This window comes from Melitaea cinxia, chromosome 18 (assembly GCF_905220565.1).
Source record: "Melitaea cinxia chromosome 18, ilMelCinx1.1, whole genome shotgun sequence".
Taxonomy (NCBI): Eukaryota; Metazoa; Arthropoda; class Insecta; order Lepidoptera; family Nymphalidae; genus Melitaea; species Melitaea cinxia.
This window is the reverse complement of record NC_059411.1, coordinates 6,247,694-6,310,240: the sequence shown is the minus strand read 5'-3', so window position 1 is coordinate 6,310,240 and position 62,547 is coordinate 6,247,694. Positions and strand designations below refer to the sequence as shown.

The 62,547-nt window shown below is 34.7% G+C and overlaps 3 protein-coding genes across 3 annotated transcripts; 2 read left to right on the top strand and 1 right to left on the bottom strand.

Annotated features, from left to right (window-relative positions):
* Nucleotides 1-4,426: 4,426 nt before the first annotated feature.
* LOC123662477 lies at nucleotides 4,427-10,074 on the top strand. Its single transcript, XM_045597319.1, has 5 exons — nucleotides 4,427-4,702; nucleotides 5,277-6,481; nucleotides 6,861-7,041; nucleotides 7,325-7,432; nucleotides 8,451-10,074. The coding sequence occupies exons 1-5, from the start codon at nucleotides 4,609-4,611 to the stop codon at nucleotides 9,962-9,964; spliced, it is 3,102 nt and encodes a 1,033-aa protein (XP_045453275.1). The 5' UTR covers nucleotides 4,427-4,608; the 3' UTR covers nucleotides 9,965-10,074.
* A 1,045-nt stretch (nucleotides 10,075-11,119) lies between these two features.
* LOC123662243 (dimethyladenosine transferase 2, mitochondrial) lies at nucleotides 11,120-14,810 on the bottom strand. The gene is made up of 7 exons (XM_045597114.1): nucleotides 14,289-14,810; nucleotides 14,076-14,217; nucleotides 13,350-13,489; nucleotides 13,135-13,284; nucleotides 12,571-12,710; nucleotides 11,403-11,567; nucleotides 11,120-11,325 (listed from the first exon to the last, which is right to left on the bottom strand). The coding sequence occupies exons 1-7, from the start codon at nucleotides 14,697-14,699 to the stop codon at nucleotides 11,154-11,156; spliced, it is 1,320 nt and encodes a 439-aa protein (XP_045453070.1). The 5' UTR covers nucleotides 14,700-14,810; the 3' UTR covers nucleotides 11,120-11,153.
* An 8,109-nt stretch (nucleotides 14,811-22,919) lies between these two features.
* LOC123662476 lies at nucleotides 22,920-54,394 on the top strand. The gene is made up of 5 exons (XM_045597318.1): nucleotides 22,920-22,992; nucleotides 34,200-34,307; nucleotides 42,613-42,690; nucleotides 43,425-43,513; nucleotides 53,989-54,394. The coding sequence occupies exons 1-5, from the start codon at nucleotides 22,920-22,922 to the stop codon at nucleotides 54,235-54,237; spliced, it is 597 nt and encodes a 198-aa protein (XP_045453274.1). The 3' UTR covers nucleotides 54,238-54,394.
* The last annotated feature ends 8,153 nt before the right edge of the window (nucleotides 54,395-62,547 follow it).

The following is a 62,547-nucleotide window of genomic DNA, read 5'->3' as shown; positions in this document are numbered from 1 at the left end:
ATATATAATGTAGTAAGACTTTGTACAACACATCATTATCTACAATAATTGTATTTGCTCGCAAACGAAAACAAAACTGACTTCAATTACATCGACAAGTAATACATTGATACGTAATATATACGCGTTATCAAAGGTTACTCAAAAAGTTGTTATTATATCTCGATGAAATTTAAACGCGACCACATGATAAACATCAGCTTTCTGTTAAATTAAAAATCATCAGAATCGGTCCACCCAGTCAAAAGTTCTGAAGTAACATACATAAAAAAATACAGTCGAATTGAGAACCTCCTCCCTTTTTGGAAGTCGGTTAATAAGTGTCGCGACAGCCTATGTCTAACTATTATAATTATGTCACAATACGTTTGGTGCAAAGTTGTTGTGCCAAACAATGCCAGTCTACAATAAACGATTTAAAGTTAACCCACATTTTGAGGAGTTGATGATGTACACGGTGATGTCAACGAATCAGGAATAGGGAGCGTAGTACTAATGGCATCATAAGATGATAGCCTGTCATCTGCTAGATTGAATGATTTGTTGATGACTCTGAAAGGGTGGATTTAACATTGTTAATTTTCAAAGTTGATAAATCTAAGCTTCATTTCACTACTATGACTAAGGTGAACCATATCGTGATTACCTTCTACATGAGACAAAAAAAAACTTACGGGACAAAAACAGTGTGGCGTTAGTGTTGGTTTGGTGCCCTCGACTAATCCTTCTATTGTTCACCAACACTTGAAAGCTAGTGGTATTGATATGATCTGAACAAATTACACTATTTTTTGTGGGCATCCAGGTTAATCTGTTATTACATTTTTTCCATGTATCCCTTAAATTTGGATTTTTAGAAAACCTGCCATATTTTTATATAAAACATTATGGTGGAAGTTCACATTAAGTAATTCTAGTAAAATGTATTAATACTCATAATACGTGTATTATATTTAATTTAATGTAATTTTATTATATAACTATGTTTATTAAAAAAAGCTAGCAATATAATATTTTAAATAAATCAAAATCTCAAAAATGTCTGTCTCCTCTTTTGCCTTTGCCGTTTTTATCGATAACCATCTACAAACAAACCGGTAACAACACTATCGCTCGGCGACAGTGACTTCTCGGAAATAGACTCCGAACTGTCGCTCGACCGATCCGCATATTGTATGCGGGCGAGCGGCCTGTGTTGGTAAACAAATCGAGTCAACACGAACGATAATATTTGTAATTTTTAAGTTTAAAAAAGGTTTAAAAGAAGTATACAAGTAATAATGTGATTAAATAATTGTGTTTGCTCGCAAACGAAAAAAAAAAACCGACTTCAATTACATCGACAAGTAATACAACGTAGATCGACGAAAAAATAGTCAAGCAACTACGCGTTATTAAAGATTACTCAAAAAGTAGTTATCAGATCTCGATAAAATTTATATGTGACCACATGATAAACATCAGCTTTCGATTAAATTAAAAATTATCAAAATCGGTACACCCAGTAAAAAGTTATTACGGATTTTCGAGAGTTTCCCTCGATTCCTCTGGGATCCCATCATCAGATCCTAGTTTCTTTATCACGGTAGCAAACTAGGGATATCCCCTTTCCAACAAAAAAAGAATTATCAAAATCGGTACATCCAGTAGAAAGTTATGCGGTATAATACAACGTAGGTCGACGAAAAAAGCGTCAAGTAAAAACATATTATTAGATATAACTCGAAAAGTAGTTGTTAGATCTCAAATAAATTTAAATGGGAGCAATTGGCACACACCACCTTTCGATTAAAACAAAATTTGTCGAAATCGGTCCACACGGGCAAAAGTTCTGATGTAACATACATAAAAATAAAAAAAAAAATACAGTCGAATTGAGAACCTCCTCCTTTTTTGAAAGTCGGTTAAAAATACTTACGTATGAAAGGTAACGCCATTTTATAGTAAATTTGACATGGCAAATCTTTTTTTGCAGCAAAAAACAGAACAATTTGGCATTTTTTGAAGGACGTTGATTCAATCGTGCAACTAGATTTAGTCTAGTGATCAGTGCGGCTGCAACTAGTTTTATTGTTTGCATATGGCCATTTGGCCTTATACCTTGACAGAGGGGAACGCCTGTACATGGCTACTCCCCTCCGTGTTGCTCTTTGCTTTTATTACATATGTGACATATTATTTGATTATTCATTTCTGAATATGATTTGTGTTAAAAAAGATCTATTATTTTAACACGTTAACAATATAAAAAGAGAAAAAACTAAAAAACTTTTTTTACTATTTTCTAACTGGTTTTTACAGATGATTATGCAATTATTTCCTACACTAGCCCATTGGTTAAAATTCGACCTTAATTTGTTTATTTAAATTATAGCTCATGGAACCATGCTTTGATCATTATTGATTGATTGGTTTTATGCAAAGGTTTTATGGCTTTGAAAGTTTGTACATTATTAAGGGTCAGTTGTCAAAGACTATACTTCTATAATAATAAACATAATAATTGTGTTTGCAGGCAAACGAAGAAAAACCGACTTCAATTATATCGACAAGTAATACAACGTAGGTAGACGAAAAAATAGTCAAGGAAATACGCATTATCAAAGATTACTCTAAAAGTTGTGATAAGATCTCAATAAAATTTAAATGTGACCACATGATAAACACTGGCTTTAGATTAAGTTAAAAATCATCAAAATCGGTACACCCAGTAAAAAGTTATGCGGATTTTCGAGAGTTTCCCTCGATTTCTCTGGGATCCCATCATCAGATCCTGGTTTCCTTATCATGGTACCAAACTAGGGATATCTCCTTTCCAACAAAAAAAGAATTATCAAAATCGGTTCATATCTCCTCCTTTTTTTGAAGTCGGTTAAAAAGAGTCTAATTATATGTATAGTCTAATTTATCACTCCCCGCAGGAGTACAAAGTTTTCGCTTCTAATACGTCACCTAATATAGTACTCGCACAATGAAAAACGAATTTAAAAAAAAATGTAACAACCCTTGGTAAATCTTTAGTTAAGTGGGCTCCAATTTATGGGATCCTGGGGGGAGAGGGGGTGAAGGGAGGGGGGAGGGTGGGTTTTTTACCCCCCTCGTAGTGTGCTTTTCGCGTAAACCCCGTGGTTTCGAAGATATCGTGTTTGAAGTTTTGAGGTTAACTTTACGTGATTCAGAGGTATAACAATACCTTAGAGCTCCGCGTCTGACTCCACCTTAACTCCGGTGTTGCGGGAAGTGCACTCATATGCTCTGTTCACCAACTTTCACACTTTATTTTCGAACAAATTTACGTAAAAATGATCTAGATTGCAAGATCAACAAACGATACGAACTGACGTTTAACGACTAACAAATAGACACTTTTGACCAAAATAACGCGTCACTTAGCATTTCCTTTAAAACACAAAGCTTTAGATTAGGAAAAACCGAATTTCGAGACCGTGGGGGGAAGGGGGGGGGACGCTACCCCTGGTACCACTGTCACACCTCAGAACCCCATGGTTATGGAGATATTCATGGCTAAAGTTTTGAAGTTAGAAGAAGAATTTCGAAAAGTTAGAGGAACGCTTGGCTCCGGCGCTGCGGGAAGTGCAGCCCTTCCGCCCTTGCGTGCGAAAGCACGCTCACTCATGCTCCGTTCCGCAGCGGAGACTGGTCGCCTTCGGCGACCAGCCTCAGCCGCTCCTCTACGCATTCGTTCGCGCGCTTTCGCACGGCGGGCGAGGGCTGCCCTCCCTCCGCGCCTCCGCGGCTCAAAAAAAACACTCTAGGGGTAGGGCAGACCGATACCACGTGGACAGTGGGGTGCTCCGATTCGGTTTTGGGTATTTTTCGAATTTCTAAACCTACATTCTAGCACGCAATGTTACTAATTTTATTAGAATATTATGTTTGACGCGTTATTTTGTTTAAAAGTGTCGATTTGTCAGTCGTTAAGCGTCAGTTCGTATCGTTTGTTGATCTTACAATCGAGATCGTTTTTACGTAAATTTGTTCGAAAATAAAGTGTGAAAGTTGGTGAACGGAGCATATGAGTGCACTTCCCGCAGCACCGGAGTTAAGGTGGAGTCAGACGCGGAGCTCTAAGCTATTGTTATACCTCTGAATCACGTAAAGTTAACCTCAAAACTTCAAACACGATATCTTCGAAACCACGGGGTTTACGCGAAAAGCACACTACGGGGGGCTAAAAAACCCACCCTCCCCACCTCCCTTTACCCCCCCACCCCCATTTCACCCCATAAATCGGAGCCCACTTAACTAACGAATGACCCAACCCTTTATTATTTGGCCTTCCATTTATTGTGATTTATAATTTGTAGTCTGATATGAGTAGAGTAATAACAGTTTAATTAAAATTAAATACTTGTTACTATTAATTATCTATATAATGAAAAAAAAATGAAAATGGCTGATTTATATGACAGCTGACCCGTCAGTTGTTGTCCTACAAAAAATTGTCAATTAAAATGAACAGCTGTCCATCTCATAAAGTTTCTTTTTCGTAATTGATGTGTCACGTAAAATAAATGATATTTATGCTGTGTAAACAACTTAAATAAATATAGTATTTATTAAATTTTGAGGATTTTTCGAAATAGGATGTCGATTCCTCCACTTGTTTGCAGCACTCCTCCACCTCCTGAACAATGTGAAGACGACAAAGATCACGAAGATTTTGATATAACATACAATTGTAAGTCAAGTATACCTGCATCATATCTTCAACTTGTGTAAAGTATTGATATTCGTGTTATCACGTATGACATCAATGAGAAACATTTTAAGGTTTCATTATAAAACAAGCTATTTAAAAAAAAAAAACCCTATATCGTATTAAATATGGGATTCAATATTTTTTAATAATTGCGTTTAACTTTTTAGTGGTGAAACCACTTTACACTCAGACAATTTTCTGAATTATCTTTTTTGCTTACTTTTTTTTATATTTTTATAATCAAAATTTAACTTTTTATTAGCCAATATAGTGTCATTAAGGTAACTGTAAGAACAACATTAAGAATAACTTTCCCTTTCTACGTTGAATGTAATTGACTGTTCGAAACTCACTTTGTTTAATTAATTCATTATTTTGTTTTATTACAATGAATAAGCAGATATGAATCTTACAATATTTCTAAATACTATTTTTAGAAATATTTTTCAAAAATACATCATTTGCAACTTTAAAATATATAGCATTTGTTTGTTCAACAATTGTTGACCGTGCTTTGTAATTTGTTTATTGATGTATTGACTGAATATTTCAGTATCTCAAGAAGATGACGAAGAAGATAGTACTGAGTATAATTATGGAAATTATAGCGGTTACAATATTTATCCTCCCAAATCAGAACAAACAGAAAAAGATAAATGGCCTTTAAATTTTGATAAAGAAATCCAAAAAGGATCAGAAGATATTTTGAAACCTGATGGAATACCAAGTAGTGACAATTTAATATCAAGTGAAAACATTAAATATGATGACAATATATTAGAAGATTTAAATTTAAAAGTTAACTCAGACAATGTACATTCCAGTGATACACCTACTAAAGAATATGAGACTGAAGCTGACATTTATACTAATGAAAGTCCTGATAAAAATTCTATGATACAAGATGAGGGAGGTACAGATATTATAGAAAATGTTGAAGAGAATGCTATAGATTCGCCTAAAGTTTTTAGTATTGTGTCAAATGTTACTGATGGACTAAGTTTTGAGAGTGAAAGTGTGGGAATAAAGTCAGAAAAGTCGTCTGACGATTTATCAGAAACAAGATTTGAAGATAAGATTAGTACAATACAAACCGAACAGTATATATTATCTGATAGTATGCAATTGAAAGATGATCAAGAAATATCAGAAAATGTTCTCGAGTCAAAATGTAAAAACTTTGAAACCGAACGACAGCCAAACATTGAAGAATTTGAAGATTTTGATGACTTCCAGTTTACACAGTCTGAAGTAACACAAGCCCTTCCTGCAAACAGTGAAAACCCTTGGGATAACAATGCCAATGAAAGTTCTGATTTTGGTGACTTTAAGGCCAACTTTGATAACGTAAGCACAGAAAAACTTGAGGAAAATGAATCAAAAAGTCATAAAGAAGTAACAATTGATGGTGATAATGATGATTTTGGAGATTTTGATGATTTTAAATCTGTTAATAATCTTGAAAGTGAAGAAGATAAGCAAGTAACTTCAAGCAGTAATGTTCCGGTGTTAAGCTTTCATTCTTCAGATAATGAGTTGCAAATTGTAGATAGTATTAATAATGTGTTAACAACAATATTCACTGATGAATTACCCAAACCCGAAAATGATTTAGATGGAAAACTTGAATTGTTTTTGAATGAAACATGGGGTCATTTGATTGATATAGATGTAAGGCAACCTTACATTGTTAACTGGAACAATTCTTTGGCTCAGAAAACACTTTTAAAGGCATTGTGCATAGACTCCAGGAACATAGTAAGATTATTTTTCTATAAAACTTAATAATATATCAATGGCACATTACTTAAGTTTGTAATATATGTAATGTTATAATGTAGGCAATTTTAAATTGTTTGTTATAGATTTTTTTAAGTTCCTAAGTGTCTATAATTACTTTATGGCAAAAATAAATGTATTTGTTTCATTTAAAAAAGTTGCCTCTAATATTTACATGTTTGTACTTGTTTCAATATGAAAAGTTAGTTTATTTATTTTTTGTTTGAACAAGCTAGTCACAGGATCTTACAATTCTTGACATAAATGATATGTAAAAAAAAAATATGTAGTTGATGATATAGATACTTAATATCAAATTATTTAAGTGTATGAATTTGTTTCTTTATATACTTTTCAGTTGTTCGGTCCAAAATGGAGCTACAACATGCCTAAATATGCAACAAATCTAAGCACTGCCCCCTTACAACCTCAAAAACAACATGTTCAGTCAAACCCATCAAATACTGAATCAACTGAAAAGGTGCCCAGCAAGGAAACAGCTTCATGGGTCGACCCTTTCACACCTGATGGACGTGAATGTAAGTATTTAAATAACAACTTTATATTAAATATATTAAAATAATACTAATCTGTACACAAAGAAGGTAAAATTTATACTTCGTCTTTGACTAACACTATGTAATTATCAATATAGCTAACACTGTGTCATTTGCAAAGAAGAATTATACTCAATATTTATAAAAATAATTGTAAAAATTTTGAACTGTATAATTGATTCTTTTGCATGTCTTGCACATGGATAAAAATGATACACCTTTGCGTTATCTGCTTCTTCCTGAATCCTTTATTCCTATCTATTAGACACCTACGCTGAAGCTCTACTCCTAGACTTAGAGCATCTAATGGCCACATTAGACCAAATGGCTCACAAACATTCCTCATTAAAAATTTCAGAGCTTCTGTCACATGGTAAGTTAAATGGCATGTAGTCAAACTATTTGCACTGTTTTAATGAGAAAATAAAGCTAATATATAGTATCATGTAATACATTTTAACCATACAATTTATCCCTTAATTTATACATTCGATAACTTTGTAGGAAGACATTTTCTTGAGATTTTATGTAGTAGAGTACAAATACAACATTAAAATTGTTTTATATATAAACGTGGTCGACTCCTAACTGCGTTTCTTCAAATGAACGTGACCTATTACACCTACAGAACCTCAATTTGAAGGAATGCAGCTAGGAGTCGAACAATGTTTAAAATACAATCAAATTGTTAAATCAATTATCACTATTTAACTTATTAATCCCATTAAAAACTCATTTATTCATTTTAATATTTTCAAATTGTGTAAATCAAACTAAGTAAATAAAGGGATAGATGTACAAAATTGTTTTAATGCTTTTTAAATAAAAAAAAAAATATCTTGGTTGTATAATTTATCGGTTAATTACTGGAATAAATAATTTCAAGAATTACTTTGGTAGTTCACTTGGCTCAAGATCTTTATATATCACACCTTCGGTGCAACAGTCACAATAGCTCATTGCTTAATTTTAAAGGAGAGGACTTTTAATTTTGTTTATGCATTCTTTTCCTCATTTCTGGATTACTATTTATGGTAGGTTTGAAATCTTATACTAGCTGACATGGCTAAAGTTGTCTTGCCGCTAAAAATTTTATATTGAATTATCAAAAAGTCCTAATAAAAGACATAACAAAAAAAGTGTCCTGAATTGTGACTTTGTTGCACCGAAGGTGCAATATAACGATAATTGATTTTAAATTAATAAGTGAAGCAGAAAGTAAATAGTTATTAACTCGTACAGTGTGACATTAAACAACATTCTAAAATCATTTTCTTGTTATTTATTATCATCAAATAATTTTTTCTTTGGTTGCAGTAAAAATTAATGTATAAAAGAAATTAAACTATTAAATTTATCATACAAATTTATAATATATGTTGATGTTTCAGCTTGCAGTGTTGACAATGATGTTAAGAAAACTGAGACTGTAAAAAGACCATCAGATTTAGATGTTTTTAGCAGTGAACCATCTACAAATTTAAATAAGATTTACTCTAGTACCATTCATGTACAACCATTGCGACATATCAATTTACCCGACACTCATATATTTACACCAACTGACTCTGAGACTCCGAGATCTAAAACAATTCACTATGATAGTGGACCACCACTAGTGCCTCAGCAGGTTTTAGAACCAGCTACAAGCCAGTCTGACCAGCATATTTCTCAACCAAGCAATATAAACGAAAATGATGACTATTGGGAGTTTCAAGATTTTAAAAGTACAGCCACAGAGGTTTCTGCCAGTAGTGTTAATGAAGTAGAGGAACAGACTAGTATTACCAAGAACTTGTCGAGTAACACTACAGAAAAGGCTGGTATTACATATCAAACTCAGATATTACAACCAATTAAATTGGAACCTATCATACCCACACTTAATTGGCCGGATCCAGGAGAAGTAAAGGAAACATTTACAGATTTTTCTGAATTCGTTTCTAATAGTGCATGGAGCGAAAAAGATAATACAAATTCTGAAAATAATGTAATAAATATTCATTCAAAAGAGAAGGACAATTCAGTAGGCCCTGTTCCTCCAACTGACAATATAGAAGATGAATTTAAAACATTCCAATCTGCACCAATTTCTGGCTTGCCATTGGATGTCGGATCTACTTTTGTAAGTACCCAGAATTTAACTTCAAACAACTTAAGTAAACAAAAAAATTCGACAGATAAAAATATACAAATAAAAAAAGAGAACAGCCTTATAGAACCCAATATTTCATTTGTGGAGAATAAAATTTTATCTACAATGAATACTTTAAGCCTACAAGAAGACACTCTTACAAAAACAAGTGCAAATAATACTGCAAACCATTTAAACAGTGATATTTTGTTACCTATAAACTCAAGCTCAAATACAACAGTACGAAGTCATCATAACACAGGCCAAATATTACAACCATTATCTCTTGAAAGTTACTCCCAAATCAATTGGCCTAACCCTGGCATAGATTTACAAGATTTATCAAGATTTAATCCGATGAATAGTCTTAATTCATTAAAATATGATATAACTGCTGGTAGTAGCAAGGTTGGATCACCAGCTCACAATTCTGTCAAAACTGTTCATGAAATACCCGATGAGGACATTTGGGGCGAGTTTGTATCAAATGTACCTAAGACACAGCAAACATCTCCAAAGAAAAATATCACATTTGCTGATGATGATGAATGGACAGATTTTGTATCAAGTCCAAGCATTAAATCTCAAAATGGTTTAAATACTATAAGCCTAAATGTCCACACAAATTCAAGTAAGCAAAAAACTGTCAATCAGAACAAGTTTGCATCTGGTAGTAATCAGATACAGCTTGATATTCCAACTTTAAACTACATTACGCCTAAATCGAATAATCGTGGAATATACATGGAAAAACATTTCCAAAACTTATAACAGTGCAGAAACCAATTTAACATTTCTGTTTGTAATAATGTACTTAAAATAGTTACATAAGTGTAAATAGTGTGGTGATGGGATAGTATAATATTTAATAGTTTACCAAATTATGGCTACACTATTTTCAAGTATTATAAATTTCATTTCTTATTCAAATATCATTTAATTATAATTAAATTTGTAATAATATTAAATAGAAGGCATTTGAAGAATACCCGTCCTTGATAGAAAATAATTATTCTTTAAAATTGACTATTTGTTTGTATGTATAAATGGATATTTCTTAAAATTGTACTATTAATTTAATTTTTATTAAAATAATATTTATTATTTAGATTTTAAAAGATAAAAATAAGTATTATATTGTTTGTATATAGTGTTAAAATGTATAAAATGTAAAAAATATCTAATTTTATCATCACATTAAACATTGTACTGTGAACTTCATATTTTTAATATATAAGCTCTTTCTTCATTACTTCCATTTATTTTTAATTTTTTAGAATTTTTTAAATTTCATTATCAGGATTTATTTTTAGGTTTTTACTTTTAAAAACGATGTGAAAAAAAATTTCTATTGCATCTTTCTACAGTGTTAGTTTTATAAATATGTAACTTACTCGTATCATTCAACATAATTAATTGCAAGTTAATACATCATATCCTAATTAAATATTTGTGATTAATGATCATTTATAAAAGTTTCCAATGACGCTGTTTAAAGTTACTCAAAGTTAGACTTAGTGCAGTTCTTGAAAAGGCACTGATTTAAATAAATCATAAAATCTAAAATTATGAATATAGTTAATGTTTTAAAATGAACTTTTATGTATTCATCTGACAAACTGACATATAAAATATTTACTTAAGTGCTAGTCATTCCTTTGAAGTACCTACCTAATACAATTGAGTTTTTATAAAACAATTATTATTTACATCAGGTAAATAATAAATCAATCTTCCATAAAATTATCATAATATGTAAATAAGTTTTATAGATCCGAAATGTATTTGGTTGACATTTACAAACTTAGTTTGAATAATTTAGGCGTTTACCGTAAACGCTTTACGTCATGCATGTTGATGTTTAATAGGCATGCAATTATGACATCTACTTGAGTTGTTCTAAAAAATATAAAGAAAAAGGGCTAATTTTATATACCTAATTTCTTTATTGTAGCAATATTTAAATGGTATCAGGCGATGTTTCGGTATCAGAAGGTTCTATTTCGTCAATGTTAGAAACAATGCTACGTTTCACGTCATCATCGTCGTCAATATGCGAAGCAAATTTTGGTAAATTATTTTCCATAGTAACTCGAAATGGACACTGTTCAAATTCGGGCCAGGAGACAAACCTAAAATGAAAAAAAAAAAAATGAGAATTGTTCCATTTTTTTTTCAATATGATAATAAATATAATAACTTAAAATACCTTTTAAAAATAGTCAGTTTTTGTTGTAGATTTAAATCACCAAACTCTGTAAATATAGTCATATGTGGTAATTTAGCATCATCTTTTCCTGGTGATAATTCTTTATTTGTGTCTGGTGGATCTTGTCCAGTAATAAGCCATACTCCACAACCAGGTATCCATTGTCTTGAATAATAAAATTGATATCAGAAAAAAAAAACTAAATGAAAGCCTCAACAGAAAACTCTAGATCATGACCATACTGCTGTAACAACTAAGTTCTTGTCAAAATTAAATAAATTTACACCACAAAAAATACTGTATAGTACAAAAATTATAATAATACTACTAGACCAGTGATTTAGCTTTTGAAACCTAAAAAAAAATGATAGTAGGATGAAACCCATTATAAAAGAAAGAGAATACGACGAAAATGAATGGAAAAATAAATTACGGGCGATCTGAGGTCGGAAAGTGGTAGGAAAATAGAGATAACGCGTTTTTTACTCTTTACGCCCCTTCCATACCACTTCCCGACCTCAGATCGCCCGTAATTTATTTTAACCACGCTTTTATTAGCTTGGGTTGTATGTCTATATGTATGTATGTATGTAATGGAACCTTTGAGCATAATTTTCTCAACTTCCAGAAGTTTGATTAATTTGAAACTTTGCACACGTATCAAGGACTGATGACAATGAAATAATTCAATAACAGTTTCCCAATATAATGCTTGATATATTAAATGTAACAATTATTCTACTTACAACTATCTATGTGCGGAGAGTTATAAAAACATAGTAGAAAGTTATGAAAATATAGTAAAATGCACCTAACGTTCTTTACTCTGAATTGAATTATTCTCTTAATAACTTAAATTTTATTATAATATTAAATTTGAAGTAAATAATTATGATTGATTGTTCAATCTTCAACTACTGTAATATAAACTCTTTGTAATTAAAAATAATTTTGTACTTTTTAGTTCAATTAGCTATGAAAATGTGGTTTTTTATTTATTTATTTTTTTTTATTCCTTTCTTTTTCGTTGTATTTTTTTTTTTGAATGAGTCATCCTACTATAATTTTTTTCACTTTCTACCATTTTCAAAAGCTAAAAACACTGGTCTATATGGACTTCTTACAAACAAAAAATTGAAAAGTTTGATATTTTACAGAAGTAACTTACTCTAACATCGGTATAACTCTTGTAGATGAGGAGAATGTATGCCGCTTGAAGAAGAACCACAACAGTGGTAAGTGACTTGGTAGACATGGAAGTTTTGGTTTTTGTGTTATTTTCACTAAGTACAGACAAAATTCATCCATCTGTTATAAAAGTATTAATTTATATTAATATGCATATAATTCTTATATATAAAATTCTCGTGTCACGATGTTTGTTGCTAAACTCCTCCAAAAATCTGGACCGATTTTTATGAAAATTTGTGTGCATGTTGATAAACACGGGCTATTTTCCGCAACTGGACGTCTTAATGCGCCTATTTTGCGTGATAATATGTGTGCATATTGGGTAGGTCTGAGAATTGGCCAACATCTTTTTTTATACCCCTAAATATTTATTTTTTATTTTTTTTTACAAAATTTTATATTATTTTATTGTGATTTGGCATTGAAAAATACATACAACCCAAAATTTTCACCCTTCTACCACCAATCCCAATTTTTTAATAGCGTTAAGCGGCAAGACAATGTTTGCCGGGTCAGCTAGTGAGACTATAAAAACACTTACCACTGAGGCTTTCTGGGTACTTGAAGCATAGGTCCAAGGCAAAAAGTGGACTTTAGGCACCTTATTAAGGACTTGATAGTCAAAAAGTAGTTGAAAAAGGGAAGGAACCGACTTATGCTTATTAATTTGAACTGAGGCATCTGCAAGAAACTAAAGAAAATTAGTTTTTTACAATTTGTACTTCAAAATATGAACTGCTTTAAAAATATACACACTTCATAATGATGTCCTGGCATCACAATGTACAGATCTGGTCTTCCTAAGTGATTGTTGGCATTATGAAAAACAATTGTATTTATTAAATGTTTCACAAAGGAAAGACTTGGCATGGCTCCAATAATACTTAAAATTCTATCTGAAAAAAAAAAACATATTTGTTTAATGTTTAAAATGTAGTTGTGGTGTACAATAAAGTATAAATAAATAAATAATATCAGATGGCTGTGATGTCGTCAATGCGTCGTCGGCGCAACGGTCACAGAACTAGTGGCTATTGAGCTGGTGGTTACGGGTTTGATCCCCGCACATTACACATTTGTACTGGCCATACAGATGTTTGCCGTGGTCTGGGTCCCCCAACGTGCCTCGAAGAGCACGTTAAGCCGTTGGTCCAGGTTGTTATCATTTACAATACGGGAATATGTACGCCAACCTGCATTGGAGCAGAGTGGTACATTAAGCTCTGATCCTTCTCCTACATGGGGAAAGAGGCCTATGCCCAGCAGTGAGTTATTACAGGCTGAAGTGATGATTAATATCATATAATAACATTCAATTTTTTTTAATGAAAACAAACTACTACTACAAAAAATATATAACAATTTATTTATTATAAAGAATTAAACAAATATATATTTATTAAAAAGAATTTTAAAATGTCTATTTCTGAATTATAGCTATGTTGTTATCCACATTATTATTAATAAACTTCAATAACTAACCTTTATCATCAGTAGCTAGGTCTTCTAATAATTCCTTTATTCTGTTTCCATTGTCCATTTTATCCTGAAAAGCTAATTTCCACATTCCAAAAAAATCAGCAATTTTATACTTTATTCTTTCAGGATGTTGTGTTTGAAGGTCCTACAAATATGGTATTCAATAGTTAAATAAGTTAAAAAAAGAATAATGTGTAACCCATTACTATAGCTTACTTTCAAACATTGTGCAAAATGGTTAGAAGTTTCATATAAATAAAGTTTATTTTTTTGGCATTGTAAAAGCTCTTGAGTTAGAAGTCCCGGTCCAGGATTCACTTCGACTACAGGTGCATCTTTTTCAATATACTTTTTTAGGGTTTCCGTAATGTTTCGTGCGGTGTTTTCGTTAATAAGGTACATAGTTTCTGGTGCTTTATATTTTCTCAGTAGACTTTTAGGCACGATATTAATAATGTTTTTATATTCTGAAGAAGATTCTAAGTAGTTTATAACTTCTTGTGAAACTTTGGTTCCTTGTTTTTCATGAATTTTATTCATTTTATGACACAATCTCACCGGAGTTTTTAAATGATAAAAAGGTATCTTTCTCGCCATTGTACATTTATAACATTTATTAATAAACATTTATTTAATTCAATCTTATTTTATTTATTTATTATTATTAGTGTACGTTTTGTGGTACGTGGGTTATTGAATCAGTGTTCTCAACTCTTGAAAAAACTTCTACAGTGTGACCAGATTTCATTTAACTAACCTACTGCCTGTGGAGGTTAAAAACTACTAAATTCTACTAAAAGAGAACGAGAAAATACTAAAATCAAAATCTATTACATTTTTTTCGCTGTTGTGTTGCAATGACGAAGCATAATTGTTTTCTTGATTATAACGATAAAACAATAAAGAAAACACCATAAATAATCATGATATACCTTTTTAAAATCCTTGTATTGTGCCCTTCAATTTGATACCCATATTGTAGTATTCGAGAAAAAAAATTTTTTTTCATTAACTACAATGGCTTCGCGCAGCCGCCATGTTTGATTTTTTTTAATGTCACCTATCTAAGAACACTTGGGCAGCTAAGACGAACCTAACGATACCTCAATTATGTAAATCCGTTCAGTGGTTCTGGAAATATGAGGTAGTAAAGAATATTACATACAAACATACATACATACAAGATACGCGCGAAAAACATAACCCTTCCTTGGCAGTCAGGTAATTAGTTAAATCAATGTTTGTTACTTAAAATTAAAATCTACAGAAATATAGGTATTTTTAAATTGTGATCGAGTTATGGATCTTCTTCTTTATGTTGGGTAACGTTGTCATAATAATAATAATAATAATAACAATATTCTTTATTGCACACCATTAAAAGATACAAACAAAAGTAGTATAATTAGAGGAAGATGTACAAAGGCGGTCTTATCGCTAAAAGAGCGATTTCTTCCAGACAACCTTTGGGTATAGGACAGCGCATAGAAAAGCGGTTAGGTTAGGTTGGCATAAAGCTGTTTTGAGTCCATTAATTTGATATGAAATCCCTATTTCTTAGCATCTTTAACCTATTCCACTTTTTATTGAAATTTGTGTTTCACTCGGAATTGATAACTGTGGGAAGCCCCTACATTCCAAGGACAATAATATTCAATCCTATGCCTAAGAGCCTATATAAAATACCTCCGGGAATTCCATTTATGTACGGTTAAATTTAGGTGATAACAATGTTACAAACCTCAAAACTCGTATCATTTAAGTATCATTAAGTTTCATGTGTTAAAATAGAATAAATCGGAAGATAATACACTAAAACATTTTATCGGTATTTATTCACCAAAATCGGGAGTTCCACCGATAAATCGGTAACTTTTACATCACTGGCTCACGGCACGAATGGTTACGTAAAGAATAAAATTTTAAAGATAAACCTGCCTAATCAGTTTTTTTTCAATACATGTGGGACTCCCTCAACAGCTTTCCCTCTCGAATAACTACTATAAGAAAGTTAGAAAGTTTAAAGTTTGTAGTTACAATCCATTCGATATTAAGGAGAATACCAATATATAAAGTGAATTCTACCAAAATATACCAAATAAGTTTTACCTACTACATAGTGTTACCGGTACCTCGAAATCTACCAAAAAAGTAGAAATCTACTGAATTTGGTCACGCTGTGAACTTCTCAAAAGCTTTCAACAAATTCTCTAAATTAGAAACAAAACCCTATAAATCTTAAATTGAAATTATTTAAAAATCAGTCAGCTTTTATTTATTTTTAGTTTCTATTATTCAAGGGATTTTAAAATAGAAAATAAATTATTTTGTTTCTTTTTTATATTTTGCTTTAGTATATTCATTGAACATGTTCTTTTAAATTTTGATAATTGAGAAATTGTTATTATTATTGTTTTTTTTTATTAAAATATATTATGTTGCCTGGAAGAAATTGCTTTGAAGCAATAAGGCCACCTTTTGTACATTTTTCTACTAATTATTGTTAATGTTGCTTGTTTATTTTATTTCTTGTTTAGTTTACAATAAAGTCTAAATAAATAAATAAATAAATAAATATGTCCTGACGGATCAAAAATTTCCAAAATAATACCCTAAAAAAATTTATCCCCTAAATAAATAAATCCCCAAAGTTGGCATAGCTGGATTGAATATTATAATTTCTAACGGGGGTGTTAGACGTACGAACTTAAAGAATGTTTTTAAGATTGTGAACTTACTTGGCTCGACGTTGGTGACACACGTGAAACTTACTCATTCTGTATTACGATGTCGTCGACAGAAAGAAGAGACAGAGTTATTTAGAAATTGTATCGTCATCATCATCATCATCATCATCACATCAAATTGTATTGTATTACATTTTAAAAATTGAGTAATTTCTCAATCAAAAGTAACAAAAATTACAAATACCTACACTACTAGCGTTGCGCGTCCACGGACTAGCGAAACATAATTGTGTTTGCTCGCAAACAAAAAAAGCCGACTTCAATTACATCGAAAAGTAACACATCGTAGGTAGACGAAAAATCAGTCTTGTAAAATCCGCAATTATTAGATATAACTCAAAGATTACTTGTTAGATCGCAATCAAATTGACCACACGACACACACCACCATTCGATTAAAATAAAAATCATGAAAATCGGTCCACCCAGTCGAAACTTCTGAGATAACATACATAAAAAAGTACAATCGAATTGTTCTGAATCCTCCTCCTCCTTCTCCTTTTTTGGAAGTCGGTTAAAAATGTCGGTTTGAGGCTCGCAGTGCTACAACACGTACGAGCGGAGGCGGGTTACGAGCAAAATTTGTTTTAATCTTGTCGGATCGGAAAGTACGTGTACTCGTACTTAGGGTGACACAACAGCGAAGAAGGTCATCGAGCCACAAGTTCGCGAAATTACTCGCACGTCTATCACCCCCTTAATTTTTATCAGCAATAAAATAATGTTTTCTGTTACATCTACAGTACATCAAGAAAATAATTTCAATGATTTCAAAAGTCGTAACACATTTACACACTTGAGCCAAATATTCGATTTTTCGCAATCCGCCGGCAATCTTACGTAGATCATGGCTCCAGCCGGACCTAGGAGGCGCACTGCGTTTGTCAACGTGGTCTCTACTCCAGAAGACGTCTGCTCCAGTGAATATCGATCCCGCGACACTCGTGACCGCCTACTGTCACTTTGCTGATCCTGTTTGCTATGTTAGTTAATTTTTTTCTCGCACAGATAGTCTTATTTCTGCTAGCTTGTATATCTTGTTTTTTTGGAAGAGTCCTAATTGGTAAACAAACCGCTGTCAATCGTAATTCACGTTTTTTCCGCATTTATCACTCACTTTCACAACATATTAGCTTACGGACATTTGTAAAACTCCATTTACTATTTATTTCACTAAAAACAAATATCAATTTATCATTTTAAACACATAAAAACTACAAAATACGAATTCCGAGAGTACAGATAACTAATATTTTCGAATATGACATTTCAATATCTTTTTTTATAAGGCAAATAGGGATGTGGTCATAATATTTTTAGAAGTGAATGAGTATAAGTGAATGAACAGCATGAGCGATAAAATAGGCCATGTTCTTTAACTATATTTTAAAATTTCACGAATTATAACTTGTTAAATAATATTACAGTAAAGCGATTTGTTATTTATTTGTATTTTGTTATTAATTGTTTTTTCTTCTTCTTTTTTTATGTTGAGCGCACAAAAAAAATGCTTACAAAATATTGCAAATGTCAATCATTTATGGTAAAGTGTTCATTGTAAAGGTTTTATTTTATATTATGAATATTTCTGAATATCAATTTCATCCTGAACATTTTTAATGCTATCCCATATAATATTAAAGTATACCACATAGCAACGGCATAAACGTTTACTGTAGTTCACAGGAAAAAATTTTGAGACTTTACGATGAGACTTAGGATTACCCAATGAGAGCTTCGTGGAGTACAATGTTATTAGTCCTTTTTTTAGATGTTAGAGAGAGTGTGCCGCCGGCGCAAGGTTTTTTATTCATAGTAAATACAAATAATGTGACAATAATATTAATAGGGTCGACTTTTTTTAGACACAGGCGGCCCCCTTATTTTGTTGTAAATTTTATTTTTGGCATCTTTTTTACCGACCATATCACATAAACGAAATATATAGGGGACTGTCCACTTTGTATGGGGGTTTCGGCCCCGAGTGGACAGTCACTGAGAATAATAATTATATATTAAGTTAGTAGTACTAACAAGTATGAATTAGAAAAATGATATAGTTTTGTATCCAGGTGTTTCATTTTTTGTTTTTTTGTGGATAGTTACAAGAAGGTTTCTGAAATAAAAAATCATTGTTTTGTTATTTTTGTTTTACTAATCGGATTCGTACGTTAACAGAATGTTATCTAAAAACTAGGCAGGTAGATTTATAAAATCTTGAAACCTTTTTCAGCCCAAAAACCAAATAATTTCATGACATGGGCACAACAACCTACTGTCCGTCGACCAACCATGCAGTTGCAATAATATTTTTTATGGCTTCTCTGCCTGACCTCTATTGTTTACATATAAAATAAATACAAAATATATTTTCCTACTTATGAATATGCCTACTGTGTATTTTACGTCGCAGTAAGCAGTCGCTCGGTTGACGGAAAACCTTACAGTAGGTTGCTATATCTCCATGAAAGCAACATCGAAGTCAAATGAATGTATGAAGCAAAAGTCTGTAGTTTAGGGTTGCCATAATAAATAATATTTTCAATAAACAAATAAATCGATTAAATCGATAATCGAATTTAATATAATTAATTGCTTGCTTTTTATTTAGTCAATAAAAATGTTTCTAAAATAGTTTATTTTTCACCAAAGTTAAATGTTTTTTTACTAAATACACTTTTATAGACTTTTTTTAGACTTTTTTCTTATTAATTCGATTTAACAATACTTTTAATCGATTTTAACAAATAATTGATTTAAAAATATTTTAAAATCGATTGTTCGTTAATAATAATTGTTTGTTTAAGACTGGCAACGTGTTGTAATCAAATCACCAACCGAAAATAAACTAGAAGTATATAATTAATGAATTAAAATACTTATTAAATAAACTTTTCATCAGTTTATATTGATAAAACTGCAATTCACGAATAAACATGATTTAATTTATGAAAATTTGGGATGACGCATTGCTGGATGTGAAGAATCTCGAACTGCTACCTAAGGAAACAACCAATCTGATCATAGCTCAAGGGCTGATTGCAGATAGAAAAAAAAAAATAATAAAATAAAAAAAAAAATAAAAAAAAAAAATAATGAAAATTATTGGTATATTTGTTTTTTTGTATGAATTCTGTTCACCTTGGGCCAAAATGGACAGTCCCCTTTGTTGCCTTTTATGCTCGATGCTCGATTAATATTTTTTTTCGTAATTCTGTACCTCTACTAATTCTTAGCAAAAATATTCAATATATTATTAGGTTTTGAAATAATTTTAGCAATATGCTAGCGTTCAATATTTGAACATAAAATGAATTTTATATTCGTCTATGTCTTACTAATATTGTTCATTCATTTGCTCTTTGTGTCACTTTACTATATATTCCGTTTTTTTTGGAATAGTCCTATTTGGTAAACAAACCCCTGTCATTCGTAATTCATTGATTTTTATGATTAGATTTGCTGCAACTCGCTCGAAATTTCGTGACCTTACCAAGAGATGGCTCCTTGAGCAGTAAAACTCAGAATCAAATTGGCAAAAAGTGAAGCTATCAATACTTTGATATAGGCGGCTATAGCATTTCATCAGACAGTTGATACGAAACGCTCACTGAGCTGGATTTGTAGTAACTATGACTTTATTATAAGCGTATAGTGTGTCTCACATGGCTCGCTATTTTGCCTACTTATACCTTCGGCAACATACTTCATTTGGCTAAGATTTAGATTAGGTAAAACCGAATTAGAAAAACCGAATTATGGGGTTTTTGGGTGTGGAGGGTGGAGGGTGTAGGGGAATCTATACAAGGTAACACTGTCACACCTCAAAACCCCATGGTTATGGAGATATCCATGGTTAAAGTTTTGAGTCTGTCCTACCCCTAGAGTGTTTTTTTTGTGCCGCGGAGGCGCGGAGGGAGGGCAGCCCTCGCCCGCTGTGCGAAAGCGCGCGAACGAATGCGTAGAGGAGCGGCTGAGGCTGGTCGCTGAAGGCGACCAGCCTCCGCTGCGGAACGGAGCATGAGTGAGCGTGCTTTCGCACGCAAGGGCGGAAGGGCTGCACTTCCCGCAGCGCCGGAGCCAAGCGTTCCTCTAACTTTCGAAATTCTTCTTCTAACCTCAAAACTTTAACCATGGATATCTCCATAACCATGGGGTTCCGAGGTGTGACAGTGGTACCAGGGGAAGCGTTTCCCACCCTCTCCCCCCCCATCCCCCCACGGTCCCGAAATTCGGTTTTACCTAATCTAAAGCTTTACCCTTCATTTATTAATCCTGGTTTTTTTAAATTATTAAATACTATTTTCATATACTTTGTTAATGCTATCTATATATGTTACTATATCTAGTTTTTAAATGTAAATCTAACGTCCTGTGCTGGCAGCATTTGTAAAGATGCGGACTGAAAAGCAGCTATAAGCTGAGTCTACGACCTTTTCACCAGCATTTTTTTTTATAAAATCTCTGTAAATTAGACTAAGAAATCTTTTGTTTTTTTATGCTTGGTGAATAAACGTCTTTATTATTATTATTATTATTATTATTATTATTATATGACACTTCAAAATCTTTTTTTCTAAGGCAGATAGGGACGTAGTCACTATATTTTTAGAGATGAATGAGTATAAATTAATCAACAAAATGAGTGATAAAATAGGTCGTGTTCTTTACCTATATTTTAAATTTTTACGAAATATTTGTTAATAAGTTATAAAACAATGTTACCGTAAAGCGATTTGTTATAAAGTTGTTATAATTACGTTTTTTTTTTGTTGAGCGAAAAAAAAAATTGTTACAAAATATTACAACTGTTAATCTTTTATATTAAATTGTTTATTGTCAAGGTTATATATTATAAATATTTCTGAATATCAATTACAATAATTAATTTTCGTAATTTTATACCTTTACTAATTATTAACAAAATTATTTAATATATTATTAGTTTTTGAAATAATTTCAGCAATATGGTATCATTAAATATTTCGATGTAAAATTAATTTTACTTTGTCTATGGCTTATTGATATTGTTCATTCGTTTGCTCTTTGTGTCACTTCACTAAGCTACACTATACTCTAATTGTCTGTGGTCATAAGTACGCCATATTTGTTTACCAATTAGGACAATTCCAAAAAAACAGACCTTAATCTGTCTCAAAGAGAGAAAAAAATTATAGCGCATTCCATAGCACGTTGGTCGATTTTAAGCTTGCGGACTAGTCCTTATGCCAGGGTCCATGTATCGACCCCGTTTGTCCAGGCATGACGCATTGCTCGAAGACTTTTATTTTCAAGCTACTGGATCTTTGAAGTCACAGTGTGTCATTTTTTCTTCACTTAACGAAAGAAAGGCGCGCAAACGGACAAGCGACTAGACCGATAATTTTTTAACGTCGCGAAATGTATTTTCGCATACTGCCGTTAGTGGCGGTTAGGTATGCCTGACTCGCCGATCGGGAATAGGAGCACTCACCAAAACCCATCAACGCTGGCGGCACCATAGTGGGTCACCATGGGCCACCGTCATATCATACCGTTAGAGGAAGCCACGCAAGAACTGTAGATTTTAGAAATTTTGCCTGTGCATCTGTGCACGCTAATCTGAGAAAAGACATCAATTCTAATGCGGCTTTTGCTGATGTTTTTAGCGCGCCTCATTTAAAATTTAGTGTTAGTTTTATTTGAATTCGATAATAATTTAAAGATTCGATATAAATTTAAAGAATAGCGTCGTTACTTTATTTTCAATCTAGATTGTAACAAAGTTGAAGTTTTGAGTGAATATTGATTTTACACTTCTTAAATTTTTATCATAATTTTAAAAAAAGATATCAATTTGTTCCCCAAAAATGAATGCGAGTATATTATTTCAATACAGTCTTATCGTCTTAGTTTTTAAAATTACTCATATTCATTATGATTAGAAATTATCAAATTATCCTTTTCCCATTATGCATCAGAATTCCAACGGATGTGGAAATTGTTATCTCATCTGATAGGTAATCGCCATTTACCATGTACCATGATATACTCGTATTTTAATGAAGACCACGATGCCATCTAGTGTAATGTGTATATGCAATCATTTAGTAGCATACGAATGTTGTTTTTGTGTCTAGTGTTACAATTTATTGTCGTGACCGTCCGTGCCTCAGTTCATTTTGAGGATTGCGGTAAGTCCCGCCTAATACGTCTATTGCCCATACTATATTCTTTAACGTAATTAATATAGAGACTTTAAATATTTGTACATTATTTAAAAAAAAAATCTGAAAAATAGAAAAGCGTTATAAAAAATATTTGATAAAAGTATTTACATAATCAAAGTGTTAGAGAAAAATCGATGTTTGTGATAATTTTTGGATTCTATATTAGTAGGTACAAATATAATTTATGAGCCGGATATTTTTAAATTTGATTAGCGAATTCAAAAACTAATATTTTTATTACGAAATGAAATGACTATTTTGATTGAACTTACAATAACCTAAGCTTTATTTACGATGAATTCACAACTAAAGAAATAAAAATAAAATGATGATAGCAAAACATTATTTGGCGCTCTTCTTACTTCTTCGTTCTACTTAAAAAAAAAAAATATTGTAGCATTTATAAACATAACACTAAATACAATTCCTGAAATTACTTGTTTGTATAACCAATAATATAATAACCAATAATATATATAATATCCAATAATATATTAAATAGCTTAGCAATTGAAAAAAAAAACTTCACTATATATATCTTAATATATATAAATTACACGTCACGTTGTTTGTCAGCGATGGACTCCTAAGCTACATAACCGATTTTAATCAAATTCGCACACCGTGTGCAGTTTGATACGACTTGAAAGATAGGCTATATTTTATTTTGATATAAGTAATTATTAAACAACATATTGTAATGGGTATGTATTTGTTTATATGTTTATTATTTATTTGTATATTATTAATAATATATTGTTAGATGTCGGATTTACTTTGTTTTGCCTTTTTGATGACCCTACTGTTTTCTTTTAAAATCTCCTCTACCCCAAGGTTGTCTGGAAGAAATCGCTTACCTAGCGATAAGACCGCCTTTGTCCATATTATTTTGTAAGTTTTATTTTTAAAGATATCTTTGTACTTTTTCTTCTATGCACAATAAAGTATATTTCTTATTATTATTATTATTATTATATTTAAGAAATACGAAAAATAAGGCGGTACGAAGTTCGCCTCATTTTTTTTCCTAGAATTTATTCGTAGTGTAACTGATTAATTATAGCGAAAAACGAAGTATTAGAATGTAGTAGAATCATTATACATGGTGTTTTCGATTGTATAGTACCAAGTAGCCAGGATTATCAACGAACAAGTTGCTTATCGATACGGCCTCGTTAAAAATGAGTTGCATACCTATAATTAGGGTCTTATAAAAAGGCAGTATGAGTTGTAACGGACCCCATTGAGAGGAGTTTTCTTAGGCTGAAGACCTCGCTACTGGCAGCCTGGGTCTCTACATGACATCAGAAAAATAGTATTTTTATTATATTTTAAGACTAGCTACTCCCCGTGGCAGAGGCGGCCTTACCCACTACGAGGCTCCGGGCGGCAAGTCTTTGCGGGGCCTGGTGAGACCGAGGTCTTTCGTGAAAACTATTTGATGCGAAAGTAGGTCTGGTAGTTTGATTTATGATGGGAGCTTGCGTTCACATTGTCAAAAATGACACAAAAATAGTTTATTTTGAAAATTTTATCTGTATTCAATTCATAAGTTTCATCTTCCCCTTCATAATCAAAATGCCTTGCTTATGTCATCTTCTGACTTCATTGAACTGTTTGTCTATATCATTTTTCTCGGCTATTTCTCTCGCTGTTACAAGGGATGACTTAAAACATTTTCTCGATAGTTATCGAGCCAATTTGTGAATGCGTCTAGGTGTTGTATAGCTACATATAGGTGCATGTTTTCGCTTTGCCACATATTACTTATAAAATTTATCTTTGTAAGAATATCATACCATATGAACCATGTGAGACTGCAAATTGGTAGGTAGTTATTTCTTTTTTTATAAAATGGCATTCACTGATCAACTGACAATCTGTTGTATTTTCTGCTAAATCCTTTAGAGCAAAACATATATCGTTTAGGTGGTATTTAAAGGCCTTCACCGATGCTACCCTGCACTTCTACCTAGTTTCAGAAATTGGTTTTAGCGATAACGGTTTTACTTGAGCATTTAAAATAGCCCACTTATGAATGAATCTATTTGGTCGCTTAGACCGAATATAAAATCATCATATCAAAAATTTCGATCTAGCGGATACATCGTTCCATAGCTTAATTGGCTAGAGCACCGACAGAGTCAGTCGGAGATACAGGTTCGATCCCTGCTGGAACGGTCGATTTTTGATATGATATTAAAAAAATGTTTAGCCCCCTTCTGACTTGAACTGGCAAACAGAGTGTACAACCTTTGTAGCAAACCAAAAAAGATTTTGCTTATAGGCACAAGACAATACTGCATCTCCTAGGATGAGATTCCAGCTATGATTCCTACAAGGTAAAAAGTAAGCCAGCAGATTTATTTCAAGAATATGTTTTTGAACACCACTTTTTTCTCCACGCATATTGGCACTATTATCATATCCTTGGCCTTTGTGGTTTTGCAGTGATATACCTAACTGTTCTAATTCTGTGATTATATAATTAGTCAAACTCTCGGCTGTGGCTTTTTCGACGGCTAAGAAACTAATAGAACGTTCTTCAATTTCAGCTGTATTTGTATTAAAAAATCTGATAATAATTGAAAATTGCTCAACACGAGAAACGTCGCGAGTGCAATCAAAAATAATCGAGTAATATTTATAATTTTGTCAACAATTTGAGTCTTCACATGATTATAATTAATAATTTTGACTACTTTTTCCGATATAGTGGTCATAAATCGTCTTATCAAATCGGGCTATTAAATTAACAAAATCTGTGAAGTTGCCGCTATTCTTGCTCGAAGCTGAGTCAGATTTTAACTTCTCTCTAATTATATTTTCTCAGTTCTTCTTCTTCTTTTAAGCATGCTGAGTCAAAATAGAAAGAAACTCTAAAAATCTAGAAGCGGATACAGGCCGGTCTAGAGACCTCAGGGCAAGAAAGTAGTCCAGGCCCCTTGGCCCCAAATTATTTTTATTTGAGATTTTGATATTATACTGATTGCCTGATGGAGTGAACAAATATAGATCGATGATTTCTGTTAAAATTTAATGTACTTACTCATGTTTGTACAAATTACTATAGGTAGGTTTGTATACAAACAAAGGCAATAAATAATGCTATATATATTGTTTTCGTATCGTAAATCTGTCGAGTTTATTAGATATAATATATCTAATGTCATTAAGATAACACTCTGTATATAAATCGCGTATTTTGAAGTGTCATATTCCAATATTTTATATCGGCTGCACTCTTTTGATAACTTGAGAACTACTTTTATTAATAGATACAGACAGATAAGCGACAGTGATTTGTGTGTTCAAAGAACCGTTTAGGTACTTGATACAATTTCTAAAATTTTACATTATATTCGAGTACGTATCAAACGAATTTAGTTAATATTTTTGATGAACGTAAGTGTATGTGATAGGCTACTTAATAATCTATTACAAATAAATAAAATTAGAGTGACTGTTTGTAATATTAAAACAACCGCTTTTTACTGAATGCATACGGATGTATACACAAAACACGGTACATACACCAAAATAATATTTTTTATAATTTTTGTCTGTCTATCTGTCTGTCTGGCTAATGCTACGGCTAATCTCTGAAACGGCTGGACCGATTTTGACAGGACTTTCACTGGCAGATATCTGATATAATAAGGAGTAACTTAGGCTGCTTATATTTTAGATTTTTTTATTTTATTTTATAACTCTGCGAATCGAACAATGACGGTTCGTTAAATTCTACCTGGATACAGTCGCGGGCACAGCTAGTTTTAAAATAAATTAATAATTGTTGAAATCAGCATTTATGTCATACAATATATTGAAAAAGGGTTATTTGTTAAGTAATGATAATGTATGTGAGTACTCTGTTCTCTGCCATAGATGTAGTAAAAAAAACTTTTTTTACTTGACCTATGTTCTCTGGTTTCATGTTCAAGATTTTAAGGCCAAACTCGAAGTTCGCATCGCTCACTTGAACGCGATTTCTTTTGATTCCGTCTGACTCGTCATCGATAACAGTATGACGTCACGTGCCAGCACAAAGTCATATTGCTTTAGAAACTAGATAGCGTTTGATATTTATTTAAGTTTAATCCTTAAGCCACGATATAAGGCGTGCGGTATAAAATAAAATTTGGGTAGTAAAATCGTGTAAAACAATGCTGAGCAGTGACGCTAGCAGGTAACGCTTAGAGTTACGCTGAAAGAGACACCTTACAGCGCTTTAAGCTGTTCATGTAAGATAAAGGCATAAAAGTATACCAACATTTACTTTACCGAAACCAATAAGAAAAGCGAACGTAAAATTTTGTTTTGACTATAGCGTTTTATAATTTTAATTAATTATAATTTGATTCATAGTTATTTATTTTGTAATATCACGGTGTTCGGATATTCTTAAGGAGTAGACTCCAGTCACGTGTCGGAGCTGACACACACACCCGCTTCTTTTAATGTAGACGACCTGCATGGTTTCATTTACGCTTGTTTTGATTTCCATCAGTTATTGTTATGAAACTTGAGATTCAATCCTCTTGGTTATTAATAATATCATATATAAAAGATACCTATATTTTGATGATATATATTACACGTAAGTATCATCATCATCATCATTACAACCTATACAGTCCACTGCTGGACATAGGTCTCCACAAGCTTACGCCAAAAATAGCGTGAACTTATGTGTTTTGCCCATAGTCACCACGCTGGGCAGGCGGGTTGGTGACCGCAGTACTTGTTACAGGCTTTGTCGCACCGAGGACGCTGCTGCCCGTCTTCGGCCTGTGTATTTCAAAGCCAGTAGTTGGATGTTTATCCCGCCACCGGTCGGCTTTTTAAGTTCCAAGGAGGTAGCGGAACTGTGTTATCCCTTAGTCGCCTCTTACGACACCCACGGGAAGTGGGTGTCGTAAGAGGCGACTAAGGGACACACACAGTACAAGTAAGTATAACATTATCATATTCATAAAATATAGTATAAATTCTGTAATTTTTACAATTATTATACATTCAACTTTAACCAATAATGTCTACGAGAGAAAAGTCTTGTAAATAGACAGGTGTTGCCTATTTTACGTAGGCCTTAAGAGTGTTTTTTTTTTAATTTGAAGTTTGTACCCATTAGACAAATTACATTGCAATAATACTTTCATATTTAAGTTGTCATAATGCTATACAATAATCCATTTTATAATTATGAAGATGTTTAGACACGTTGTTAAAATACAAATAGTTAATTATTTTATTTTCGTAAAATTGCGTATTACAATCTAGTGAATACATACAGATTAACAAAGTATTAAAGTAGGTACGAATGCATTCCATAACACGTAGGTACATATCGATATTAAAAGATAACATAAAGATGTAGATACAGGTATAGCAAAGTTAAATAAAAAATTTCAATTTGTTTTTAAAGAAACAAATTTGAGGTTTATTTTATGTTACCAAATAGCATTAGGTACTCACTATAAGTTGTTAGGTACTCATTATAAGTCGTAACTGTTATCAGGACTGATGTAAAAATAACATTACAATTCGAATATAATTGTGTTTGCTCGCAAATGAAAAAAACCGACTTCAATTACATCAAAAAGTAATACAAAATAGGTAAACGAAAAAAATTAACAAAACGCACTAGTCGCCACTACGACTTTCGAAGTTTCCCCTCGATTTCTTTGGGATGCCATCATCAGATTCTAGTTTAGTTACCATTGTACCACCCTTGGGATATCTCCTTTCCAACAAAAAAATAATCATCAAAATTGGTTCATAAACGACGAAGTTATCCGCGAACACACGTAAAAAAATATATAGGTCGAATTGAGTAACCTCTTCTTTTTTTGAAATCGGTTAAAAACAAAGATTTTTGTTATATTTTTATTCATAACTATGTAATGTGTCCGCAGTTTCACCCGTGCTAATTTGAGTAAAAACGTATTAAAAAATTATAAACATACTAGCTGTGCCCGCGGCTTCGCACGCGTTAAAATTAGTGTGTCACAAAGTTTTCCCGGCAAACTTCCAGTGGAACTCTCATCAAAATCGGCTTAGCCGTTCCGTAAACCTTCCTCTTGCCAATGGTGGAGCCCTCTCTCCAATGGTGAAACCGCATGAAAATCCGTTCAGTAGATTTTGAGCGAATCCATCACATGCACTTTTGGAGACTTTGTTTTATAATACACTAACTGTTGCCCGCGATTACGTCCGCGTGGTTATGCAGATATGCATTACTATTAAGATGTTTAACGCAAATTATTTTTTTATTTCAGTCACTTGAAATGCTTATCAAACTGAGTAACTTTTTAAAAGGCACAATTTAGTATAATTTAATAGTTATTTTTATAAAATCTCTGTATACACAACATTTTTAGTTTTATTTTCAGGCTGCATATGTTTCGTACAAACTATCAACCCAAATAAACCCCCTTAGAGGTGGAATATCGTAAAATCCGTTCTTAACGGACGTCTGCTAACTATAATCTACCTCCCTGCCAAATTTTATCTTTGTCCAACCTGGATAGATAGACCATCCAGCGGTTTTTGAGTTCTCGTGATGAGTGAGTTTGTGACCTTACTCTTTTATATATATATATATATTACGATTCACTGGATCTGATTACGATTATTTGGACACCACCTCACCATCTATAGAGCATATATTTTAAATTTCAAGTCTCTTACTTCAAAAACATAGGACTTTCATACAAACTTCCAACCCCCGTTTTATCCCCTTAGGGGTTGAGTTTCGTAAAATCAGCTTTTAGCGGATATTTACGCCCTATTAGGAACTTACCTGCCAAATTTCAAGTTTGTAGCTGTTATAGTTTCGGAGATTTCGTGATGAGGGAGTCAACCTACCATCCCCCGTTTTAACCCCAAAAAGGAGTTGATTTCTAAAGATTATTAAAGATGTATTTGAACACCTTCTCACCATTTAAAGAGCAAATATTTTAAATTTTAAGTCTCTTACTTCAAAAACATAGGACTTTCATACAAACTTCCAACCCCCGTTTTATCCCCTTAGGGGTTGAGTTTCGTAAAAATAGTTCTTAGCGGATGTCTACGCCCTATAAGAAACCTACCTGCCAAATTTCAAGTTTGTAGCTGTTATAGTTTCGGAGATTTCGTGATCAGTGAGCCAACCTACTATCCCCCGTTTTAACCCCAAAAAGGGGTTGATTTCTAAAGATACATTATTTGGACACCTTTTCACCATCTATAGAGCTTACATTTGAAATTTCAAGTCTCTTCAAAAACATAGGACTTTCATACAAACTTCCAACCCCCGTTTTACCCCCTTAGGGGTCGTTTCTCATAAAATCCGTTCTTAGCGGATGCCTACGTCTTATAAGGAGCCTACCTGCCAAATTTCAAGTTTTTAGGTGTTATAGTTTTGGAGATTTCGTGATGAGTGACCTTTCGCGTTTATATATATTATAGATAGATAGATTATAGATTATAGATAACCGTCCGGTAAATGGACTATCCAACACAAAATAATTTTTCAATTTGAACCAGTATTTCCTGAGATTAGTGTGTACAAACAAACAATTGGTTTGTTGGTTCCTGAGAATTATAAATATTATTTATAAACTGAATTTTATGAAAGAGAGTTTATATCCAATTCTTTATGTAATAATTGTGTTTGCCAGCAAACGAAAAAAAAACGACTTCAATTACATCGATAAGTATATACAACGTAGGTAGACGAAAAAATAGTCAAGTAAATACGCATTATCAAAGATTACTTCAAAAAGTTGTAATCCGATCTCGATGGAATTTGAATGTGATCACATGATAAACATCGGCTTTCGATTAAATTAAAAATCATCAAAATCGGTACACTCAGTAAAAAGCTATGCGGTTTTCTTCTCCTATTATGAAGTCGGTTAAAAAGTAATTACATTTATTAAATAAAAACAACAAATATTTCTAAAATTAAATATCGAATCGACAACTGCGTCAGAGTTTTATTGGTGATAATTAATGGGTCCATGTGGTATCGCTCAGAGATAATTCAATTTTATACTTCTAGAATGATATAATATGATAAATTCTTGCAAGTAGGGACTTACTTATAATTAACACAATATGGCATATTATATGTGTGTGTTACGGCAGTAAAGCTGTGTGGTTACGGCAGTAAAGGATATAGCCGCCCCCTCTCTTCTTGTGGGTGTCGTAAGTAGCGACTAAGGGATAACAGAGTTCCACTACCACCTTAGAACTTAAAAAGCCGACCGATTGCGGGATAACCATCCAACTGCTGGCTTTGAAATACACAGGCTGAAAACGAGCAGCGGCGTCTTCGGTGCGACAAAGCCAGAACTGCGGTCACCAACCCGCCTGCCCAGCGTGGTGACTATGAGCAAAACACATGAGTTCACGCCATTTTTGGCGCGAACTTGTGGAGGCCCATGTCCCAGCAGTGGACTGCATTAGGCTGAAGTGATTGATTGATTGATTGACATATATGTACATAAATGAAAATGATGTTTGACACTCATACTTTTGACTACTTATAAGACTTTGGTCATAATCTAAGTATTTGTTGTGTACAATAGAGTAAAATAAAATAAAATATTTTCTGCAATATAGAAAATTTATAAAAAATTTCGAAACTGTTTAGTTTTTAATGAAATACTTTTATAAATAATAAAAGCATTAAATCAATTAATAAATACTTAAGTTATGAATAAAAATTTACAAATGGAAATGTTTTTCGAATTTAAGATTTCAATCTTCAAGTTTTCAGGGTTTAATCCGATTAGAAAGTATCCTATTTAGAACAGTGGCGTAGCTATCATAGGGCCAGGTGGTGCAGTGCACCAGGGCCCCGGAGCTCAGGGGGCCCTCTAACCTCAGCTTTGAAAAAAAAAAATTATAAAATAAAATAAATTAAAAAAAAAAGGCCAATACAAGTTCAAACAACGCGGAAAGAGGGGAGGAGGGCCCGATTCTTTCCCTATGCACCAGGGCCCTTGTCCCCCTAGCTACGCCACTGATTTAGAATAGCGTGATCTAAATACATAAGCCAAAAATTCTTTAAAATTCATCAATAAATTTTATGCTTTACAAGAAACATAAATAATATGTATTATAAGAATTGTATTTGTTCGCAAACAAAACAAAACGAACTTCAATTAAGTACATCGACAAGTAACACGACGTCGCGTCGGTAAAAAAAAAACTCAATTACAGACGCATTATTAGGGATAGCTGAAAAAGTACTTGTTAGATATCGATCAAATTTTAATGGGACCACATGACAAGCACAGGCTTTCGATTAAAAAAATATTCACAATCGGTCCACACAGTAAAAAGTTATGAGATGAAAAACATAAATACATTTGACATAAAAAATAGAGTCGAATTGCGAACCTGATTCTTTTCTAAAAGTCGGTTGAAAAGTGAGTCCTGTCAAGTTAATTTAATTCTTTTGTGTATTTATAACAAAATAATTTTTAACAAAAAAAAACCGACTTCAAACAGGAAACTAAAAAGTGAAAAAAAAATTTACTTAGTACAAAGTAATTCGTATTTTGATTTAGTTAATCGGAAATGATTAAATAAATATTTTATAATTTTGAAGTCGGTGCCAAGTAAAACTATAACTACTCTAGTATCTACTCGTAAGTTGTATTCAGTTTTCTTTCAATTTGCTTCTATTAGTTTGAATACTGTTATTATTCTATTATTGTTTGGACATATTTAATAATTTTTTTGTACTTGTTTGTTGTGTGTGTGTGTATTGTTTGTATTTGTTATTGTAGTCAGGTTGTTGTAGTATTTACTTGGCACCGACTTCAAAATTATAAAATATTTATTTAATCATTTCTGATTAACTAAATCAAAATACGAATTACTTTGTACTAAGTAAATTTATTTTTCACTTTTTAGTTTCCTGTTTGAAGTCGGTTTTTTTTTGTTACAAATTATTTTGTTTTACAATTTTTAGTGATGGGTAGACCTAACAAGGATGTTTTTTCTCTTGTGTCGGGGGTCCGGAAACATACACAATACACAAGCACAAACACCCAGATCATGACAAACATCTTAAATGGCCAATACAAATGTCTGTCCTGCGCGGAGGTTGAACCCACTAACGCCAGCGCAACAGCCAGTTCTGTGACCGCTGCGCTAACGCGTTGACATACTATGAGTAAAGTTCGCTATCAGGTGTACGTAAAACAACCGGGACTGACAGCCTAGCGTGTTCTCCAAGGCTAGGTTGGGAGAACTACAAGGATTAACAACTAGACCGAAAATAAATATTTGTATAAACATAAATATCCACTTCGAGCGGGAATTGAACCCGCGACCGTCGGTGTTTAGGCGCCGCCGAAACGGCACATGAACCATTATATCAAAGCGGTCGTCAAACAGCAAAAGGTAACTGCTGTAAATTGTTGAGAAATTCCCTCGAGTGTTTATGGGCTCCACCATCAAACATGGTACTGCGACACAGATGACCACACAGCAGGTAATTGCTATAAATCGTTGAAATGTTTCCTCGACTATCTTTCGTCTCCACCATCAGACTGTAATGGCACTTGTAACTCATATAGGTGCAAAGTTCTCATCAATAGAAACGAATTAAGTTCAAACAGCAGGTAATTGCTATAAGTCGTTGAAGAGTTTCCTCGACTATCTTTCGTCTCCATCATCAGACTGAAATGGCACTTACAACTCATATATATGCAAAGTTCTCATCAATAGAAACGAAATAAGTTCAAACAGCAGGTAATTGCTATAAATCGTTAAAGAGTTCCCTCGACTATCTTTCTTCTCCATCATCAGATTGACTCTAGACCGTTATTAAATAGTAGTGCTTTATAGTACTTAATGAAAACATGATTAAATTTACTAGTCACCCGTACGATTTATGAAAGTTTCTCTCGATTTCTCTGGGATCCCATCATCAGATCCTGGTTTCCTTATCATGGTACCAAACTAGGGATATCTTCTTTCCAACAAAAAAAGAATTATCAAAATCGGTTCATTAACGAAGAAGTTATCTCCGAACATACATAAATATATATATACGGTCGAATTGAGTAACCTCCTCCTTTTTTTGAAGTCGGTTAAAAACAACCATATAGCTTTCATGCAATTTTTCGCATACATAATCTACGGTCTAATAAGTAAACTTGTTGCAGGGTCGGCTTACGATATTCAGAGTGTCTATATTGAAGGATGTGGCGCTAGACTACCGTGTTACGTGACACTTGGATATGGTACTTTGGTAGAAGTTAAGTTTGTTGCTGGTGAGTATTTTCATACCGAAAAAAATACACATCTGCTTCCGAAATTTAATGTAACGATAGGCTATAAGGAACGATTCACGGCAATTTAAAACTTTAACAACTGTATTATGTTATGTGTTGTTTTATTGAACCATAAATTTAAATTGAATGTTTCGACTATATTCATTTTGATATTTACCAATAATATAACATTATCTAATACAACGATCAAAATTATTTGTTAATCACATTGATTGCAGTGGTATAAGTTTTTTTTTTAATTTATATATACGATAACTAAAAGTGCTTTTGGTTGTATCTAAACTTGATAAAGTTATCGAAAACGTAGATCAATCTCTTTATTGATTCATATTTATAATTTGTATTAATTATTTTATTCAACAAGGAAATTATTATTTAGTTCTAAAATACGCAGTAATAAATAAAGATTCGAAAATATACGAGTAGCGCATATCTACTTGACTATAGGTGCCTATAGTTTACAGTTTGTTTATTACTATAGGTTGGCATTCACACTAGGCACGCAATATAAAAAGTTATTTCAAATATTGTATTAGCGAAAAATAATCCTTTTTAGTCTTCAATATTTATTATATCTGATTAATTTAAGTGTGACAGTTAAAAGAATCTTGTCAAAGTCATTAAAATTAGCCCTAGAAGTAAGTAGTAGGATAAAATTTAGAATAATTATCTAGATCTAAAAGCTCATTTACAAACTTCTATGAAGTATACTAGTCTAGGTTTCTTACACGTAGCGAGATCGTATCATATTATAGATGTATGTAATGTAGGTAAACCCTACACTAGTGATGTAACGAATGTTGGATTTATAATAAATATAATAATAATTGTTCATAACATTCACGAATGCGAATGCAAACATTGTATTTCTCTTATAAATTCCGTTAAAAAGGTTTAGGGGTGTATCGTTTGTGGGTATAAATAAAATGTTCAATTCACTTTATATCAACGTTTATTTAATCACCACAAGATATACACAAACAAAGTACGGAAGGAGAAAGTCACATGCACAAGTACAAATACTGCATACGGCAAAATATAAGCAAGAACGGAAAGCGACAAATATAACACAGCATAAGATACAGTTTATAGCAATTATGGAAGCGAAAACGAAATTATACAATTATCACGTAGTACTCGGTACGGTAAGGTCGTCACGACTAAAAACGGGGCGGTAGTAAGAGAACTTGCGTTCGGCGTCGTATCGATGTATCGACTGGCCTACGTGCCCTACTCAGATCCTACCTACATAAAAGCGGCCGAATATTATTTTATTTATTTTATTTTTATTTTAAAAAAAGGTAATGTTCAGCTTGCAGAGTTATAAAATAAATAAATTTTTAAAATAAAAATAGCTTAAGTTACTCCTTACTACGTCAGCTATCTGCCAGTGAAAGTTTTGTCAAATCAGTCCAGACTTTCTAGAGATTAGCCGGAACAAATAGACAGACAGACAGAACGACGAAAATTGTAAAAAAGGTTATTTTGATATATGTACCGTGTTTACACATCCATATGTATTTAGCAAAAAGCGAGTATTTTAATATTACAAACAGACACTCCAATTTTATTTATTTGTATATATTATTGTATATTCTTACCACTTATATTATTAACTAAAGATTACAAGTTATTTAAACAACTACGATAATAATTAACAATTTTAATACAAAAGAGAAAACATTAACCAGTAATTGAGCACTAAATAATTGCTTAAAGTACGCTGACCAGCTAAGTGATGATCCTCGCACCGCACCATTATACGCACCCGAGCAGGAAGAGAAAAAGGCGCTAAGCTCCAGGACGACCGCTTTTTAACCGACTTCCAAAAAAGGAGGATGTTCTCAATTCTTTCCCCGTGTAGGGACGGGCAGTAGAATACGATTTCCTACGGCCCGGCAAGAAGGCCTGTCGTAAGAGCCGACAAAATTCTTGAGGTGGTAGGCTTCGGCCGTGGCTTGATTACCACCCTCTGGGTAAAGTCGCGCCGCCAAACGGCAATCGCCGTGTTCCGGGGCGGGTCCCAGAGCAGCCATTTGGGGGATGTGTATGGGTAGTTGTGGCACTCTATGTGACCGATTCTGTCTGCTCATCACTGCCGCATCGGGTGCCTGGCTTCGGAGGGTAGCGGGATCCGAGGCACGGTGCCGCCGCTGGCCGACCGTAGGAAGTTGGGGGCCCAAGTAGCAGGATAGCCACCTGTGAAAGGCTGCCCCGCCACCTGACGAAAAATCCCAGAATGTTCTACCTTGCCGGTTAGCGACCGGAAGGGAGGACCAGGTAGCCATTCTGGGGGGGCTCGGGCGTCCCCGCGGTCTCCGCGTCAGGCCCCCTCCGTGCGGCGGTGTTGAGTCTGACACCTGGTAGGTAGGATGCCGCCTCGTCCAGTCGCGTTCCCCAGAACCTATTCGCTCTCCATGAAAGCACACAATAGTAAAAGAAGGTATACACAGCGGCTGCACGTCCTCCCATTGAAAGTGCACCTCTCTAACATTCGAGGTCTGCACTCCAATCTCGAATCTGTCCATCACCACCTAGAAACAGAAAAACTGCAGCTGCTGTTCCTCACTGAGACGCAGATCAGATGTCCGGCTGACACGGCGTACCTCAGCTACCCCGGGTATTCTCTGGAGCACAGGTTCATACCTCGTGCCGGAGTCTGTGTGTACGGCCGTGATGACATTTGCATCAAACGTCTTAAGCACCTTGAGACATCCAGTTACTCCATCCTATGGGTTCTGGTGGACACAGGACAGGAGAAAATCCTGTATGCCTGTGTCTACCGTTCGCACAGTGGAGACGTGGAAACAACTCAGTTATGTGACCATCTCACCCTAACGGCGGATAAGGCTCGAGAGCGTTACCCTTCGGCACAGTTAGTCATCCTGGGGGACTTCAACGCCCACCACCAGGAGTGGCTATTCCCATACCAGGTGACCGACCATGCTGGGAGAGAAGTGCGTAAACTAGCCTTGACGCTAGACCTCACCCAGCTTGTAAATTGTGCTACCAGGGTACCAGACGTAGACTCTCATACCGCCAACTGCTTAGACCTATTTTTAACAACTGATCCGGACAGTTACTCAATAACAGTTTCTGCACCACTGGGTACTTCTGACCACTGTCTGGTAAAATCTGTATCCGTCTGTTCCCCACCCGAAGAAGCCCCATGTGGCCCAAGACGGGTCTAGCGCTACAAGGCAGCGGATTGGGATGAGATGCGTCACTTTTTCTCGTCCTATCCTTGGCGAGAGGTATGCTTTTCTTCTGATGATCCGTCGAGCTGCGCTGAAGCCATTACCGCGGTTATACGCCAGGGTATGGAATATTTTATACCTTACTCTGACGTAGCGACGAATGGAAAAGCTCGCCCATGGTTTGATGCGGAATGCTATCGTGCAGAAGTAAAAAAGCGGTCGGCATACACTGCATGGGCTGAAGCTCGAGCGCACAAGTCTCCTAATTCTCGGAATTTGAAGAAAGCTTTTAACCAAGCCGCCAAGGCATGTAAAAGGGCGTTACGCAGGGCTAGATTCAACTATATCAGCCGCATTGGGGCCAAACTAGCTTCTTACCCTTCTGGGAGCAAAGCGTTTTGGTCCCTGGCAAAAGCCGTTGAATCTAACTTTTGTCGGCCGTCACTTCCACCATTGCTGAGGACTGATGGATCACTGGCCCATTCTGCAAAAGAGAAAGCGGATTTGTTTGCATCTCTTTTTGCTGAGAACTCTCGTCTGGATGTTGCAGGAAAAGCTCCACCAATTTCAACTCGTGCTGACTGCATTATGGCAGAAGTACGCATACGCCAAAAAGAGATCCTTAAAATCCTGCAAACTCTAGACGTGAACTAGGCCAGCGGACCGGACGGTATACCAGCGATACTCCTGCGTACCTGCGCCCCTGAGTTGTCTCCACCTCTCACACGCCTGTACCGCCTGTCACTTAAGACTGGCAAAGTGCCGAAGTCTTGGAAGCTTGCCAACGTGCAGCCTGTGCAAAAAAGGTAGTCGTGCAGACCCTGTCAATTACCGTCCCATCTCGGTCACGTCCATACTCTGTAAGACTATGGAACGTACACTAAACAACAAACTCTTGGCCCACTTGGAAGGTAACGATCTCCTCAGCGACCGGCAGTACGGTTTCCGCCAGCACCGTTCGACTGGGGACCTTCTAGTGTATGCCACACATATATGGAGTGAGGCCATTGACAAACACGGCGAAGCACTTGCCGTGTCTCTCGATATCTCGAAGGCCTTTGACAGGGTTTGGCATGCGAGCCTTATAAGCAAGCTCCCTTCATATGGTATTCCACCTGGCCTTTGCACTTGGATTTCTGACTTCCTGAGCGAACGTTCAATACAAGTTGTCCTTGACGGGTACTCGTCGGACCAAAAGGCTATCAACGCCGGTGTTCCTCAGGGATCAGTCTTGTCCGCTACCCTCTTCCTACTGCACATTAACGATCTGCTCGTCCCCGGTACCTTTGGGTATGCTGACGACAGCACAGTGACGGATAGTTGACAGATACTTCTCGAGTGCAAGGGCTAGTAAGGATGTTATCCAGTCTTGTCGAGAGGATATGGTCAGCCGCTTGAACGTCGCCTTCCAGGCAGTCTCCGAATGGGGCGATGCCAATCTGGTCACGTTCAACGCTACAAAAACACAGGCGTGTGTGTTCTCCTCTAAACGGAGCCCTTTACACCTGACTCCGACTTTCCGGGATGCTTCTGTGGAAATTACCGACTCCCTACAGCTCCTCGGTGTAGAGCTATCGTCCAATCTGAACTTTGGGCAACACATCGAGTCCAAAGAAAAAACTGCAGCAAAAAAACTAGGTATTCTCTCTAAGGTCAGGCGATACTTCACTCCAGAACAGTTGCTTCAACTATATCAAGCACAAGTTCGGTCTTGTATGGAGTATTGCTGCCATCTTTGGGATGGATCCGCCAAATACCAACTGGCAACTTTGGACTCGGTGGAAAAACGAGCTAAGAGACTCATAGGTGACCCTACTCTGACAGACACCAAGTTGCAGAGTCTCGATCATCGGCGTAGGGTGGCTCGTCTGTCGGTGTTCTACAAAATATATTTCGGTGAGTGTGCGAAGGAATTACACGATCTAATTCCCCCAACAACCTTCCGCCATCGGGACACTAGGCGCGGTCGATCGTTCCATCCTTATGCCATTGATATGCCACCTACGCGCACAAAACGCTTTGGCACCACTTTCCTGATGCGCACAGCTAAGGAATGGAACTCGTTGCCCGCGTCCGTGTTTCCCGAACGATACAATCTGGGTGCCTTCAAGGCCAGAGTGAATAGGCTGTTATTAGGCAGGCATGCTCCACCTTCGACCGCATCGTCACTTAACATCAGGTGAGATTGTGGTCAAATGCCTGCCTATCTGACATAAAAAAAAAAAAAAAAAAATTCGACTGTATTTTTTTATGTATGTGACATTAGAACTTTTGACTAGGTGGACCAACTTTGACAAATTTTTCTTTAAAAGTCATTAGAAGTGTGTGTCATTTGGTCCCATTTAAATTTATTTGAGACTAGCGACCCGTCCCGGCTTCGCACGGGTGCAATGCTGATACTAAATATACTACAGAATGTCTTTATTTATACTGTGAAGCTAGCTTATGACATGGTTATTAACGTAATAACAACAACATTGAAATATGCGTCGTTAGATTACACGTTTTTACAGAATGCGTTGAAGAAATAAAGATTCACTGCTCGTTTCCCGTAGGTGATAGCGTGATAATATGTAGCCTATATGTTGACCCGTCTTCTTAATAATATTCGTGCCAAATTTGAAGTAAATCCATGCAGTACTTTTTGAGTTTATTCCGGACATAACCCATAACCCACAAAGATCCCAATTTCCGAATTAGAGTTAAATTTACATTTTTGGTTCCCCTTATCTATAGATCCAAAAACTTTCATATATATCACTGTTGGTTTCTTTCCTGTCCAAACAGTGTATGGTATATTACCGCTTAAAGCAGTTGTAGGACACCGATTTCGTATAAAATTAGCGGTATTTACAGCTTCTGCCCAAAAACTTGGAGGGCTTCCAGCTTGACGCATTATGCATCGCGCCATCTCAACTAATGTCCTATTCTTTCTTTCGGAAACACCGTTCTGTTGGGGTGTGTACGGTACAGTCAATCTCCGTCTAATTCCTTCTTTCTTCAAGAAATCATCAAACTCTGTATTTATATATTCTCTTCCAATATCTGACTGTAAATTCTTTATCTTCTTTCCTGTTAAGGTTTCCACGTACGCTTTATACTCTTTAAATACTTTAAAGACGTCGCTTTTGTTAGCTATAAAATAAACTTCACATCAGCGAGATTTGTCGTCAATAAAAGTGACAAAATATTTTTTATTACCAAACGACTGGTGTCTCATAGGACCACATACATCTGTGTGTACTATCTCTAACATATCATTTGTGCGACCTTCACTAGATTTAGGAAATGGCTTAGATGTTAGTTTTTGACTTAAACATACCTCACATTCTGATAATTTTTCATTAACGTCAAATCTCAAACCATATACTAAATTATTCTTAGCCATAGCCTTGAGATCACGTTCATTAAGGTGTCCCATGCGCTCATGCCAAATGTCAATTGGCTTCTTCGCCACCTCAACATTATTGGAGTACTATTGACCCAATCTCACATGGTACAAATTACCTACACGATCTGCTCTAATATGAACTTTTTTGTTCTCATCAATAACTACAGCGTAATTCTTTGAAAAATGAACTTCAAAACCATGATCAGTCATTTTTGATACTGATAAAAGGCTTGTTCGTAAATCTGGGACGTAGTACATACACCTTTTGGATGTCTATCTGGCGTTTTTCACTACCTGTATCAACCGGGATTCTGACTTTTCCTACTCCGGTTATTTGTGTACTCCCATTATTTTCCAATTTCAATTTATTTTTCAGTTGCGTAAACCCTCGTATCATACGCTTATCATTATACATATGTGCCGTGCATCCACTGTCGATACACCAAATAGGATTACTGTGTTCACCGGTACAAGCCTCTTCGGTCGTGCCAAACATTGTCATATATTCTTGCCGCTCAGAACTGCATTCTGCTTGTTTTGCACTTTGCTTTGCCTTATTTTGCATTTTAGTTTTACATTCCCGTGCAATGTGTCCTCGACGACCACAACGATAACATTCAACTTGCCTCTTATTGTTGGGTAAAATGTTATTGTGTGTAGTTTTCTTTTGATGCATTTCGTGAGTGCGTTTAACGAACATAGCTCCCTGATCAGTTACTGTAACTTTTCTACCTTCATAATCTTCGACAATCTTTACCTTCAGTATCTCTGTAGATGGTAGATCATCACGCGATTCCATTGCAGTGCGAAACATAGCAAATGAATCTGGTAGATAGGTAGGTAGGTATTTACTGTTATGAAATCAATTGTATATAGTTCTCTGGGCCCATAACCTGTTAGGGCGTAAATAAAACCGCAGGTTTTAATTACTATAATATTTGTTTTAATATTTAATACATATAGACGATCTTATCGCGGCTAGTGACATCAAGTGACAACTCTAATATTATTTTAAAAAACGCTTAACAACTACTCTGTCAATATATTACATATACAACCTAGCTCACAGAACTTCGTATATCTTAACAATAACCATGCTATAAGCTAGCTTCACACTATAAATAAAGACATTCTGTAGAATATTTAGTATCAGCATTGGACCCGTGCGAAGCCGGGGTGGGTCGATAGTCAACTTATATAGATAACGTATTCAGTAATATTGAAATTTAAGATAAATCTGTTATAAACTGTTTTAACTTCCGTTCACTGCTGTCAAAAATTCTCTCTTGATGAAAAAATTAATATAAATTCTTGAAGAATGTAGACCAATAACGGTAAGGAAAACAAATTGTTTAGAAAACAATTGTTTATTATAAAGTGAAAATTTCAACCCCGGAGTTTTCCTAAACAATTATATACTTATTTCTTAAAGGAGTAGTAAATAAGTGTTTTGCTAATTAATTTTGGGCAATAATCTATCTATTATCTTTTAATTCTATTAATTTGTTTAATTTTGCACTATCTTCTTTACGTCAGTATGCCGCCAGTAGACAATTTCATGTCCAAATTTTTGGAACCAAATATTGCAATGTAAACTAATAGAGATATCAAGATTGACCATTTAGCATAGCCAAGTAGAGGACAATAAACAACCACATTATAATATTTGACAAAAGAAAAAACGTATTTTTTTCAGATTTTGTATCACTTCAGTTGGATCAAAACGTTACAATAAAGATCAACTATGTAGATTCTCAAGCACCTGTGACCCCTGGTAAGTTATGGACCAGCTTTATCCAGCTTAAAAAAAGGAGGAGGTTACTCAATTCGACCGTATATATATAAATATATATATTATGTATGTTCGGAGATAACTTCAATGTTTATGAACCGATTTTCATAATTCTTTTTTTATTGGAAAGGAAATATCCCAAGTGTGGTACCATGATAAGAAAACCAGGATCTGATGATGGAATCCCAGAGAAATCGAAGGAAACCCTTGAATATCGTGGTGACGAGTAGTCCGTTTGGTAATTTTTTTCGTCTACTTATGACGTATTACTTGTCGATGTAATTGAAGTCGGTTTTTTTAGTTTGCGAGCTATCACAATTATTCAATCGGTTTTAACTGCCAAAATATAAAACTATTTTTTACTATACTTTGCTCATATACAAGACAACTTCGAAACGATACCTTTTTATGGTCAGTCAGTGGGTCATGACTGTTATAAATGCCAGTATAATATGAACATTCAAAATTAAATTCAATAGTTGCCACGTCTTTTAGAAACCCATCCCTAATACTCCCGGTCGCGAAGGCCATGTGTTAATTGATTATGTAATTTTTTTGTAACGTACTGTAATGTGTGATATATGTATCTATTTTATCTAATAAATTCGGACGATAATACAATTCAATAAAAACGGATAAAATATAATATGTGTGGGCTCCGCCTCTGTTAGATTTAATGAAACAAGTCATTAATGTAATAATTTATTATCCTGTAGAACCATGTGAAACGTTAGAGTGCCCGGTGCGGACATATGCTGCAACCGCCTTATCCAGTATCATGTCTGTGCCAACCGACATGGCTTCGGTAAGTTAGATAAAGACTGACTACTTTGACCTCTTTCACTCTTTTTTAACCGATTTCAAAAAAGGAGGAGGTTACTCAATTCGACCGTATATATATATACATATCTTCGGGGATAGCTTCGTCGTTTATGAAAAGATTTTGATAATTCTTTTTTTGTTGGAAAGGAGATATTCCAAGTGTAGTACCGTGATAAGGAAACCAGAATCTGATAATGAATGCTAGAGAAATAGAGGGAAACCCTCGAAAATCGTAGTCGTCACTAGTGCGTTTGTTAATTTTTTTCGTCTGCTTACGTTGTATTACTTGTCTATGTAATTGAAGTCGGTTTTTTCATTTATGAGCAAACACAACTATTATCATATAATTTAAATAAACGAGCAATTCTTGTATATATTTTTAGCGATTATTTCAATTATCAATAAAAAAATATAATACCACAAAAATAATCATTTATTAATTATTAACAAAATTAATATTCATTCGAAAAATATAACAAGATAGCAAAATTAAGACTATTTTAACACAAACTAAACTATATAACAATTAAATTAAATATAATTCATGAGTTCTGCCTAACAAGTGATCGCTACGCGAGCCGGAGCCAAAGTGCGACTTCAGTATTTCAAAACATCGGACGACGACCAAGCCACGCCTCCTGTCTCCCACTTCTACCTTCAATTTTGCTTATACGGCCTTTCCTGACAGGTGAACGTCCACGTTCACCTCAAGACTATGGTTATCCATAGTTTCCGCTATTGCAGGATTTTCAACTTGCAAAAATTCCGGATCATTCATATCATCCGCTGTAAAGGAATAATTAGAGTAACCTTTAATTTGTAACTAGTACATAAACTTTTATGTTAGTCAAAATAGACAAAACAGAACAAGCAAGCAGTTAGTATCATACTCTAACACATACATATATTTTTGGTGTTTCATTCCAATGTGACTATGTATAGTGTTTGTTTTTGTTAAGCTAAGTTAGTAATTCTAAGATAACATGGTCAAGTTATCATGTTATCGCGTGTGGTGTCAGAGTAAAGTAAGGTTGACATGGCCAAGTTATCATACCAACCACAAGTACAACATGACCAAGTTAACATGTTGCGAATCGATTAATCTATGCACGATATGACCCAGTTAATATATCTGCGATATAGATGACATGACACAGTTAACACGTCAACTATATACATGACATGACCTAGTTAACATGTCAGCTAAATAAACGACATGACCCAGTTAACATGTCGGCTATATACACGACATGACCCAGTTAACATGTCCACTTAAACTCGGCATGACCCAGTTAACATGCCGAGTGATCCTTTGTGCTTATAATAATAACATTATTTATAGCACATCACTCGTAATCATTATGATACGAAAAAAAAGTCGTCAAAATTAAACAGTAACAAGGAAAACCAGTCAAACTAACTGTTGAAAAACGCAGCACACGATTCCGGCGTCCACTCCCCGTGCCACGCTGTCATATATTCAGCTGCAGCTCGAGTAGTTTTGCCATGAGACGCTCCTAATAGTTGCAGTTCATAGCGTCCACGAGGCAAAATTTTCACAACATGGTAAGGACCACGCATTCTAGAATCTAGTTTGCCGCGTGCCTGTGCAGATTTAGAGACAAACACATAATCATTAAGTATAAAAATTCGAGGATTCCTTCGGTGTTTGTTAACTTAAGCGTCTTGTCTTTCTTTATTGCGCTCCATCAGTTCAGATGCTCTTTGACGATGTAATTCTCGCATTGTCTCACGATTAGGACTAGAATTATTTATGGCAACGTTGCGTATGAGAGATCTTATCACAGGTGTGGTACCATCTATGCCCGTAATTGCATTGGGGAGACACACGTAGTCTTTTGTTGGGTGCAATTTAAGACGAGTTGAATCCTCCATAACGAATCGGACCACAGACTATTTTTATTATTAACTTCCACCCTGATCATGTTTAATATTGTTCTATAGTAACGCTCGGCTTGACCGTTTTCATTGTGCATTTCAGGGGTAATGTAATGAATTTCACTACCTATATCGTCTGTCCATTTACGAAACTGTGAACTTTCGAACATGCGCCCACGGTCACACACAATTTGTTTAGGTGCGCCAAATAATGAAAGTGCATTAGACATGACTCAAGTCAGTTCATTTGAGTCCTGTCGTTTAATTGCATAAAGTAAGCAAAATTTTGAGTATGCATCAACAATAATAAGAACAAATTTAAAACTATTAGATTCAGGTAGTGCGCCTAATACATCTACGTGAATTGTACTAAACGGAGAATCAGGTTTGGACCATGATGATATAGGCTGATGGGGAGCCCTTGGTATCCTTTTGGATGATATACAAATCAAACAGTGCGCAATATATTTTCTAACAAAAGAAATTAACCCAGGAAACCAGAAATGACGTAATATAAGTTCGATCGTCTTATCAAAACCTGTATGATCGTGTTGATCATGAATGATACGCAATAAGCTCAATCTATCCCCTTGGGTATGAAACAAAGTAATCTAGGCTCGTGATCAACGGAACTGTATTTATAATATAACAAGTCATTGCAGACTACATAACGGGACTGATCTAATTCATAGTTATTTACTCTATCAATTAATATACGAGTCTCTTCGTTGGCGGATTGTGCAATTTGTGCCCAATTTTTTGGTTTATCGATATTACGAATATCTATTGGGTTCCTACTTAGGTAATCAGCGTGGGACATCAAAGAACCTTTTCGGTATTCGATAGTAAAGTGAAAGTCCTGCATGTATATCCACCAACGCGCGACACGAGGAACAAGATCCTTTTTCCGCTCGGTTAGCTTAAGTGCATTACAGTCGGTAACTATTTTAAATTTAATCCCTAATAAATATTGTCTAAAATGTTGAAGCGCTTTAACAACGGCGAGTGTTTCTAGCTCGTATGAATGATAGCGTGATTCCGCACCTTGTGTGGTTTTACTGAAAAATCCAATCACGCGCCTTTTTTTTTGCATGTTCATGGATCAATACAGCCCCGTAACCGATTGAACTGGCATCCGTGTGGAGCTCGGTAGGTAAATTTGGATCAAATATAGCTAATAAAGGCTCAGAAGTCATTGAATTTATTAAATATTTTCGCGCCTCTTCTTGTTCTTCACCCCACACGACCGGAACTCCATTACGCGTCAGTCGAGCAATAGGCGCAGTTTTAGAAGCGTAACCGGCTATGTACCCACGGAAGTATCCAGCAAGACCTAAGAACTGTCTAACTTGCTTCACGTTTGTGGGTCTAGGCGAATTGACTAAGGCTTTTACCTTCCTATCGCTCGGCTTAACCAGAGCTTGGGTAATTATGCGACCTAAGTATTCTACTTGTGTAGTCACAAATGTACTTTTCTTTAAATTAACAGAAAATCTTGCAGCCGTTAATGTCCTCAGGACTTCTTTTGAATCACGTAAGGCTTCAGTAACAGAGTTCGATAAGATTAAAACGTCATCAACGTAAACTAGTACTTTGCCAGAGTCGATAAATAATCGTAAAATTTTAGATATGATTCTTTGATAGACTATTGGCGCATTTGTAAGACCGTAAGGCATTTTTAGATATTCGTAATGACCTTCAGGCGTCCGATTTTTTCCGAGGTCGTCGGTTTTTTCATTTATGAGCAAACACAACTATTATCATTTAATTTAAATAAACGAGCAATTCTTGTATATATATATATATATATATATATATATATATATATATAATCTGAATCTGGGAAACGGCTCCAACGATTTTCATAAAATTTAGTATATAGGAGGTTTCGGGGGAGATAAATCCATCTAGCTAAGATTTATTTTTAGAAAATGTTGTTTTATACCTGTTTTTAGAGAGTAAAAAAATAGCTACAATATCGTTAGAATACGAAGATTTCGCATCTGTTAATTTAGTTGCAATAGCTTGGTGGGAAATCGGCCGGTCGGGTTCAACCGAGAAGATCATGATTCAAATCCCCATGTCCCTGATCAATTATTTTTTTTCTAATTTCTTGTTATTTTTTATTTAAATAGGCAGTTCTTATTTTTTATTATTATATCGTTAAAATCGAAAAATATTATTCATATTCTATCATTATTATTTTTTAATAATTTTTTTGTTTTTGATTTTTTATATTTATTTATATTTTTTATTACTGTCGGTAAAAAAAATATTCATATTTTATAAATATGTAATTCGTATTTAAGTACAATTTCCAAAAAACACGATTTGGTGGAGTGCCTATCAGTTTTTGAGAAGCAATTACTCTCAATCTTGTAATGGTGTACTTTGTATCAATTTTTAATTTATCGTTATTTTTTATTTTAATTTGCGTTAATTCATTATTAATAATTGTGTTTGCAGGCAAACGAAAAAAATCGACTTCAATTACATCGACAAGTAATACAATGTAGGTACACGAAAAAATAGTCAAGAAATACGCATTAACAAAGATTACTCCAAAAGTTGTAATCAGGTTTCGATGAAATGTGACCACATGATAAACATCTAAATAAGCTTTCGGTTAAGTTGAAAATTATCAAAATCGGTACACCCAGTAAAAAGTTATGTGGATTTTCAAGAGTTTCCCTCGATTTCTCTGGGATCCCATCATGAGATCCTGGTTTCCTTATCATGGTACCACACCAGAAGTTATCCCCGAACATACATTAAAAAAAACTATATATATATGTATATATATACTAGCTGTGCCCGCGGCTTCGCCCGCGCTTAAATCAGTAAGTCACAAAGTTTTCCTGGCGAACTTCCAGTGAAACTCAAAATCTCATCAAAATCGGCTTAGTCGTTCCGTAAGCTTTCCTCTTGAAGCCCTCTCTCCATTGGTAAAACCGCATGAAAAGCCGTTCAGTAAATTTTGAGGGAATCGATCACATACATTTTTGGGGACTTATTGTTATAATACACTAACTGTTGCCCGCGACTACGTTCGCGTGGTTATGAAGATATGCATTACTATCAAGATGTTTAAGCAAATTATTTTTTTATTTCAGTCACTTGAAATACTTATCACGCTGAGTAATTTTTTAAAAGGTCCAAGTTAGTATAATTTATTAGTTATTTTTATAAAACCTCTCTATACACCACAGTTTTAGTTTTATTTTCAGGCTACAGTATAAATAACCTAGCAGGCGAAATTATAGCTGCTGTATATGTTTCATACAAACTATCAACCCCAATCAAACGCCCTTAGCAGTGGAATATCAAAAAATCCGTTCTTAGCGGACGTTTACTAACTATAATCTACCTCCCTGCTAAATTTCATCTTTGTCCATCCTGGATGGATGAACCATCCAGCGGTTTTTGAGTTCTCGTGATGAGTGAGTCAGTGACCTTTCTCTTTTATATATATAGATTACGATGCATTATTTGGACTCCTTTTCACCATCTATAGAGCATACATTTTAAATTTCGTCTCTTACTTTAAAAACATAGGCCTTTCATACAAACTTCCGACCCCCGTTTTACCCCCTTAAGGATGGAGTTTCATAAAATCCGTTCTTAGCGGATGTCTACGCTCTATACCTACATACCTGCCAAATTTCAAGTTTTTAGGTGTTATAGTTTCGGAGATTTCGTGATGAGTGAGTCAACCTACCATCCCCCGTTTTAACCCTAAAAGGGAGTTGATTTCTAAAGATACATTATTTAGACACCTTCTCACCATCTATAGAACATACATTTTAAATTTCAAGTCTCTTACTTCAAAAACATAGGAGTTTCATACAAACATCCAACCCCCGTTTCACCCCCTTAGGGGTCGAGTTTCGTAAAATCCGTTCTTAGCGGATGTCTACGTCCTATAAGGAGCCTACCTGCCAAATTTTAAGTTTGTAGGTGTTATAGTTTTGGAGATTTCGTGATGAGTGACCTTTTGCGTTTATATATATTATAGATAGATTATAGATATATATATATATATATATATATATATAGATATATATATATAGTTTTTAGTCTGCCTAAAATTAGAAATGCGGGGATTCCATTGTATACGCTAAGGTTAAGATGTTTGCGTCCCTTTTTAGAAAACACCTTACAATTACTCCTCATAATTATATATCATTTTATAGATTCTTGCTCTGCCGGCATCCACAACTAAAACAAAATATTATTGCTTTTGTTTTTGTAAATTAATTAATTATTAAAATTATATGTATGTATATATGACGGCTTTAATTTTGACCCGACGTCTACATGATTCTCTCGTATAAATATATTTTTGTAATTTTTAAAGTGATATTTATAATAATGAAATTACTTAGTGCGAATAATTCGCACGGGTACAGTTAGTATATCAATAATTTATTTGTTTAGGTTATTAAAGTCTGAGGTAACAATCTATAATATATATAAAAGCGAAAGGTCATTCATCACGAAATCTCCGAAACTATAACACCTAGAAACTTGAAATTTGGCAGATAGGTTCCTTATAGAGCGTAGACATCCGCTAAGAACGGATTTTACGAAACTCGACCCCTAAAGGGGTAAAACGGGGGTTGGAAGTTTGTATGAAAGTCCTATGTTTTTTAAGTAAGAGACTTGACATTTAAAATGTATGCTCTATAGATGGTGATAAGGTGTCCAAATAATGTATATTTAGAAATCAACTCCCTTTTTGGGTTAAAACGGGGGATGATAGGTTGACCCACTCATCACGAAATCTCCGAAACTATAACACCTAAAAACTTGAAATTTGGCAGGTATGTAGGTATAGAGCGTAGACATCCGCTAAGAACGGATTTTATGAAACTCCATCCTTAAGGGGGTAAAACGGGGGTTGGAAGTTTGTATGAAAATCCTATGTTTTTGAAGTAAGAGACTCGAAATATAAAATGTATGCTCTATAGATGGTGAGAAGGTGTCTAAATAATGTGTATTTAGAAATCAACTCCCTTTTGGGGTTAAAACGGGGGATGGTAGGTTGACTCACTCATCACGAAATCTCCGAAACTATAACAGCAACAAACTTGAAATTTGGCAGATAGGCTCCTTATAGGGCGTAAACAGCCGCTAAGAATGGATTTTACAAATCTCGACCCCTAAGGTGGTAAAACGGGCGGTTGGTAGTTTGTATAAAAGCCCTATGTTTTTGAAGTAAGAGACTTGAAATTTAAAATGTACATGCTCTATAGATGGTGAGAAGGTGTTCAAATAATGTATCTTTAGAAATCACCTCCTTTTTGGGGTTAAAACGGAGGATGGTAGGTTGAATCACTCATCACGAAATCTCCGAAACTATAACAGCTACAAATTTGACATTTGGCAGGTTGGTTCCTTATAAGACATAAACATCCGTTAAGAACGGATTTTACGAAACTCGACCCCGAAAGGGGTAATACGGGGTTTGGAAGTTTATATGAAAGTCCTATGTTTTTGAAGTAAGAGACTCGTAATTTAAAATGTGTGCTCTATAGATAGTGAGGAAGTGTCCAAATAACGTATCTTTAGAAATCAACTCCCTTTTGAGGTTAATACGCCAACACCCCAACACCCCAACATGCCAAAACCCCAACACGCCAACACATCAACACGCCAATACGCCAATGCGCCAACACACCAACACGACAATGTGCCAATACGCCAACACGCCAATACGCCAACAGTCCAACACGCCAACATGCCAACACGCCAATACGCCAACATGCCAATACGCCAATGCGCCAACACGCCAATGTGCCAATACGCCAACACGCCAATACGCCAACATGCCAATACGCCAACACACCACCACGCCAAAACGCCAACACGCCAATGCGCCAATACGCCAACACGTCAACACTCCAACACGCCAACACGCCAACACTCCAACACGCCAATACGCCAACAGTCCAACACGCCAACATGCCAATACGCCAATGCGCCAACACGCCAATACGCCAATGCGCCAACACGCCAACACGCCAACAGTCCAACACGCCAATACGCCAACACGCCAATACGCCAATGCGCCAATACACCAACACGCCAATGTGCCAATACGCCAACACGTCAACACGCCAACACGCCAATACGCCAACACGCCAACACGCCAAAACGCCAACACGCCAACACGCCAATGCGCCAATACGCCAACACGTCAACACTCCAATACGCCAACACTCCAACCCGCCAATACGCCAACACTCCAACACGCCAATACGCCAACAGTCCAACGCGCCAACATGCCAACACGCCAATACGACAACACGCCAATGCGCCAACACGCCAACACGCCAATGCGCCAACACGCCAACACGCCAATATGCCAATACGCCAACACGCCAATACGCCAACACGCCAATACGCCAACACGCCAATACGCCAACACGCCAATACGCCAACACGCCAACACTCCAACACGCCAATACGCCAACAGTCCAATACGCCAACACGCCAACATGCCAATACGCCAACACGCCAACACGCCAATACGCCAATGCCCCAACACGCCACTACGCCAACACGCCAACACGCCAATACGCCAACACGCCAACACGCAAATACACCAACACTCCAACACGCCAATGCGCCAACACGCCAACACGCCAATGTGCCAATACGCCAACACACCAACACGCCAACAGGTCAACACGCCAACACGCCAAAACGCCAACACGCCAACACGCCAAAACGCCAACACGCCAACAGTCCAACACGCCAACATGCCAACACGCCAATACGCCAACACGCCATCACACCAACACGCCATCACACCAATACGCCAATGCGCCAACATGCCAACACGCCAATGAGCCAATACGCCAACACGCCAATACGCCAACACGCTAATACGCCAATGTGCCAATACGCCAACACGCCAACAGTCCAACACGCCAACAGTCCAACACGCCAACATGCCAACACGCCAATACGCCAACACGCCAATACGCCAATTCGCCAACACGCCAATGCGCCAACACGCCAACACGCCAATGTGCCAATACGCCAACACGCCAATACGCCAACACGCCAATACGCCAACACGCCAATACGCCAACACGCCAACAGTCCAACACGCCAACAGTCCAACACGCCAACATGCCAACACGCCAATACGCCAACACGCCAATACGCCAATTCGCCAACACGCCAATGCGCCAACACGCCAACACGCCAATGTGCCAATACGCCAACACGCCAATACGCCAACACGCCAATACGCCAACACGCCAACCAATTAATAGCAATACATATCTTCATAACCACGCGGACGTAGTCGCGGGCAACAGTTAGTGTATTATAAAACAAAGTCCCCAAAAATGCATGTGATCGATTCCCTCAAAATCTACTAGACGGGTTTTCATGCGGTTTCACCAATGGAGAGAGAGCTTCAAGAGGAAGATTTACGGAACGGCTAAGCCGATTTTGATGAGAGTTTCACTGGAAGTTTGCCGGGAAAACTTTGTGACACACTGATTTTAACGCGGGCGAAGCCGCGGGCACAGCTAGTAATAATAAAAATGCATTTATCTATATATCGCGTGTTTTTTAAGCCCGATAGAACTTTCAATTGTAAAAATGACACAAGAAATAAAATGTCAATCAAAGATTTTTTTATTCGAAAGATTATAGTATCTGGCATGTTAATGCTGGTCCACGACTGTTTTTGACGAAGCGCATTCTAGACATTGACTTTTAGGCCACTTTTCGAGCATTACTGGAAAAAATCTCACAATACATGGACAAATACAGACCAAATTCTCATACCGAGTTATGAGGTTATAAGAGTTCATGGACTCATTTTCATTACATCCCATTTTATATATATAATGGATAGCCCTTTACTACAGAACGAAAATGACATTACTATCAGTCGCATTGCCCGATAGTGAAATGATATAGTATGTTACACTAGGCAAGTAGCTAAAATAAACCAATTTAACTGTATCAACATCTGTAAGTCCCCGCATTCTTTTAACCGCGTAAGCTGCTGAACTCAGCCTATCCGTCAATATATGGCATAGTTAGGTGACACCTGCTAAAATGGATTTTGAAAATGTCTTAAATATTTATATTTTTGTGTGTATATCGAAAGTTAAAAGCAAGAAATTTTATTTTTAGGCTTTTAATCGCATATTAAATAAATAAGTATTCCGAAATTCTAGAAGTTCTGACATGTAAAATAGGAGATTAGTTCGTATCGCCGAAACTATATAAAAATAACTTGAGTAGACTAAGGAAAGACTGTTTTTCGTATAACGACTTTTCTATGTAGCCCAATTCAAAGCCACCTCTACGAGAAATCTGATAATTTATATAATGTAGCATACGAAAGTTGAAGTTTCAACTTATTACTCGTAATATAAAAATTAGGTCACTACTTTACAACTCGACGTAAATATAATAAATTTCTACGCGAGCGAAGTCGCATGCAAAAGCTAGTATAATTATAAATATAAAATGAATGTCATTACTTATTTGTCGAGTTCTTAAATTAATTTAATTTGTTCATTTCAGAACCAGCGCGGCCACTTGCAGTGGCGAATGTATAATGAGAATGGCGAGCAAGTAATCTGTTACTCTGTTTTGGTTCAAACTCAGACTCCTCAAGAAAGAAATTTAAAATTATTTCATAGTGGACTTGACGATTATATAAAGTCCAGGATCATTGAATTTTACAAACAAAAACTAATAAACAAAACCTTGGACAGAGAAGGGTATTTTGTCATGCAAAGATTTTTGAGAAATTGGGTCGTGGGTAACTGAGACGTTAAAAAAACCGGGGCAAACATTGATAATGAAGTGTTTATGTATTTTTTAAATTTATAAATGAAGCATAAAGTTTATTAACAAAACATGACGACATTCATGTGTCTTCTTAATTTTTATTATTCTGATAATAAAAATGTCCGTTCATTCAGTTCAAAAGTTCATTCATCTCGTGAACAATCTTCGATATACAGCGATGAATTTTATCATATACTAGACGATCCGGTGAACTTCGTATCATATTGTTTGAATGTACCTATAAATATTTGACAACCCGGTAACAATTTTTTTTGACAAAAGACAACAGACGTTTACAGCTAGAAACATTTTGTATTGGAAAATTAAATTGTCGTTTTTAGTATTTCACCGTTTCTCACCATTTAAACCTTCTCTGAACTTCAACGAATATTTAAAGACCAAAATTAGTCAAATCAGTACAGCCATTCTCAAAGTTTTAGCGAGACAAACGAACAACAATTGATTTATATACATATATGTATAATAAGAGCGGACCCGGCAGACGTTGTCCTGCCTGGAAATAGCTCCCAAATTTGATTGCTTACATATCTATAGCAGCGCCACCTACCGAGCTCAATTGAGATAAAAACTACCCTATCTCACAAGTTGGACCAAATTACAGATGCTTACAAAATTTGATAATAATTTTTAACATACATAGTGACACGAAATTTAAATATATATATATATATATATATATATATATATATATATATATATATATATATATATATATATATATATATATATATATATATATATATATATATATATATATATATATATATATATACTATACCTTGTCCAACCGTTTATTTTCTTTTTGACAGTTCAAGAAAATACGAAATTAGTGACTCCTTCACACGTTACTGTTTCGATTTGAAATAATCATTACAGCCTATACAGTCCACTGCTGGACATAGGCCTCCACAAGCTTACGCCAAAAATAACGTGAACTCATGTGTTTTGCACATAGTCACCACGCTGGGCAGGCGGGTTGGTGACCGCAGTACTGGCTTTGTCGCACCGAAGACGCTGCTGCTCGTCTTCGGCCTGTGTATTTCAAAGCTAGCAGTTGGATGGTTATCCCACCATCGGTCGGCTTCTTAAGTTCCAAGGTGGTTGTGGAACCTTGTTATCCCTTAGTCGCCTCTTACGACACCCACGGGAAGAGAGGGGGTGGCTAAATTCTTTAGTGCCGTAGCCACACAGCACAATCATCATAAATTTGAAATAATAATCGATTTTATTTAAGAAAAACTTTCAATCGATTTAATGAAATATTTTTAAGTTAAAAATATTTTTTATTTATTCGTTTATTAGTTTTTTTTAAATTATAAATGAAAAAATAAATATATAAATAAAAAATCAGTAAAATAGAAATATATATAATAACCGAGGACTCAACTGACGAGTCTAGTGTAAATTATGAAGAAGAGTAATTAATAATATTTAATAATTTTACTTGTTTTTTTGTATATGTACCCTGAGCGCGTTGTTACGCTTATTTCATTACTTTTGGTTGTACCAACTCAGAAACTTTTGTGGGCCCATGCACAACACTTTACTGAAGATCATGACATGATCAAATACATAGTTTACATAGTTTTCAATTTTTTTTATTTATTTATTTAATAAAGGCATACCAACTAAGTACATAAAAAATCTTTCTACATTAAAACAAAACCACTAAGTTATACAATATGCACTTAAATTAAAGGTTTGCACAACATTGTTAGAATGCTACTGTAATCAGACATTAATCATATTTGTGTAATTTACCGAAAAAAATAACATTTGTTACAATAAATAATAGAGAAAAAAAGAAACAAAACTATTACAATTATATATCAAAGTCCATCAACACTAATTATTTTTCCCTTAAATTGGCTTAATGAATCTGCGAAGATGTCCCATGTCTATGTTAAGAAAAACTGCATTTAAATTTTTTGCCACAAGATTAAGCGGTGAGTTATTTATATACTTAGATGTATTACGCATAACATTAAATGGTTTATACAATCTATAAAAGCTATCCCTGGACGATATTCTGGGTACACTTAAATTAATTCGTTTCAAGAGAGAAGGACAGTCAATCATACGACTAAGCAGCTTATACAGAAAAATGCCGCCAAGAGCCTGATTGCGTTTCCGTGAGGGAAGGTAGTTAAAATAACGTAACCGGTCGTTAAAGTTATCGAGAAGTAGATCATTTTGTGTTCTAGCTTTACAAGATAGTCTTTTTAAAAACATTTTTTGCACCTTTTCAATACGCTGGAAATTGTTTTGATAAACTGGGTACCATAAAAAGCAACAGTACTCGATGTTACTGCGTACCAGTGCATTATATAGGGTCGTAAGAGCTAACACTGATGTAAACTTTTTGGTATTACGCATTATAAATCCTAACATCTTGAAACTTATTTTAATAACATAAATAAATAAATAAACATGATTTATCTGACCAGTATACCGCAACTCTGAATCTATAATTACGCCTAAGTATCTTACTTCCTCAACTCCTTTCGACTTCTTATTATCAATACGGTATCCAGAATTATATTTATTGCGTTTTCTAGAGAATTTTATGTGTACACACTTGTCAATATTCATAGTCGTAGAGTTAATTTTACACCATTGAACAACACCAGTAACACCCCTCTGCAACAACTCCTTGTCAAATTCCTTGTGTACATTGTGTAAATATTTTTAGATTATCAACATATAATGTATATATCATGTTTAATGTAGTATTTAATGTCATCAAAAAACAAGCCAAACAAAATAGATCCTAGAATAGATCCTTGTGAAACACCAGACGAAGGGATACAGTAATGTGAACTATACCCATTTACTACTACCCTCATTTTGCGGTTTTTAGGTAGGAACTGAACCACAGCAACATCGGGCCATTTATATAAAATTGATTTTTTAATTTGCTAAGAAGTAAATTATGGTCTAATTTATCAAACGCCTTACTTAAATTCCCATAAATAGCATCTACTTCCTCACTAGAACCCATATGTGACAACAGCTGTTCAACAAAAGATACCAAGTTAGTAGCCACTGATCAGATGATTTTCTCAAATACTTTTGCTAGCATTGATAGTATACTGATAGGTCGATAATTTTTTATCAGTTGCTTGGGACCAGATTTCGGAATCGGTATCACAGTGGCTTTCTTCCAAGCGGTCGGAAACACACCATCCTTTAAAGATTTATCAAATATAATTTGAAGGGGTATAGCAAGTCGTTCTGCATTTTTTGAAAAGAAAATTGGTGGTATACGATCATTTCCGTAATTTTTGGCTATGTTCAGTCTTTTCAGCTGACTCTCAATTTCAGACCTTGTAATATTTAATAATAATATACTTGTGAAACATCTCGAATCAAACGCTGATGCAACATGCCAGCATGACAGTGACTAATAGCTTGTGGGACAGTATACACAGGTGAAAAATGTCTACAAAAAGATTGGCTATCCCTTCACCATCTGAAACCATTTCATTACTGAACTTCATGCAGCTAGGAATGTTACTTTCGTTTTTAGGTTTAGCTTTTATATAAGACCACAAATGTTTGAGATTCTTAACCACATTATTCTGTACGTTTTTAATATATTCAGTTCAGAATACGATTTATTTATCAAAATTCTTCATCTCTTTTTTTTAGCAAGTTGTATTCAAATTCATCTGACTTATTATTAAATTTCTTCTTGGCTATTCTATGCTTTTCTTTTTCTTTTAGTATTTTTATAAGGCTGATAGTGTACCACACAGGATGATTGTTATTAGTGGGTGTATTCTATAAAGCACATTCAGACAAATATTCATTTATCTATGGAAGTCGATTAAAAAATGATGATTTGTATGGAAAGTTATTGTAAACTATTGTGTGTTTGAAACAGAAATTCCAAAATTTTCATACAATTTTCATACAATTAGATCTGTTTTTATGGACTATCTGGATCCAGATAGATCTATCCGGAACTCGTTTTTATTTGGGATTTTGCAGCAGGGTAAAAAAGAAAAATAAAAATATTTGAAAATATAAAAAAATAGACACTTCTCCGGTGGCAGGCCCAGGCTATCTTTAGTTAAGGTTCCAGGCTGATAAGCCCTCTCACAATGAGGCCTGTTTCAAGCAACACTGTTTTTTGAAATGATCCCTTGATCCAATAGTCAATCGAGTTTTTTAAGGTGTTGATCGACATTTTTCGCTAATAAACCATTGAACGACAAAACAATAGGAACTATTCTTGTTTAATCTACATTCCACATGCCGGTTATCTCATGGGTAAAGTCTAAATATTGACTTAATTTATATTGACTCGTTATTATATTGTGTATTATTCCATCGTGACACGCCTCACTACCTCAAAGAACGCTTTGCGTTTCTCTGCGACACCCATGATCGGTCTCTTCGATCTGACTCAAATCTGCTTCTTAAGATTCCACATCACACTTCTTCGTTCTACGCCAACTCCTTTTCCGTAACAACTGTTAAGCTCTGGAATTCTCTCCTTCTCTCAACAAGCTCAATCAGTCTTTAGCTTCAAAAAGTATCTTACGGCTCACTATCATTCACTAAATTCGCTATGATTGTCTTTTCACCTTTGGATCACATAAATATGTATGAATTGTTTATATTTATATATGAGTATATGTGTATATGTGAATGTATGTAAGTGTGTAAGCATATGTATCTATGTATATATGTATGTATAATTTTATAATCTATTGTGATGTATTCTAATTTCTATAACAATTATTTGTACACTTCCGAACCGCTTTTCTATGCGCTGTCCTATACCCAAAGGTTGTCTGGAAGAAATCGCTCTTTTAGCGATAAGACCGCCTTTGTACATCTTCCTCAAATTATACTACTTTTGTTTGTATCTTTTAATGGTGTGCAATAAAGAATATTATTATTATTATTAATTTTCCTTTTTTAGCTTGTACGAGATTATCGTCATGTAGAAATGTAATATCAACAATAATTGCTCAGCGCGCTTGTCGTTCTACTAGCAATATATCATGTTTATTGGCAGCAATTAACCTGTCAGTGACAATAGACCGACAAGTAGAGCAAAGCGCGATCATTTTTAAGAAATGGCGATGGGTTATACTTGTAGCAAGACAACTTATTTTTGACAAGGCCGTTCGATACGGCCGAGTAACTTGTTGGTATCAAAATTTTGACGAGAGAATTGTCGATCGAAAATTATGAGGCCTTTTTGATATTTAATCAAAACAAGATAAAAATTTAATAAAAAAAAATACAGTATGTTTAGGACAAAATTTTTTTCACCAAGTTTCGTAAAGATTTTTTTTTTTGTCGGAGACAATAATTGGGTTTGCTCGCAAACGAAAAAAACCGGTTTCAATTACATCGACAAGTCATACAACGTAAGTAGACAAAATAATAGTCAAGTAAATACGCGTTATCAAAGATTGTTCAAAAAGTAGTCATCAGAATACAACGTAAGTAGACAAAAAGATACTCAAGTAAATACGCGTTATCAAAGACTGTTCAAAAATTAGTCATCAGATCTCGATTAATTTTTAATGGGACTACAAGACAAGTCATCAATTTTCGATAAACAAGCATAATGTCGGTATACCCAACACAAACAACATAATATTAATTTATGAGTTATAACATAACGTAGTTCGACAAAAAAATAGTCAATTAGTATACGCATTATTAGACATAACTCGAAAAGTACTCGTTAGGTCTCAAAATAAATTTAAATGGGACTAAATGACACGCACCACTTTTTTATAAAAAAAATAAATCAAAATCGGTCCACCCAGCCAAAAATTCCATTTTACCTTTTTTTCAGTAATAGCTACTCGTAGTTTTGCCAGAAATCGTGATAAACCGTATTCAACCCTAAAATCTTTCACCCGTCCCCACTTCCCGACCTCAAATCGCCATAAATTATTTTTTCTTTACTTTTGTTAAAGTTTCGCTTCTAATGGGTTTCATCCTGTTCTATTTTTGAAGTTATAGGTACTTCTTTTGGTGCGTTAGAAAAAAATTATGAGAGTAAATTTTTACGGTGTGCGCACACACCATCACGAAAAAAACCGACGCCCTGAGGTTAGCTAGTCAACGAAGAAGAAGTTAGCAACGTGAAGTTAGCCATGAAAGCCAATAAAGTACAACTTCTTACGTGCGTAAATAAGTACACACCAGGACCGTCTTAAGCATATTCCGCGCCGTGGTGCGGCTAATCAGCCCGCGCCCCTGCTGTTGTAAAAAAACGCAATATAAATTTAATCTTTTATTTATTAATTTCTTAAAACTCTGTAATTTAAAAAAATGGGCAAACAATATTTAACAATATTAAATTTCAAATATATAATTCATTAGACGATCGGCGGTTGCGGGTTCGATTTCCGCTCAGAGGAGATATTTACATTTGTACGAATACTTCTTTCTGTTCTGGCTATCACTCATTTTGGGCATACCTCGAAGAGCACGTTAAACTGTCTGTACCGGTTGTTGTCATAGACATCTGTAAGCAATCATTACACATAGTAGGGAATATATCCGCCAAATAGCAGTGGAACTGCGTTTTGGATTAAGCTCTGACCCTTGTAAATATGGAGACAAAGGCCTATACCTAACAGTGGAATGATACAGAATAAATTAATCAATAAATCATCATCAATCGTACTTACAACCGTTCAAATGTAATTGACGAAAGCTTATTGGTTGGCAGCTGCGTGCTCGGAAAGAATATGTCTTTGAAATCGTGTAAAAAAATTGTTTTGTTGAGGGCGTTTGTTATAAGTTACTTCGGAAAACACGTAAAGCCTCGTTTTATACTGTTAAAAATATAAATATCTAATAATGAAATTACAGACTTTAAAGTAATACGTACTTCAAAACGAGTACCCTATGGAAAAATATGTAATATAGATAGATCTCATAGCATCTTATAACTCGGTATGAGAAGTCTGCATTTGTCCATGTTTTTTGAGGTTTTTTGAGATTTTTTCCATAGTGTATAATATCATCACGAGATTTGAAATAAATATTGTAATTATATTATAAGATGCGAAGTAAGGAACCAAAGATTATAAGTTAATTTCCAGCACATTATATCCAAACCTAAGCCTTTTAAAATCTCGTTAACGAAAAAAAATGCTTAAAAATACATTAGAATAATAATGAATATTATAACTAAGAAGACCTTGAATTACAAACATCGTTGAATTGTAAATTCAAATAACATTTTATTTGTGACTAGCTGTACCCGCGACTTCGGCCGCGAGGAATATAACAAAAAAGTTATTGTTCAGTTCGCAGAGTTACTCCTAGCTCCATAGCTGATTAGCTTACTGCATCAGCTATCTGCCAGTGAAAGTCCCGTCAAAGTCGGTCCAGCTGTTTCAGAGATTAGCCGGAACAGATAGACAGACAAAAATTGTAAAAAAAATATTATTTTGCATATGCATGATGCATGCATATGCATGATGCATGCATATGCATCATGTATACATCCATATGCATTCAGTAAAATCCGGTTATTTTAATATTACAAACCGACACTCCAAATGTATTTAAGTATTTGTATAGATATTCTTCTGTTAGTCAGCATTTACGTCAATCAATGCCTATTTATAATAGGTGTGTGCGTAGTTTTTTTTTTCAAATATGTCAACGTATTCTGTTAAATTTTAATTTAATTATTATGCATGATGCATGCATATGCATCATGTATACATCCATATGCATTCAGTAAAAACCGGTTATTTTAATATTACAAACAGACACTCCAAATGTATTTATTTGTATAGATATTCTTCTGTTAGTCAGTATTTACGTCAATCAATGCCTATTTATAATAGGTGTGTGCGTAGTTTTTTTTTCAAATATGTCAACGTATTCTGTTAAAGTATTATTTGCTTCTAAATTCTTAAGTATAATGTATATAGGTAAAGTCATGTTACTCTCGTTTATTATATATAATTTAAGTTACATATTGAATATGTTGAAAGCTTATTATATGACGCCATTAAATTTCAAGTTTTTAGGTGTTATAGTTTCGGAGATTTCGTGATGAGTGAGTCAACCTACCATCCCCCGTTTTAACCCTAAAAGGGAGTTGATTTCTAAAGATACATTATTTAGACACCTTCTCACCATCTATAGAACATACATTTTAAATTTCAAGTCTCTTACTTCAAAAACATAGGAGTTTCATACAAACATCCAACCCCCGTTTCACCCCCTTAGGGGTCGAGTTTCGTAAAATCCGTTCTTAGCGGATGTCTA

Bases quoted from the DNA above. Each gene is read 5' to 3' on its own strand.
- LOC123662477 (XM_045597319.1), top strand. From the start codon at position 4,609: ATGTCGATTCCTCCACTTGTTTGCAGCACTCCTCCACCTCCTGAACAA. The intron at 6,482-6,860 runs GTAAGATTATTT...TATACTTTTCAG, and splicing joins GCATAGACTCCAGGAACATA to TTGTTCGGTCCAAAATGGAG. The intron at 7,433-8,450 runs GTAAGTTAAATG...TTGATGTTTCAG, and splicing joins TTCAGAGCTTCTGTCACATG to CTTGCAGTGTTGACAATGAT.
- LOC123662476 (XM_045597318.1), top strand. From the start codon at position 22,920: ATGTTGTTTTTGTGTCTAGTGTTACAATTTATTGTCGTGACCGTCCGT. The intron at 22,993-34,199 runs GTAAGTCCCGCC...AACTTGTTGCAG, and splicing joins AGTTCATTTTGAGGATTGCG to GGTCGGCTTACGATATTCAG. The intron at 42,691-43,424 runs GTAAGTTATGGA...ATTATCCTGTAG, and splicing joins TCAAGCACCTGTGACCCCTG to AACCATGTGAAACGTTAGAG.
- LOC123662243 (XM_045597114.1), bottom strand. From the start codon at position 14,699: ATGTTTATTAATAAATGTTATAAATGTACAATGGCGAGAAAGATACCT. The intron at 13,285-13,349 runs GTGTGTATATTT...AATTTTCTTTAG, and splicing joins TGCCAGGACATCATTATGAA to TTTCTTGCAGATGCCTCAGT. The intron at 11,326-11,402 runs GTATTTTAAGTT...TTTTCATTTTAG, and splicing joins AAACTGACTATTTTTAAAAG to GTTTGTCTCCTGGCCCGAAT.